The sequence below is a fragment of the Quercus lobata genome, chromosome 5, assembly GCF_001633185.2.
Source record: "Quercus lobata isolate SW786 chromosome 5, ValleyOak3.0 Primary Assembly, whole genome shotgun sequence".
Taxonomy (NCBI): Eukaryota; Viridiplantae; Streptophyta; class Magnoliopsida; order Fagales; family Fagaceae; genus Quercus; species Quercus lobata.
Window position 1 is genome coordinate 42,979,698 of NC_044908.1, and position 72,089 is coordinate 43,051,786.

Sequence of the window (72,089 nt, forward strand, 5' to 3'; positions counted from 1 at the left end):
CCTTATCCAATGCACTAGATCAAAACTTGACCCATAGTGGGTTGATGGTATACCATAAAATTTAGTTACTTTAAATTGATGCCACGAGTTTTCTTTTTAATTTTATTTCCGGATTTGGTCAATTTAAATAGTAACTTGACTAGCTTTCAAAAAAATAGTGACTTGACTATCTTTACGTTGTATGGCATCTTCTTTTTTGTAATTACAAGTAATTCTAAATGCTGATTTTGTAACCGTGTTTGTAACTCTGCAGCCCCTGTGGCTGGTTTCTAGCTTTTAATATATTCCATGTTTACCAAAAAAAAAAAAAAATTCTAAATGCTGATTGCCCAAGTACTCTCTTATGATCTTATCAATTAATCAATGTAACTTTAATCACAATTGTACAACCCGATTTTTATGCATATGTTGGTCATGCAGGAGTAAGCAAAGACGGCCAAATCCGGCACTTCTTCCATCGACCTTCAAAGGCATACACGACTGGGACTAGGAAACGAAGGAAGGTCCACACTGATGAAGATGGGAGCGAGACGAGATGGCACAAAACAGGCAAGACAAGGCCAGTCTTTGTTGGTGGGGCAGTGAAGGGGTACAAAAAGATCTTGGTTCTCTACACCAACTATGGCAGGCAAAGAAAGCCTGAGAAAACAAACTGGGTGATGCACCAATACCATCTTGGGAACAATGAAGAAGAGAAAGATGGAGAATTAGTGGCTTCAAAGGTTTTCTACCAGACACAACCTAGACAATGTGGTTCAAGTATTAAGGATTCATTGACTAACCAAAGCGTGCATGATAGTCCTAATGAGATTCCCATACCTAAAAACCCTACAGCTCTTTTGGAGTATTACAACACTCCTTTTATTAACTATGACCAGGGGGGCCATAATAGGGAAAGCCCACCACAACTAATTCCAAATTTGGTTGTCCAAGGTGATGCGTCTTCGTTTGTTCGATTAGCTGCAGATGCAAGCAAAGGAAAGTATGAGAGAAAATAGCGATGGAAGAACTTTTGGTAGGGCTACAATATGACAACTACCCCTTTTTGGTTTGGTTGTCATGTTCTTGCTGTTGTGTAATAGTCAAGTAATTTAAGTTATTAGATTGAGATTTTAATGAGAGAAGAAAGAGCAAAGGGGAATAAGATATATGGTTTCCGAATCAGCTACAGAAGATTTGGCCATACTTAACACTTTATCTTGAAGTTTTTGTGCAGACAAAGAATATGTTGGGAGTGACGTTATCTTTTAGCACTGTACAGAGATGATTCCAACAGACATCCATATATGTTAGTGTGATAGGTTTTAGTTTCATCATTATATTCATCTATACTTTCCTCCTTTCAGAAACTTTTGACTGAATCTATACCCCCTCTTATTCTACCCAGGGGAATGGGATTATACAAGTGTTTCATTTTTTATTTTTAAATGATTGACATTTTCCTTGCTGATTTTCTATGAATATTCCTAGAAATTGTCTTAAATTATTAATTTAAATTTGTGTTTCAGTGAAAGAAAGTGATTTTCCTTAGTACTAAAGGAAAATATTCTCCTTAACAAAAAAAAAAAAAAAAAAGCAAAAACAAAAATGGTTATTCCTCATCCATCAAGGATTATATTGGATATTAATATAAAAAAATAAAAGAATTGGATATTTATAAATATACATGGTTGCAAAGGGTTTCATGACTTTCGTCTCAGGTGAGGCCTTTGTCCGAATTAGAATTCTTTTGCGAGTAGTAGTGTCGTGGTGTGTTTTTTTAGCTCGAAAGATAACTGTCCTTGTGAGTTAGGGAGTTTTTCGTGTGTGGGGAGGGGGGGTGAGTTATTGAGTGCATTGAGAATTTGAGATTGTGAGTTTATATGTATGTGAGGTTTATGACAAGTTTAATTTATGCTTGGCTTTACAAAATTTATGCACTATATTGTTTGTGAGAATCTATAAGTTTAATTCATGGTGTTTTATTGATAGTATTTATAATCCATATCGCTGATATTAGATTTTGGTTGACGTTACCCCTTATGTAGGTATGAAGTTGGCTGAATTAATCTTTTTTTTTTCACTTTTTTTTTTTGGGTTCCTTGGTATGAAAAAATAAATAAATAAAGAATTTTCCTAGTTAAAGAAGTAATTTGGTAGTCATTGTCCATCAAGGAAGATAATTGGAGCATTATAAATAGATATTATTGCAAAGGGCTTGCGAGTTTTAGTCCTTGATTGGGGGCTCTACCTAAAGTAGTCCTCATGAGGATTGGTGTAGTAGTGTTTTTTGAGGATTGTGACTTTGTGTGTATAAGATTTATGGTTAGTTTGCGTTTGTGAGATATTTTGTTCATGTTTATGTGTGTGAATTAGTGAGTGTTGTTTATGAGAGTGAGATTTTGATTTGCGAGGTTTGATTGAGAGTAGTTGTAGTTTATAAGACATCTATCATTTATATATGATTTGATTTCTCATACAATACCCCTTCTTTCTAATGGGTATTGAATCTAAAATCATTTATTGGTACATAACCTAACTAAGGTAAATCCATAAATTCAATTCAGTTATTTTTCTGAATAATAAACCACCTAAACCTTGAATTGTTTTGTCTTATGACTCATCGATCAAATAGATTAATTTTATGAAAGAAATGTTCAAGAAACGAGTAATTGGTGTTGCTAACGAATGTATATATGGAGTTGACCAAGCCACATTTAATAATGTTGTTTTGTGTATATGTTTCTATTTCTTGTTTATGTGAGTGTGCTTCAGTTAGCCTCAAATTACAACAATAATGATTTTTACAATTTTTTTTTTTTTTTTTTTATTGAGTGATATGAGGGACATTAGAAATTTTACTACATAAATCATTCAAACTTATGTATGAAATTTTTAACAAAAAATAATAATTAATAAATTTATTTATTGTATTATTTATGTGGTATGTCACATTAGTTTTTAAGTATTTTATAGTTAAATTGCTATAATTTTATTGACCATTTTTATTTGTGTGTGTTAGGAATTCATAGGTAAAACTCACCATTAAAAACCGGCCTGAAAAAGGGGAGGTGCTTGAGTGCTTATAACTGCATTGTTAAACTTACATTTAATCCATGTGGGATACTAGGATTATAACATACTACCACACTCTGTAGCCGGCCAACTCCCACGACGGCTAGCTCACTCTAGTGACACTAACCCAATGATAGCTTTTTCTCTTTTTTGGCTGCTCCACTCATCTATTAGTCATTTTAATCTAGCCTCTAAGTCACTCCTTCTAAGATCCGACCACAAAGCCGCAACTCATTTGATCTCATAGTCAATAAGCTGCATCTGATTACTCAACATGGTAGTTGATTTTGATACCAAATGTTAGGAACCTATGAGTAGAACTCACCTTTAAAAACCAGCTTGCAAGGGGAGGGTGTCCAAGAGTTTATAAACACATGATTAAACTTACACTTAATCTATATGAAACACTAGGATCATAACAGTATGAAAGCTTTTGATTTCATCATTATGTACAATGATTCACTTTAGTCTAGAATCTCTTAGGACACAACCTAGAATGGTGTGAATTAAGAAAATATTGTAAATAATATAAATAAATAAAAAATAACTTAACTGAAAAATCCCAAACTAAAAAAAAAAAAAAAAAAAGAATCTTAAGTGGAAAGCCACTTTACCATAATATTAATTATGACATTTTCTCAAGTTTGTTTCTAAACTTGAGTTCACAACAAATAAACGAATCTTATTTATCTATGAATAAATAACTCTAACTACAAAAGCTAGAACCTAATGAAACTAACAACAAATACAAGAATATCATTTATCTATGAATATATAAATAAATATCATGAATAAATAAATATCACTACAAAAATTTAGACCTTGTATCATCTTAGGAGGGTCGAAGTATAAACATAAAAATAATAATAAAATATGAAAATCTAAAATAAGCATTCATTTAGTTATAGCACTATGAATCAACAATGTGGGTAGGAGTGACAATTTTATTATGTTAAATTGGTGAAACATTTTTAATTTATTATGCAATTGTAATTGTCCCTATATTTGTTTCTTAACTCTTTATCTTTGTCTTAATAAAAATATTATAAACTAAAAGAAAAAACTCAACCAACTATATCAATTATTCAACCACACACCACAATCATCTAGGACAAAGCAATGCAGCATTGCCCTTCACCCACTGCTGTAGATCACTTTTAGTACTTTAAATAACTCACTGCTCATACTATCCATTAACAATCAAACGATGGCATTAACTTTACCATTATTATTTTTTCTTAAATAGCTAAATAGTTTAATGTTAGTTTTTTCAATATGAAAATGATAGAAGAATCATGCCTTACCCTGAGCCCTAATTTGCATCACCGTTTATGAGTGAGAGAGAGAGAGAGAGAGAGAGAGAGAGAGAGAAGGAAGATTTTATGTTATTATGGATCTAGTTGCGAATAGAACAAGTGAAGAATCTATGAGCTCAACTAGGTGAACGCCTAAACGTTGATGCAAATTAGGGCTGGTGAGGTGTGGGTAGGCAATGATGGCATTGTGTACTCAGGGCAAGGTGCTGTTGCTGAATGGTTTTTTTATTTTTATTTATTTACAGACTCGCCCTCTCTCCCTCTTCTAATCATTGATTGAGGTTTTTTTTTTTTTTTCCTAAATTTTTTTTTTTGAAAAATAAAAAATAAGATCAAGACAAAAATAATTTTATGTTTTTTTTTTTTTTTTCCAAGGCTAAAAACTGGGCTTTTGATTTTGTTAAATTTTTTATTGTGTTTGGACAAATTTTGTCATTGTTTGAGATATCTTGTGCGGTTGTATGGGCTATATAGTGTTGTTCTTTAGGCCCATTTTTTTTGTTTAAGGATCTGCCAAGATTGAAAGAACACTCATGCAGAAATACCTTACCGTTTAAACCCCCTAGGAGTAATTGAAAGGTGTGAACACTCATGACTCAACCCACTTCAAAAGAAGTATTTTTTATTAGTGAACTTTTTTGAGAAGCATTTTTTATTAGTAAACTAAGCACGTATTTATAAGTCTAAAATCCACAACCGAATCCTCTACTTTGCTTGTACGATAGGCAAGAGAAATAAGTATTTTAACTACTAAGGAATACTTCACCTGCCTAGATATTTCTACAAAATATCTGACCGTAACCAATCGTCTAACTTCTATTATTTTCGAGAAAGGTAACCCAATCATATAACTTAATGATAAAAACTATGTACATAGTAATTTGATTACTACGTCTTGACCAATAATTTAGTAGGTTAACCCGTCTATTCTTGGCCACCTTTAACTGTTCAAAGTGGAATAAAAAGAATAGGTTATTTCTTACGCTTATTGCACACAAATGTTTGCGTGCAATAAAGTGTACTAATATTTACCCAAAAGAATAATCTAGTCATTCCATCTGGGCATCTTTACAGTTACGGATTGAGAGATTTAGGGCGAAAAGACCGACTACCACTAGACTGGAGAAAAAATGTTTGTGCAAGCCAATGGAAAGGGATGGTAGTTGAAGATTCAAGACCAACACAAATCAGAGACAACAGTAAATCTAGTAAATTTGGCAGATAGACGCATAAGAGCATTAAGAAACAAAAAGTAATGGAAATCAGAGCAAGAGTCACCCAACATTACATTATCCTATTTCCTCATTAATGGAAATTTAGTAAAATGATGTTGGCCCTACACTAGACCAACGAATGATACAAGAAGTACGCAAATCTTCTGTTTCGCACACCAACCACAAATATCAGACTGGGAAAAAAAAAATTAATGGCAAGGTCACCACAAGCAAACTCTATAAAACATGCCCACACAAGAAAAGGCACAACTAAGAAATAAAGAAAATAAATTACGACGAAAAAGACTAACATATCTAGCCTAAATCTGCACATGTCGGTGACCGATAGTGTAAAAAAAGCAACCTTTATAGTCACCCCTTGATAACTTAACTCCTCTAGGCTCTATACTAATCTATCAAATCAACTCCCTCTAGATTACACGCACCGTATCTTTTTCTTTACAATGACTTCTCGATAGTTTTTCATGACTTCTGGAGAATACATTTCTCATAAAGCGCAAGAATGTCTCTCTTGTTAGGATTCTTCAATTGCAGCAGTTCAGCACCAAAGTTATGCTTTGTTAATTCCTGCTTAAGTTTCTGGACAGTGAACTTTGTATAATCCTCCTGATTGGTTTGCTGGCTATGGTTATCCTCATCACCCTTGAACACCGAACCACCATCTTCAGAGTGCATGTACTTGAGGGGACTATTTGTGCTCCTAGACCTCTTGTTTCCTCTCATAATTTTGTCACTTGTATCCATGTCTTGAACGGATTCCAACCCCATTTCAAAGTCATCTACCCTTGGACGTTTCCCATGGGAAACAGTCTTAAGCTTACTATCCAGTGCTGTTTCATTAATACGAACTTTGGTCAGCTCTTGCTGGAGCTTGTCGATTTTTGCTTGGGCAGATTGTAGGTGAAGAGAGAGGGCTTCTGCCCTGTTGTTAGCCTCTGCATGTGCTGCACGTTCAGAGTCCAGAAGACTCTGAAGGGCTTGTACTGTAGTAGACCTTTCGTCATTGTTCGATGTCAATAATGAATCTATTTCTTTCTCCCTTTCCTCTACTCTTGCCTCCAATAGTGCAACTTTTGAAACAGCATCCATCTCTGATACACGTATTCTCTCAACTTCATCTGCCAAATCATTCTTATGCCTCTCCAAATTTTCAATTTGCCTCTCAGCCCTCTCAATCTGTGCCAATCGTTCCATTGCCAACCTCTGCATCTCATTCTTTTCCTTTTGAGCAGTACCTGCTTCAGCCCGAGCTTTATCAGCTACTTCAGTTGCTCTCTTAGCTTCTCTTTCAGCGATTTTACACCTTTCCTGTACTTCATCAAACCGTTTGAACTCAGATACATACTTCTGCTCCAAATGGATCTTCTCCTGCTCCAGTATCTTTGCTTCTCTCTCAAAAGATTTGGCCCTATCATTTACATCATCTAACTTCTCATTCAACTCTTTGATTTGAAGCTTGAGCGATGATAATTCTGCATCATAACTCTCCACTTTCGACTCTGCAACCTGCAAAGGAATTGTCAGTCAAGTACCACCTTCAATATCACACATACACCACAAATATAATCATCTATTGCAACAAATGAATGTGCATGTGTGTGTAGAGCAAGAAAGGGATTATACAAAAGTTCCCTTCCCTAATGTAAAGATCCAAGATGCTCACCTTCAACTCTGACTTTAGAGTTGTCAAACGCTGCTCAGCATATGCCAGCCTTGCTTCCTTGTCCTTTATTTCCTCTTCCTAAGTAATAATTGAAAGGGAAAAAAATCTTTTTTATTCTCTAGCACAAAATTAATGGATCCATGTACAAACTTATATACCACGTGTGCTTCTCTGTGCACACATGCATGTATGGGTGGGGGATGTGCACGTGTGTGTGAGAGAGAGAGAGAACCTTACCTTTTCAGCCAAATTACCAGAGAATTCTTCCCTCAGAGCATCTTCCCTCTGTTGTGTTTGCTTATTTGACCGTTCTTGCACAATTGCTGCCTTTTCTAGAGCAGATTTTGCTTCTCTCACAGCAATATCATACTTCCTTTTCCACTCCCCAGCTTCCTCTTGAGCAGACTGCGCTTGTTCCCGAGCAGCTGCAAGCAGTGCTTCAGCAGCACTGCTTCGGGACTTGAGAACTGCAATTTCTGAACTAGCTTGATCTTCCTCAGCTTTCTGCTTTGTCAAGAACTGTTCATATTTTCTTTTCCAGTCTAAAGATTCTTGCTTGGCAGAATCCAAGGCTTTCAATAAGCTTGAACTCCTCTCCTCCAGTGAACTGCAATTTCCCTGCAGATTAGTTATGCGACTCATATATTCATCTGCAAGCTTCTTCTTATCATTGATAGCATCTTCATAACGCTTCAGATATTCAGACTTATACTTCTCGCTAGCTTCCAGCTGCTTGTTAAGCAATGCCATCCTATCTTCAATGGAACGGCACTTAAGCATGAGGGAGTTCTTCTCTGATCTGACTTGATCTATTAACCTCTTGGTGAGGTCAAGTACTTGACCTTCCAAACTGGAGAGTTCAATAGGATCAGGTATATACAAAATCATGCAAACACCCCAAAATGAAAACAAAACCCAAACAACCGTAAAAGAATAGGAGGCAGAGTGCTGAGACAAACCTCTCATGCAAAAACACAGCCAATTTCTGCCATTTTCCTGGACCATGAGATGATGCTTCATATTCAGATAGAAGAGCATCAAGAACCTGCATTACATTTTACAACTAAATTCAATGGGGAAAGTATTTCCAGTAAGAACTTTAATGCCATAAACCATGTATTTTGGTAATAAAGATGGCATGTTTTGTATATCATGTAGAATGTAGAAGATAAATGTTATTAGCTCTTGAGACCCAAGTAATTGTATTATAGCAAAAATAAATAAATATCAAATAGTAAAGATCAAAGTTCAAACATGTAACAGATAGATGCTTTATACAGGGACAACTAGAGATGGTAACGGCCCTTACCCCAAATTGGAAGATTTGTGTAGTTTGTCTTTATATATAAGGAACCAATAATGCTAATATAAGCCTGACATATAAATATGGCAATATAGAAATTATGAAGCACAAATTCCTCCAAGACAAACCAAGCAACTCATGACAATTCATAATCAGGCTGGCCATAGTTCATCCAGCATAGCCAGCCCACTAGATCCATCCTCCCATATCATGAAAAAGGTTTTGATGTTCTTTCTGAAACAATCACGCTATAGAAACCAAGAATTCCACTTGAATATGCTCATAAACAAGAGAAGGGACTGATTAAAGCAAAACTTTGGTTGGTCAGACTGTTAAACTAGTCATCCATGAAAAAATAAAAATTTGAAGACAGTAGTTCTATAAAATCATCTAATTTGTAGGATTTGTATTTCAAAGTACGATTCTAGCTCCAATAAATCCAATAATCAGCTCACATAGACACTTTGTCATATACTCTTTCAATGCTGTCACACATTCAATAGACAGGACAAGTCAAATATATTTTTCAACAGTCACAGTAGCACAATTCTTCAGACTTCAAAGTCAAATATTTCCAATTTATTGTGTAATGACCAGATAAACCGGGAAACCTCATTTAAGGACAACATGGATTGATGCTTGTCAAACTAATTAAGCTGAGTATTCCTCATGAAATAAAACCTTCAACATGATAAAACCTAATGACATCAAAAAATCCAAATAACTATTTAATACTAAGGCAAAAAAGAAAACCTTGACATAATCTAATTTTCACATGATTCAAAACAAAACGACATCTAAATGACCTTGTTAGTTATAAAACATGACGCCAAAATAGTTTTTTCTTCAAGACACTTTACATGTTTAAGAACTAGAAAATGGATGCTTACCTTCACAACATTATCTATATTTGCATCAGAAGCATGGCAAGCTGCTCTCAGCCTCTTTTCCATACTTTGTATAGCACTTGAACATCGCAAGTCTGCCTCCATATATGCATTCCTCTTATAATCCTGCATCAATAGACCAATTTACAGTAATAAAAACAGATGCAAACATTGTTTGTAGCTTCACATGCATATTAAAACCAATTTATACTTCCAAACAAACAAACAAAAAAACAAGTTGGTGTTGGTCGCTCTTTTATTTTAACCATAAAATGATCTATCTAAGCCTACGAAAGAAAAATTTAAGAATGAAAATGCAATATATTAAGAAAAAACTTAAAATTTTGGTTTGTTTATGATAAATTACCACTTATCCCAAAAGCTTAAACTATAAATCATTAGCCATTATTCTAACACTCCTCATGTATGGGCCTTCAGGGTAAGCTAGATTAGTTGCAATAGCCCTTATTAGCATACTAGAACCCCGTTTTAAATTGACTTCTCACTTCAATTAAAGCTCCCCCCCCCCCCCCCCCCCTCCCCTCTCTTCCTCCTTTTCCCCCAATAAGTGGAGCCCAACATGTAAGATTTTTAACTTTTTTAAATATGTGAAGTGGAGACAAGATTCAAACTCAAGACCACTTACTCTGATACCATGATAGATCTCAAAAGCATAAGTTTTTAGGATATGGTGAATTTAACCATTTAACCAACATTCTAAATATTTTAATCACACTACTATACCCATCTTGTTCTCTCTTTTTTCTCCCCTCTTCTCTCTAATCCCAACTATCTTATCCATTAGTTGAAAGAACAAGAGAGCAAGCCATAAGATCCGCAATAAATGGCATAGAATGCATTATAATGGTTTGAAATACAAAAGAAGTCTATGTCATAAACTAGCTAGATTAAGCAGAGAGTAAATAACAATACTTCCAACCAATGGCAGCCCCCCCGCCCTCATTACCAATGACAAAGTCAATGATTCAACACTTATAATAGGGCATTTGAGCAATTCATTGCTCTGCATGTACCTGACCTTTTTGGAAGTGATAGGCAAAAGCTCAATAAGTAAACTTAACTTCCCAATAATTATACAGGTTAGAAGATACAGTCCGTGTGCCAGTTAACCTACAAAATACTTGTTAGATACTGCAACAATTCTTTCCGACAAAGTTTTCCTCTAAACTGGGTTAGAGGAATATCCTCGCACCCATTACATGGTGATTAAAATGATCATGCACGCGTATTTTGTTTAGCTAACTCATTAAGCCATTTAAAAAGGAACATGAAATCTTAATAGATCATGTGACCAAAAAACCACATGTACTACAGCTTACAAGCTCCCAAAAAATTAATCAAATGAAAGACAATAAAAATATACATGAGATAAAAATGCATGCATGAGCACAACCACAGGCATAGTTTGTGCATTTAGATGCGCTTTAAATTCCAAAAACTTGCAAACTACTCTACTGAGATCCATTAACACTGGTAAAATGAAGTGTTCTCTAATTGTATTTTTAAGATACAGTTACCTCAAATTCTTTTCTAAAAAATTTCTGGAGTAAATCCTCATATTTCTTCCTTGTAGAACCAACTCCGACAGCACCAGCATTAAATGTTGCCAAGGATTTTTGAACTGCTTCTTCATGCGTTTCCCTTAATGTAACCTAAGGAACTAGAATTAGAATATGATAGAAATAATAATAAATTAGGACATAAACCATCACTTACTTCCTCTGGTGGCTTTGAACGGTCAAAAGAAGACTTATAAACATCAGTAGCAGAATCAAACGCTCTCCTACACTCAGTTTCTTCAACACTCTGCAAAACAGTAAAATGGAAACTAATAAATTACCAATTGTCCCGAAAAGCTTAAGTTTTTAGGAAATGAGGAATTAAACCATTTTATTTAAGATTCTAACAGTCCCTCTTACATGTAGATGCAGACTCTGCCTTAATAAGTGGAGCCCAACACATGGTATTTTTAACAATTTAAGGGCCCGTTTGGTAAGAGATTTCTAGTAATGTTGTTTAAGTTTTGTGGAAATAAGTGTGGATGAAAAAGTGTGTGGAAATACATGTTGTGTTTAAACAACAGTTTTTGTTGTTTAAACACCATTACCAAACGGAGCCTAAATCGGAAGTAAAGAGAAGTTAGGGTTCAAACTCAAGACCACTTCCTTTAATACCATGATAAGTTACCAATTGTCCCAAAATCTTAAGCTGTTAAGAAATGGTGAATTTAATAATTTAATTAATACTCTAATGTAAACTACATAAAAGCAAGACAATTATAGCATTGAAACAACTGATATTTCAGATCCTTTTCTTTCAAGAGTTCTTCTAGGGTTGAGATTCCTATTAAACCCTAAGATTTTGTATACGCTATGCACAATGGTAATTATTTTTTCCTTCTTTAGTTAACATTGCAATTTAAACTTAAAATAAAAAAGAAGAAAGAAAAGAATGTGGCATATAGCTTTGTGAAAACGTGCAAAATGTGTATCTTATATCAGTGTTAAATGAGGGAAACTAAGTGCAACAGCATTTTGATAAGAAACGAAAAGAATGTATAGTGTTACATCTGTGTAAGGCCACGGAAGGGAAGAGCGCATAGAATTTGGTTTGATTTAATGTAAATGCATGGCTTTGGGTTAAAAACCCTAGTGCAAGCAAAATTGGAGTATTTCTTCAAATAATGAACCCAAAAGTACATGACCAAACATTCTACCTCAGCAGCCATTTTGTTTTCATTGTTAAATATTAGATAATATCTGGCTTTGTTTACACTAAACACCAAAGTTCAAGAGACCTTATGTGGCCTCCAGTTCGCATCACTTATTGATGGAAATCAAATTGGTTACGTGCCCATTAGTTGGGCTTTCTAAAATGGCACCAACTTTTTACGTGCCCAATTTTTTCTAGGTACAGCTTTGTCAAACAGCTCATTTTCAAAAAGCTACAAAAATAAGTTATACCAAATGGACATTACAATCCGTTTGCCTCCAACTCTTTCATTTAGCTTTTATATACAACCTTTTAAAACCTCACTTTTTCAAAGTACAAGCATATTTTAGCACACTTTCAGAAAAAAGCTAAATAAGATGATGCCAATGAGCTCACCTCCACCATATTCTAGGTCATGGATTCCATTAGATGCATGTGTAATTGGAAATGAGCAATTCCTAAATCCAGACTTACAGTCACAGATAGCCTAATTGATTTCTAGTAAGGATAAATTGTTGGGGCTGGATATAATTACCTAACAAGGAAGAGAATGCATAATTTAAATTGGAAGCAAACATAATTTTGAGTTGACTTTCATGCAATAGTTACATGTCCCCCCCCCCCCCCGGGCGGTGTAACATTGGAATCCAGCCATGCCCAAAAAAAAAAAAAAAAAAGAAAATATCTTAATGACCATTTGAAATCACCAATATAAGCAACATGTTCTACTATTACGTATCTACTCCTATATGCCTGTATCCATTTTTTTTATTGGTACATCATGCAAGCACTCAATGGGTTTAAACCTAGGTCCGCACTTTCCATTCATTCTTATAGGGGAGGAGCTGTCATATGAGCCAAAGCTCGTTGGCTGTTCCGATATGCAAAATTATTCACTTCCACATGAGAAAATAAAGAAACCAGCAAAAGGCTCCACATAAGGTTTTTTAATGCTTTTCTGATTCTTTATATATAGGTCAATCAAATTTAATATATCTCTAATATAACAATTGTTACTACTTAATATTCATTGAAAATTCCCTCTATATTGTGAGAGTTTCATCAATTTAACTGCTATGATGAATGTAGATTTCCTTACCATAAATGCAAATAAACGATTTGGAATACATACCTAACACTTTCCTTCGAAATAAACCATCATAAATTTACATGAAATTTTAAGAAACAATACTAACCTGCCATGAGGAGGAAATTGTAGGAACTGCACCATTATTAAGAGCCGCAATATAAGATTCTGTAATACCAACCAATATGGGACCTGTCATTACAGTTGCCCCAACTTGCTTTGGCCTTGTTCTTTCAAAAACAAACTTTGTCAATGCATCCAGTCCAGATCTAAATTCAGGCCTTAGTCTGTCCAACTGCATTTAAAACCAAATAGTTAAGAAATAAATAATATTTTAGAAAGCGAAAATAACAAAGTTGGTATATGACTATACCCAAAAACAAAAAAATAAATAAATAAAAAGGAAAAAATAAAAGATATGGAAAAATAATAGGATACACAAAGAACCGTAAGGTACTAACCGAAATTTGATCAAGTCTCTGGAGGTCATTTTCATTGTTCAAAGGCCGCACAAGGGGGAAGCATTCTCTATCGGGAAAAAGAGCTCGGATAGAATCCCGAATCTATTGATCAATATTGTTAAAAAAATCAGCACCACAAAAGAAAGAAAAAAAAAGTTTCAAAATCCAGTTCTTAACCCCCTCCATATAATTGAAGAGACCATGATAGGTATACTAAAACCATAAATGGGAACCCAAAAAAAGAACCCAGAAACAAGCTTCAGGAAAAAATGGACAATCTCAATACAATAATCTAGAAAGAAAGAGCGGCAAGGATAAGCACTCTAGTTCAAACCATTGTCATTGCTCACTTCCTCTCTTTTTTCTGCCCCTTCAACAGCTTATGTCCTCTTTTTTATAAGTTTTTCCTTCAAGGGATGCAAGAGGGGATATTTGAACTAGTAACAACTTCATGAGGCATGTTTCCCAGCCGACTATGTTACCCGTTAGGGTCATTACAAACTTACAACTATGTGCTTTACAAGTACTTTATTTCCAAAGTAAAACAAATTTTACATCTCAATGCATCTATTTGTGTTCATTGCATGTTGGACAATCCAAAACAAGGGCAGAGCCAGTGAATTAAGGGGGAACACCCCCCCCCCCATCCTTATATCATCCCATATAACTAATCGACTATTAGTTCTTTGATCTTTCCTATATCATCTAAATAGTTTAGGGTTCAAAATGTATCAAAGGCAAGCAAAGATAGGGGGGGGGGGGGGGGGGGGGGGGGGGGGGGAAATGATAAAATTCTCTTCATGCAACAATTTGTTCTTCTTCTTGAAAGATTGTTTATAATCAATTAAATTTAATTTACTTGTTTAAATGTTTATTGATTTAGTTCTTTTTTGTTTTTGTATAAATTAATAATTGTTTGCACATACATACAAGTGTTTGTCTGTGTGCATGTATTTGTATATTATAAACTTTGCCAATTTAAAGTCAAATCTTGGCTTTGCCTGTTTGCCATTGATACCAAAAAAAAAAAAAAAAAAAAAACCTTACTCCCAAAACTTTTGGGTCAGCTATGTGTCTCAACAAAGTAATTAAGATGGACCACATATATTCCTCCCTGTCATTTTATCATATCCAAAATCATACTTGTTGTCACCTCCTTAATTGAATAATGACTTAAAGTGGTTTAAAAGATTGAATTAAATAATTGTCACATCAATACACTTTTCTGAAACAAATAGAGTATTGGTTTTTTAACACATTTCCAACATACACCTAGCCTCTTTGCAAGAGTATCCAGGTTATGTAGAAGAGCATGAGCATCCCTCAAGACAGCTAACCTTACCAAGAATTAGCAAAAACCAAAGCATAATTGTTCTCATATATTCCCTCAGCAATCTTTGTTTGATAGGTAAAGAAAAACCACATTAAAAGGAAAGTAAGTTCTGCTCCCTGGTACACTGGCAGTGTACTAAGGAAAGTCAGAAAATAGAAAGACTTCTCATAGCAGTCAATCCAGTCAAACAAAGAAAATATTCCCGCAGCAATCTTATAAGAATAACTACAACAAGACCCAGAAAGTACCTCATTTTTGGCAGCCATATCTTTTCCACTACCTTGAACTGGCCTCAAAGCAAGTTCCAGGTAGTCACGGGGTGTTATTCTTCTATCATCCTCTACTAAGTCCAGATAGAAGTCCTGCATGGAAGACGTTATGCATTGCCACACAAAATATATATATATATATATATATTAAAAATAAACAAAAATATAACACGGATATATCATTTTGCACGTACATACAACACAAATATGAAAGATGAAAATAATACAATTCATAACAAATTACCCTTAGAAGCCAAACAAAGATTGGGGAGAATTGCCCAATTTCAGAAGCTGTAGTCCTTCCTCCAGAGGCTCTAACACGGACATGTTTTGTCATTTGAGTAACAAGAGAGAGACGATCAAGTGCAGCCTCATCTATGCCGCCCATCTAATTAATAAGAAGGAACATAAATAGGCAGATGCAGCAATAAATCCAGATAGAAAAAGTACTCTATGAACAGTATACTCTAACCTTGTGTCAAAAAGTGTACCAAATCATAAATTAATTAATTAGAAAAAATAATTTATTTTCAATTATATCTACAGAAAATGTTGGCAATCAAGGTATTAGCATAAGTTGCCCCAACCTGGTTGTAAATAAACATGCTAGATAGGAGGACTGCCAAGGAGAATATCTGGGTGCTGTATGTTCCCTGTTAAACAAAAGAGATGATGCCGTAAGATGAAATAATCTAACAGAAGGATACTAGATAAATATTAAGTATTACAGAGTTGAAAGTAACTTCAGAAGTAATTTCATAAGCGGTGATTAGGGAGTAACATAGAACTGCAGAGTTTTTTTTTTTTTTTTTAAATGCAGAGTATAAATTGAAATTCATCACAATATTCAAATAAATTTAAATTTGTTGAAATATCCAAAAATATGTCAAAAGCATTAACATCAAATAAAATAATTCTTATTAGTCTCTGAAACAGAAAAAGATGAACAATAAGCAAAATCATCATCAGTGTAAAGAATGAAAGCTGACCGTTTGATCATAAGCATCTATTCCTTCACTATCCAATAATAAAAGATTATACTCAGTTCCATCAAGAGCAGTTCTCTTCAACGGTGCACTCCACAACCAAAGCCCCTTTGTGCAGGGCCGATGAGTTGAAGCTACTTGAAATCCACTACTCCTCCCAAGAAGCTATAAAACAAAAGGTTGAAACAAAAGACTTGGTCAATAGTGATTCGTAACATTTGAACGTTGGTAATAGTTATACACAAACATAAACAGTAATAACAATCAACAAATACAAGAACCGGATCATAATACATCACATTCAAATAATGATCTGAGTTCCATATAGGGCTACTGAAAATATTTTTTTTAATACCTTTTATAACATATAAGTGGGATAAAATCTCTTCACAAAATGTTCAAAATATGGATTGTTTCATTACCAAGAATAATTTGCGAGTTCATGCTTCAAAATGGAAAGAAAGATTGGGAAAAGAGGCAGAAGCAGATAAGTAACCAATAATAATTATTCTAAACATTTTACGCATGCAGGTCAATTGAATTGAGACAGCAAAATCATGGGTTAGCCACTGGTATCTGTTATGTTTTCTATTACTGGCCTATGAAATACTTGGTGCTCTGATTATAGTATTCAGTTTTCCACGGGATTTAAGAATCAAAACAATGCAAAATCAGAGTCAGAAACATATGGAATTTTGTTTCTTTTCTGAAATGTTGCACATATAGAAGGAGAGAAGCAGATAAATCATTTAAGGGGTGGATCAGCTTTAGAAAGGAGAAGAAAAAGCTGACAGGAAGAAGAGTTCAGCAGAACTACTTTTTCTTTTTCTATTCTTCGTGTCGTATTTAAACTCTCCACAATAAATGTAGCAAGAAGAACCTACTGCAAAGAGTTCAATATTAAGCCTGACTGAAACAATTCACATGAGGTAATTAAAAATTAGAATACTTTTTATTTGTGAGTTATGCATGCATTTAGTGGCCTTTGATCCACCCTATTCTTACAAGGGGATGAGGAAACATTTAAGCTAAGGCTCATAGGCCTTAAAAATTAGAGGACTAGGTTAAAATCCTCCAAAAGATCATACCACGAATATGGAAATTGTCTTAGTTAATTCTTATTAAGGAAACAAAAGCAAATTCTAATAAAATAAAAGCTCAAACCACTCCAAGGGAAAAGGGGTGACACCAGCTATTGAAAATAACACAAGGATGAAGGGACATCCAGAAAAAGATGGGAGACAACGGCATCTGATTCTTATGGCTCTAAATAAACACAGCTAATGGTCAAACATGTGACCCAAGGGCCAACCTGAAATGAGTGGATGGATTCAAGACTATATACATTGAGGGCATAAAAACCCATCGATTCCATGGCCCTGTTTTCCATCTTAACTATAACCGATGTACTGACTTTTTTCCTCTACACATTGTTTATCTTGCAACAGCCTTTTAATAGTTTGGGTCATTCCTAGTGTTGTCACCCTCAGCAGAAGACCTAAAACATATTCTCTCAGCATTCACAAATGTAGACACCAAGAAAATTTGAAAAACAACCTCATCCACCAGTCACCCACTGCATATACTGCCTGCTATTCCCTTTCCATGTTTTAGATCATTAAGCTCAAACACAACGCACTACTACTCTTCGCCTGTTTACTTTCTTCTGATTCAAGTCCTGTAGCAAGGTCTTACATGTGGTGCAAGTTTTGGGCAGAAGGATACAACCGTACAACAAATTCCAAAGTCTTGGCACCTCAATACGAAAGCATGCAACTAGATTTTTCACTTCTCCAAGGCAGTGAGACTCAAAATTGCCATCAAAACTTACTGTACATTAACAACCATGACTATGTAGTTTTACTAACAACTCCAGAATTGCTGGAAATCACAAATGCACTATCAAATTAGCACGCTGTAATCCCTTACTTTGAAACCCAAAGCTTCACATCCCTAGAGAAGCAATACTCTCTAAAATGCTAATGAACTTTATTTTTCAAGCAATTATACCTAACACAAACACTAAAGCTCTCCAGAAATCGCTCAAACTCGCAAACCCTAGAAAAAAAAAAAAAACCACCTCAATTCTCACTTCACAAAAGCAATGGAAACAAAAGCACAATTCATTTGCTAAAACCTAATTCCACAAACCCTAAATTCCACAAAATTTTCAACAACCAAAAAATCAATTTCACGTGGCAAAACGAAACCAGAAAAAGAAAACGCACCTGGTTGAGAATATAGCTCTTGCCCTGGCGAGCGCGACCGCAGACGGAGACGACGCCGACGGGACCCTTGACGAGTTGGAGCGCGGCGACGGCCTCCGGATCCATCCTGAACTTTCCTTTCTCATCGGAGTAAACGAGTCGGATCGGCCTCGCCGGACCGGTGACCGGCGACGCAGAAGGAGAGCGAGAAGGAGATGAGGAAGATTGAGGAGAAGTATCCGAAGAGGAATTGTCTCTTCCTCTGAAATACTTCAACATCGTTGCCTTTGATTTGGTTTGTTATAGTCTCTCTGATTTGTTTCTTTGCTTTGCTTTGCTTTGATTTCTTTCTGTTCTATATGTCTCACTGTTTCTTCGCTTTCTTTTTCTTTTTCTTTTCGGGGTACTGAGACTGAGAGGAAAGGGGGGGTTCAAAATTTGGGGAGGGAAAGGAGTAGGTGATTTTGGCCTTTTGGGCTTTATACTTTAAACTTTAAAGTGAACCTGAAAGCTGCAAATGGACAGTGAAGTTACGCTTATGTACCTGATTTGTTAGGGCGGTTGTTTGTCAAACGGAGGGGCTTTTTCGGCATTTGGATGCTATAGTTCTCTTAAGTTTTTAGTCAGAACGACAGCGTGGATATAAAGCTAGACTTAATAGCATGAAGTAATTTCTGTTGGAACTTTGAATATTGTTTTCACATTTTTTTTTTTGGCATTTTTCAGAAATTGTTCTAAAAAGAAAAAAAATTGTTTTTCAGTGTTTTTTCAATCTCAAAACTTCTTTGGCACTTGTTTTTAATTGCGATTTATTTTAGTTCTCAATCTTTAATGCCATTTTTAAAAAATTAGGTAAAATATCATTTTTGTCCTTAAAATTTTACAAAAGTTTGTTTTTTGTCTATAAACTTTCAAAAGTTTATGTTTTCTTCATAAACTTTGTAAAATGTTCTACTTATTATCCTACAATCTATGTATGTTAGTTTATGTTCAGTGCAGCATAACGAAGTGTTGACATGGTATCTAACTTGGAATAAGAACACTAGTATCCAAGGATGCAAATAATGCAAAAAAATGTCTATTTTGCATCCTCAAACACCACTTTATCTATTTTACCAACTCATTTTACAACTCTCCCTACATCCCTGTTTTTATTTTTACATGCAACTTAATAAAATAATATAAACTACATAATAAAATAAAATAAAAAAAGTAATCCTCTCTCTCTTTCCTCTAGTCTCTTTCTCTTCACCCACCACTACAAACACCACACCCCAACCACAAATATAGCCAACCACCATACCCACCCTCCGCCACAACCAAAACCAACCTCCATTGCCACCACAATCACAATCTCAATCAGTCCAAAAATCATTATCATAAAAAAAATTAAAAATTAAAAATTAAAAATTAAAAAAAAACTAAGCTACCACAGCACAGTAGCCACCTGTGAAGCACAGACGCGGCACCAAAGGTGCCACACCCGCGTTGGACGCGGCGCGACGCAGCGACGCGCAAGGGACGTCGCTGCCTGCGCGTCCGGCCATGCCATGCCATGTGGCTTTTTTTTTTTTAGCTAACTTGCGTCGACGGGACTCCGACTCGGGCCGATTCGTGCTGAATCGGGCCAACTCGAGCCGTATTGGCCGATTTAGGCCGAAATTCAAAAAAAAAAAAAAGAAGGGTGCAAAACACACCATTTGAACTTAATATTAAACCCTACTTCAACTCACTTCACACAAACACACCAAACTTCAGCTCTCTACCTCTCTCTCACTCTGTCACTCGTCTCTCACTCTCTGTGTGCTCTCTGCCTCTATTCTGCTCGTTGTGAGACACTCAGCCAGTGCCAAGTCAGTCACTTGACTTGACTCACTTCAGCTCATTCTTTCTTCAACTCTCTTTCACGCATTCTTAACTCAGGTATTGATATAAAGCTTTCAATCTTAGTTTGATCTTTGATTTGTGATTTGTGATTTGTGAATCTTAGTTTTCAATCTTAGTTTTATTTAGTTAATAGTTATTACTTATTACTCATTGTGAATCTGTGAACTTGGGTATGATTTATTATTAATTTATTTAGTTAATACTTAATAGTTATTATTTGTAGGTTAAATTGAATCTGTTGAATTTGCAATGGATGAAGTTACTAGCACAGAAACTTCATCTCAAGAAGTGCCAAATGCTAAATGTCCTCTTTGGCAGTATGTGACTAAAGTAGAAAAACCACCTAGTGCTACTGTTAAAAAAGGTGGAAACACATACTTTAAGTACAACTATTGTGATGTAGTTTATTTGGGATCCTATTCTAGGGTTAAGGCTCATTTATTAAAAAATCTTAATAAAGGTATTAAAGCATGCCCTAATGTGACACCGAGCCATAGGCTGGAAATGCAGCGAATGCATGATCAAGTTGAGAATGATAAGTTAAAGAAAGAACAGAGAAGTCGAATTCCCTTACCCCCACCTCTCCCAGGCCGTGGGCCTATACCTATTTCCCCATTTCAGAGACAGGAAGGGAGTGATAGTACAAATTCGGTTGATGATAAGAGGAGGAAGGTGACTGGGATTTCTCCTATTGAGAAAGCATTCCAGGATAATGCTAAACATGAATTGGATAGTAGAATTGCTAGGATGTTTTACACCAGTGGGCTTCCATTTAAGTTTGCAAGGAACCCATATTATCGTAATTCCTATGCATATGCTACTACCCATAGCATTCCAGGTTATGTTCCTCCTGGATACAATACCTTAAAAACAACACTTTTGCAAAAAGAAATAGCTCATGTTGAAAGACTCTTGAAACCAATTAAAGACTTTTGGCTTGAAAATGGTGTAAGTATAGTTTTTTATGGATGGTCAAATCCACAAAGGAGGCCTCTTATTAATATTATGACTGTATCAGATGGGGGTCCAGTGTTTATAAAGGCAATTGATGAGTCAGGTGAATTCAAAAACAAACATTATATTGTTAAGGTGTTGAAGGATACTATAAAAGAGATTGGGCATGAAAAAGTTGTCCAAGTCATCACTGATAATGCTAATGTGATGAAGTCTGCTGGAGCTCTTGTTGAAGGTGAGTATCCTAAAATATTTTGGACACCCTGTGTTGTCCACACTCTCAATCTAGCTTTGAAGAATATTTATGTAACAAAAAACACTAAAAAGAATGAAGTTACATATGAGGAATGTGGTTAGATTACACGTATTGCTGATGATGCATCCTTCATACGTGTTTTTATTATGAACCATTCAATGAGGTTGGCAATGTTTAATGAATTTTGTCCATTAAAACTGCTCCAAGTTGCTGATACTAGATTTACTTCGATTGTTGTAATGCTACAAAGATTGAAATTGATAAAAAGATGCCTTCAAGTTATGACTATTAGTGAGCAATGGGCTTCTTATAGGGAGGATGATGTTGGAAAAGCTCAAAAGGTGAAAGATATGATTCTAAGTGATCTTTGGTGGGATAAAGTTGATTATATCCTTGAATTCATAGCACCTATTTATGATATGCTACGAGTAGCCGACACAAATAAGCCTTGTCTTCATCTTGTGTATGAGATGTGGGATTCAATGATAGAGAAGGTGAAGGTAGCAATATATCGGCACGAAGGCTTAGAAGATGTTGAGTATAACTCATTTTGGAGTGTGGTGTATGATATACTTATTGATCGATGGACTAAAAATTGTACACTATTACATTGCTTGGCTCATTCCTTAAATCCTAAGTAAGTACATTTATTTTCTATTTTCCTTAGTTCCCCCTTCTAGTAAAACACACATTTCATCTATATTTGTTTTTTAATCTTTAACTAGGTATTACTCCATTGAATGGCTTTTGGAGAATCCAAAACGCATCTCTCCACATCGAGATCATGAAATTTCTATGGAAAGGAGCAAGTGTTTGGATTGATACTTTGAAGATGAGAATGAATTAAAGGTGGTGAAGTTTGAGTTTGCTGCATTTTCAGGAGGGAGGTTTCCTTCACCAGATGCCTTGACAGATAGGTGGGCCTTACTCCCTTTGGTTTGGTGGCAATACCATGGCTCCGCATTTCCAACTCTTCAATCCCTTGCCTTTAAACTTCTTGAACAACCTTGTTCATCCTCATGTGCTGAGAGGAATTGGAGCACATACAAATTCATTCATTCCTTAAAAAGAAACAAAATGGCTCCTGCACGTGCTGAAGATTTGGTATATGTGCATTCTAATCTTCGACTCTTGTCAAGGCGCAATGAGGAGTACGTAAATACAGTAACAAAGATATGGGATATTGCAAGAGACTCTTGGAATGAGAGTGACATACATGGAGGAGCTAGAATTCTTGAAAATGCAGCCCTTACACTTAATGAGCCAAAGTTGAAGGCCATGGTTATTGGGAATGCTAGCACTAGTGTTACTACTAGTGAAAGTGAAGTTCGAAGTGAAGCTATTGATCTTGATGATGATGATGTTGGTGTTTGATCATCTTCTTGATTGTCTTGTTGATTATCTTTTATTTTGTTTTAGTTTCAAACTTGTGAGTTGTATTCCAATTTCCGAACATCATGGAATGTTTTAGTTTCAATCTTGTGGGTTGTATTTAATTTATGAACATCATGTTTTAGTTATTATCTACTATTGCTCTTAAATTTGGTATATGTTTGTATAATGTGAAAAAGTATGCTTAGCAATATATTAAAAATATAAATATAAATATTTTTAATAATTTTTTAATCGCCGAGTCCCGCCTCACCCGCACCCAAGTCTCGAAACGCAGCCGTGCTTCATAGGTAGCCACCACCCTCACCCAAGCACAGCAACCACCACCACCACCACCATTGCCAATTACATACCCACAAACCCAAATAAAAAAGGAGCAAAAACCAAATCAAATCCATAACCCACAACCACCAACCATAAAAAACACAGCAACCACCACCACTGCAATCTACCACCAAACAGACTGGACTCCACCACCTAATGACCCACCAAAACCCAAACCCACTCAACCCACATCCCATAGCCCCACGCCCACCAAGACTCACCATAGTCCCACGACTCCACAACCCCACGGCCACCAACAACCCCCATCTAAAGCTCGCCCACCCCCTTAAACCAATCTAAACCAACCAAAATCTTAAGTGAGAGAGGCAGTCACCGTGAGAGGAAGAAGCAAAAAAGAATAGAAATCTTGAGTGAGAGAGGCAATTATTGTGAGAGGAAGAAGGAAAAAAGAAAAGAAAAAGAGGAAGAGAGTCTAAAAGTCATGAGAGGAAGAGAGGGAGTGTGAGTGATGGGAGGCAATTATAAAGAGAGGGAAGTAGTAGATATTTAGGAATAAATAATATATATATATATATATATATATTTTACATCCTGTGTGAACAGTTGGTTCTATTTATGAGAACCAATTGTTCATAGAATGTAAAAAAATTTACATCCCCACCCCCGGATGTGGGCCTTTTTTTTGTTATTAGTTGCTAAAATAGCAACTGGGGGTCTTTACACCCCCAAATGCTAATGCTCTAAACCATTTTACTTTTAAAAAAATAAACACGTGACTCACAATGATTCACACACTTGAACACCATCTTTTAAAAGGAAAAAAAATCCCTCACTCCCTTTTTTTTCCTTTTTTTTTTAGAGAGATTTAGTTAACATTGTAGACACCCCGTTTTGCAACTCTCCTTTAACCTCATTTGCATTGCACCATACATCCCGTTACATATCATATCACAAGGAAAATCAATAATTTCGATTGTTTGATTTCTATTTTGATTGCATAATAAAAATCTTGAAATTATAACAATCAAAACAACAATTCATGAGCCTTAATCGTAAAATTGGATTGAAAGATATCAAAGAAACAAATTTTAACAGTAAAGTGCACTTACATGAATTAGGTCCCAACCATATGTGGTTATGAACACTTAATTATTATTGGTCTATTTTTAGTCCAATTTAAATTAAATGAGGTGTCATAATGTTATTGGTTGAGGATGTAGTTTATGATAAGGTTGCATATATCTAATTCAATATGAAGACAAAGTATTAATTAATTCCAAGCAAAATTGGTTAGTTAAATAATTAATTAATTAATTAATCATATTTGGAATTGATTTGTTGAACTTGAGAATCAAGGAATTCTAAAAAAGAACGTGAACTGAAAACAAAAGAACGTGAACTGAAAAGAAAAATATTTGGGAAGGATCTAAACCAAGTGCAACACTTGGACTAGAAACTCCCAAATTCTTCCATTTTTTAGTCTGTCTTGCTCCCCACTCAATTTGATCTTGCACTTCACATTTTGCTTATGAAAGACTAAATTTCTCTCAATCCCACATTACCCAAAAACTCATCCTTAACCCCCCAACATCCTATATAAATACCCATCTCCAATATTAGTTCAAAACACATCAGATTTCAAATCCAAAACCAAAATTTCAAAAAAAAAAAAAAAAAACCTGAAATTTCTCTCTCTCCCACTGTCCCTATTTTATAGTTAGTAGTAGGAAGGTATTTTTGGTGTTTTGGTCCTTGTGGTCTCAACTCACTAGAAGGGGTAACTTGTTTCTCTTGGTTTCAAGCTGTCAATTTCCTATTAACAAATCCCCTCCTAGAGAAGTTTTCTTGCTTGGAGTTCTCAGAAGTATTGGTGCATGTAAATTAGGTTTCTAAACCTTTTCTTTTTATTATGCCAAATTATTTTAGATTCAAGCATGTTTTATTTTTCAAGTTCTTCGCATATTCTTGATTGTTAGCATGTTAGATCTAGGGTGTTTCTAGCCTTTGAATGTTTTAGGGTTTTTCAAATCAAATAGATATGCTCTTAGATTAGGATTTATCACACATCACACACATTCACCATATCTTTTAATTTCAATTCTTCTTATCTATCTTTTCATGCTTAGAATATGGTTTCATCATGCTTTTGAATGCTTATTTCAATCTTTGCAATCATATGTTTCTAGGTGATATAAACTAATTGAATGATGTGATATAATCATTGGCTACCAAAGTCTAGAATACCAATTTCACCAAGCAAGATGGGTTTCACATGCTAGGGTTTCTTTTGTATTTGGCTCTCTTGCTTTAGGATGATAAGGATGTTGTTTGGGATAAAGATGTCATGTTGTATGCATAGATGTATGCTAGTGTGCGTGTGTGAGTATAAATGAAAGTGTTGAACATGATTTTAATAAGGTTAAGACGTAAGACACAATGATGGGAGACAAACCTTAGGGTTAGGCGATCTTGGGTGCCTAATACCTTTCCAAGAGCGTACCTAAACTCTAAACCCATACTCTGGTAGTAAGATCAAAGGCCTTCCTTGAAAGGACGCTATATTCATGGTCCTAGACCATATAACTTGGTGGCGACTCCCCCCCCCCCCCCCCCCCCCCGGTGCCCATAAAGAGGTTCAGTATTATCAACCAAATGAGTTCATGAGAAGCTCTCTTATCCCAATGGTTTGCCACCCAAAAAAAAAAACATATGGTTTTCGTTGATAAAGAGATCAATCCTATCATACTGGCAGAGGCTAATGACCAGACCTGCCCATCACAATGAGTCTATCAATTTAGAGCTATCGTAGGCTTGGGAACCCACATATAGAGAGAGAGAGAGCTTGGAGATTACATCCATGCAAAAGATCCTTCTTTCACGTTTTTAGCCGAGAAATGACAGATGATGCATGGCTAGATCAAGTGTTATGTAATTTTGATATTAAAATTAAATGGTCTGCTCCCAATGGCAATCGGGGAGGCAATTTGGTTTTGTTGTGGATGGAAAGTATTTGAATCGCGGTTGAAGACTCATTGAAGTATTGCATTGATGTACTTGTTAAGAAGAATACTCCGTAGGAATGGCACTTCACAAGTTTCTTTGGTGAACCAATCACTGCCAAAAGACATGAGGCGTGGACCAAGCTTTGAACCCTTATTGATAAACCACTCATTCCTTTCGGAGGTACCACTTGTGCGCATAAACAAGTGCAATCTTTTTGGGATGTTCTTGATGAATGTGGATTTATGGACTTGGGTTTCACTGGTCCTAAATTCACATGGAGTAAGCATTATGTTAAAGGCCACTCAATTTAGGAGAGGCTCAACCGTGGGTTAACTACCAACTCTTAATTCTTGAGAAACCCAGACATTCAGGTTTACCATCTACCTTGCCTTTCCTTAGATCATTGCCTTTTTCTTATTAATCCAACAGGCATTGAAGCACCAACTTGCATGAAACCTTTCCAATTTGAGGAGATGTGGCTATCAGATAGTAGGTGTGGAGAGGTGGATGAAGCAACTTGGAGGTCATGTGTCTCATTGGATTCAAACAAGGAAATTCCTGGAAACATAGACAAGTGCAGCAAGGACTTATCATGGTGGAATCACAATGATTTTGGAAATTTCCATAGAGAATTAAAAAAGAAAAATGAAAAAAAGAGGGAGATGCAAATTGAGAAGGAAGTCGTGGCCTTGAGGAGTGGCAGCAACATCCACATCAAAGAATTGAAACTTGAGATCAATGTATTATTAGACCGACAAAATAGAATGTGGAATCAACGATCTCACCTTCTCTAGCTGAAAAATGGAGATGGCAACACTTTTCCATAGTCGAGCTTCTTATAGGTTTCGGAAAAATGTGATTATGGGGATAACTGACCACCATGGACATTGGAGAGAAGATCTGAATGATGAGTTCTCCTCAATTTTTATTTAGTGCTTTTCACCACGTCAAACTTGATTCTACACCAAGGAGTTCTAGACTAGATTCCTCAAGTGATTTCAGATGATATGAACCAATAGTTGATCTGCAAATTTGAGGAGTGGGAAGTAGTACAAGCTTTGAAACAAATGTCACCAATGAAGGCTCCTAGACCTGATGGAATGCCTCCTTTGTTCTTCCAACATTTTTGGCCTATGATTGAGGGTGATGTTACTCAATCGGTACTATCTTGGTTGAACTTAAGTACTCTCCCACACCTAGTGAATCATACCTTTATCACCCTCGTCCAAAAAAAGTAAAATCCTAAGTTTGTGTCAGAATATCGCCCTATTAGTTTATGCAACGTTCTCTACAAAATTTTCTCAAAAGTACTAGCTAATAGGCTCAAACAATTCCTCAATTTTGTTAAAACTGAGTGTCAATCTACTTTTTCCAAAGGTCGCCTTATAACTGATAATATCTTGATAGCTTTTGAAACACTACATTGCATGAAAATCTATAATTCTGGCTCAAATGGCTTTATGCCTTTGAAACTCGACATGAGAAAGCCTATGACAGGGTTGAATGGGTTTTCTTGGAAAATTTGATAGGGAAAATGGGTTTTTGTGAACGATGGATTTGGCTTATTATGGTGTGTGTGAGAACTGTCACCTGCTTAATACTAGTTGACGGGGAGTTGAAAGACTTAATCCATCCCTCAAGGGGCCTTAGACAAGGAGACCCACTTTCTCCTTTTCTCTTCCTCTTATGCATTGAGGGTTTACATGGCCTCATTAAAAAGGCAACAAGCAATGGAGACATTACTGGGTTCAGGTTGTATAAAAGAGGACCTAAACTTTTGTTTTTTTGCAAAAGATAGCCTTCTTTTTTGTAAGGCCACCTCCACAGAATGTAGCAAGGTAATGGACCTTTTATCCTTGTATGAAGAAGTATTTGGCCAAAAAGTTAATAGGGAGAAGACGGCTATATTTTTTAGCAAATCTATAACAAAAGCAAGTAGACAGATTATTAAAGGAATTTTGGGAGTTTGTGAAATCCATCACTACAAAAAATATTTGGAATTGCCATCTTTGACTGGAAAAGGAAAAAAAGCAAGTTTTAGTTATATCAAGGAGAGAGTATGGAGGAAACTGCAAGGTTAGGGGGGGGGGGGGGGGGGCAAGCTCCTTTCTCAAGTTGGAAGAGAGGTGCTCATCAAGGTAGTTATCCAACCAATCCCAACTTATGCGATGAGATGCTTCAAATTCCCTTTGGGGTTGTGCAATGAAATTGAAGTGCTAATAAAGAAGTTTTGGTAGGGACAACATGGGGATAAGCGGAAGATTCGTTGGCTAAAATGGGATGAGATAACCAAGTCCAAAAGTGAGGGTGGTATGGGTTTTTGTAACTTAGCTTTGCACAATGAATCTCTCTTAGCCAAGCAAGCTTGGCATTTATTACAGGATAGAAGCTCCCTATATTTGCAAAGTATTTAAATCCCGATTCTTCCTAGATTGTACTACCATGGAGGCTTTTGAATCAAGGCACGGCTCATATGCTTGAAAAAGCATACTCAATGTTCATGATGTCATTAACCGTGGAGCTTGTTGGAGAATAGGTAATGGGCAAAAAGTTCAGATTTGGCAACACACATGGTTGCCTATCAAGCACCCAACCCGTGTGTCCTTGCTTGTTTTGGAGGGACGGGAGGAAGCTACAGTGGACATATTGATTGATGCTCACTTATAGACATGGAACAATGAAATGATTGGTGGCTTGTTTGTTCCCTATGAAGCCGAGCTCGTCAAGAAGATCCCATTATCAAGACACCACACTGAAGATGCTCTGTTTTGGCCGTGGACTCAAAATGGAAAATACTCCTGCAAATTTGGATACAGGTCCTTGAAGCATGAGGCTGATGGGGGAGTGGAGGAAATGCAAGCTGACGAGAAAAAATTCTGGCATAGTATCTGGGATTCGTGAATTCCTAACAAAATAAAAATTTTCTTATGGTGAACTTGTCACAATTCAATTCCCACAAAAACAAATTTGATGAGATGACATATTACGGACAATCCATTGTGTGAATGATGCTTGTGAGAAGAGGAGAGTCCTATCCATGCATTGTGATCATGCAACGGTCTCGATTCGGTATGGTTGTCTTCGGAGTGAAGTTTTCGTCCAAACATCGGGAATACCAACTTCAAAGAGCTGCTATCACGGATACTCAAATATCAGTCCAATCCAGAGGTTTTTGTGATGATAACATGGGGAATATAGCATCGGAGAATCCAGGTTCACCTCCATAAATCTTGCTGCAACTCGGACCAGATCGCACTGTAGGCAAAAGAAAGGCTAGATGAATTCTTTGCTGCACTCCCACCAAAGCCATCGGTGACGTTGAGAACAAGGGTGAAATGGAAGCCGCTGAATGCCAATTTGTTCAAAATAAACTTTGAAGGAGAAATTTTCAAGAATGAAAATAGAAGCAGCATGGGAGTAGTTATCCAAGACCATAATGGTTTCATAATTGCATCCCTCACTCAACAGATCTCCCAAGCACTCCAGCCACTTGAGCTTGAAGCAATTGCAGTAGCTCGGGCATTGGAGTTTGGACATGAAACAGGTATAACCGAAGTAGTACTCAAAGGCGATTCCACGTCAATCATTGAGCCCTTGAAGGCAGGTGGCAAAACTATTGCTTCAGTGGAGCCACTCAATCAGGATGCCATTGCATTGGAGGAAGTCCGCAATCCATTGCTTTATGTTGTTCAGCATGATTTAGCCAATTTGGCCACCCAAATTTAATAATAAAATCAAGTTCATTCTTTAAAAAAAAAAAAAAAAATCCAAATCCGTGTTTAATCATTTTAATTCAATCCAAAATATGTTGTCTCTCTGTTAGCATACCCTTAGAAAACATAGGGATGACAATTTTTGCCCGACTCATGGGTACCCGACCCTAATGGGCCGAGTTTTACCCAGTCTGATTAGGAATAGAGTCGGGTATGGGTTTTTATAAAAAAAACCCGAAGCAGGTCCAGGTCGGGTTCGAGTTTTATAAAAAAATCTGAGACCCAACTCGAAACCCAGCCTGGATAAAAACCCAGTACCCTGAAATTACAAAAATACCCTCTCTCTCTCTCTCTCTCTCTCTCTCTCTCTCTCTCTCTCTATATATATATATATATATCTATATATATATACCTATAATCTAACCCTAATCTCTCATTTCTTCAGCAGCAACTCAGAACTCACGTCGCCTCACACTCACAATCTCTTCAGCTCAGTCTCGCCACTCTCACTCACTCACTCACCTCGCCGTCGTCGTAGCTCACCGTCGGTCCCTCTCTCCGCCGTCCCAAGCTCACTCACTCACTCTCAATCTCACTGCCGGCCCAACTGTCCAACCTCTCATAGTCGCCATAGCTCTCACCGTCGGTCCCTCTCGTTGCTGTCCCAAGCTCTCGTCGTTGGTCTCTATCTATACTGTTCTCTACTTTTCTTCAAAAAAAAATTTTGTTGATATTGATGTACTCGGTCTATTCTATTCTGTAGCTAAATCAAACATTTTTGTGTATATATATATAAATGATAAAAGAAGAGTTGAATGTGGTTGTAGTGGATTTGTGCTTTTGTGGTTGTTTTGAATAGTGGGTGTGATTTGTGTTTTTGTTCAACTTTGTTCCTTTTGGATTAGCTGGTTTAGCTTAGAAGCTGGAGAGCTCAGTGAAAGAAGCTCAAGGTTTTCCCATTTTGTTTACTTCAGAGTTTCAGTAAATGGATCTGCTTTGTATGTGAGGTTCACAGTTTTGAAATTTGGATTTCGTTGTTCTTGTTACAATCTTAAGCCAAAGTATCTGAGAGGGGTTTTGTAAGTCTGCATTTTTTTTTTATTTTTTTATTTTTTTATTTTTTTTTCCGGTTGGGCCATGATTTGGGCCGCGAATTGGGCCCAAATTTGGTTGGGCTAAACGGAGCCTGTGGGGCCCAACGGGGCGGGTCTGGGCCCTAGGAAAAAAACCCGTTTAATAAACGGGCTGGGTTCGGGCCGCGGGTCGGGTCCGGGTATGAAAAAACCTGATTCGAACTCGACCCGTTGCCATTCCTAAGAAAACAATTTCAAGAAACACCAAAGCTTAAGCTTCAGACAGTGGAATAAGTTAGTTTGTTTCCATAACTGAAAGCACCAAAGTTTTTAATATAATTGAAATCTATTGAAGAGTATATAGGAGAATAAAATTGTAACTGTAGCTCCATATGGAAAGTGTAGAAAATGGTGGGTAGCTACTTACAATATTAATATTTGTAAGTTTTTTTCATTGAGGAGAATTTCTTCCATGGTACCACGAGGTTTATGGTTGTAGTTCTTGTCATTGAAGTGAAAAAAAAAAAAAAAAAAATAAATAAATAAACAAAGAAGCTTCCAATATAGCAATAAATGGAATGAATTGGTCATTTATAAGTGACTTAGAAGCAAACCTTTTAGTGTTGAATTAATTTGCATCTTCTCCCCATAATTCTTTGCTATGATGAAATACAAGCACTAGAATCTATACTCATAGAATTAGAACCGGTAGACACTAATAATAAGTGCGTTTTGTTTATAAGATATGCTAATTACATAAAATATGACACATACAGTTGTAGAGTTTTTCATCATACACAATAAGAAGAAATGTCTTGATTATGGAGGTATTAAACTGTAGCTAAAAATTTATAATTTTTTTACCACAAACATTTCCTATTTGGCTCACTTTGTTGGATTTAACAAGAATCATTTATATTTCAAATCCACAATAAATTATCCACAATTTCAAAATAACCCATATAGCCAATAATGTTTTTCTTAATATCCCTTTTTGCCCTTGGTGATTTTTTTAGCACAAAATTTATTTCACTAAATCTTATCCACTAGTCCAAAATACTTGTTGGATAAAAATTTGTACACTCCTAATTAATTTTCTACAATTTCTCAACTCATATAAATATGGCAAGAGATGTAAATTTATTAGTGATGGACCTGAAGATATATCCGTCCGCCATGAAAGGACGATAATAAAGGACGATACTGAGAACTGCCTGACAAAGACTCCACCATCATCTTGCAGTTATGGTGAGGCATTACACAAACGAACAACCGTCTTTAGCGCTGTTGGAAGATCATTCTGTCCATTTAATACCTCGCATAGGCGTTACGAATCCTGCAATGATTCGACCATCAAAGCAAGGCCAACAGCTAGGAAAAGAGATCTTATATATACCCATTGGTAAGGCCCGCACAGAAGGTACACAAACATAATCTTCAAAAATAATATACTCTTATCATTCTCTCATTGCTAGTTATTCTAACTTTGGCATCGGAGGCTCGTTGGCAGGCCCTACACCGGTGCCCTTATCTTCTTCTTGGACTGTCTTTTAATCAAGTTAACTCGTGGATGGTTCCGCTCTAGACGAAACTCTTTACTGACGATCCCAGCATCATCAATTAGCATCTACATAAGGCTAGTAGTCTTAATATACTTTAAACATCTCATAGGAACAAAAACTTTTCCATAGATTCACAATAATAAAGGACGCATATTTTGTAAAATTTGGCACCATTATACCACAATTGTATAATAAGAATGCTTACTCATTCTTATTTTCTTCTTAGCAAATATACAAGTGTTTACTTTTTACAAGGGCACCATTATATATTTATTTATACAATATAGATACTGTATTTTATTTGCCCTCAATTTGCATGCCAAACCTCAAAAATCTCAAAAATATTAACTTTCTTCCAGTGGGCCTTGGAAACATCTAAATTGACATGGCGCAACCTATTCGGGTATCAAAGCACTCAAAGTGCCTTTTTAGGTTAAATTGACCAAAATGCTCCTAGTCAACACAAGGTTAACCAAAGGTCAAAATTGGTCAGAACCACTCCAAAACAACATTTCTCATGCTTTTACATCAAACCCAAGCTATTCGAAGATTTTCGTCAACTTTGACCAAGTTTGATTCGGAGTTGACTCCTGAGGGCCCTAGAAAATTTTGATATGATCGTCAAAACGGGTTGAGACTAGGCGTCATTGCAAAGATTATTGAATTCATTTTCCTACAACTATTCATTGGTCAAAATTGGAGTTAAAACAGTTGAGATATCTTGAAAACCGTGCAAAGCACATTAGCTTGCTTCTTGAGAACATAACTTTCGATCCAACCTTTGGATTTCCAAGTTTTTTAGTTTTCCAAAAACTACACATCCAAAACCTTTCTAGGGACACCAAGATCAACCTAATTCAAACCAAGGAAGGCCTTTATCAAGTCAATCCAAGTTGATGGACACTGAAAGGTCACTTTTTTCATTATAAATACCCCCAAACCTCCCTTAGGTAAAAAAAAAAAAATGGAATTGGGCAAATTTTGAAGCATTTCCTCGGTAGATTCTCTCTCTTTTCCTCTCTAAATTCTCTCCCAAACACATTAAAAAAACCTTTGATTCCTCTCTTCTCTCAATAATCAAAAGGTAGTGTTCTTGCACTCTTTTTCCTCTCCTTGGTCTTAGGACCTTGGATTTAAGGTTTAAAGGGTGTAGATGTAGCCTTTTAGCTATGATCTACACCCTTTGCTTGATATTGCTTTATAATATGTTTTATTGCATTTCCTAGCATATTCACTGCTTTAGTTTGCCTCCTAGCATGTTCTATGGCTTTCCTAGCATGTCTCTTTGCTTTTTGCCATGTTTTAATGCTTTGATGATGTTGGCCTAGCCTTTTTGGGCTAAGATATGCCTAAATGCTATGTTTATGCTTAAATCCATATGCCATTTGCTTTTTGTCAAGTTTATGCTTAAATCTACATGCCTATGTGCTCCTTGCCATGTTTATGCTTAGATCTACATGTCTATGTGCTCCTTGCAATGTTTATGCTTAGATCTATTTGTTTATCTGCTCTTTGCCATGCTTGTGCTTAGATCTATATCTTTATGCACTCCATGCCATGTTCATATGTCTAGATATACATGTTTGGTTGCTGTGCAATATGCTCCTATAGCCTTTTTTGTCTCTTGATGTACCTTTTTCTTGTGTTTTGGCCCTTTAGGTAGGGTGTAGATCTAGATCTAGATCTTGTGGTCTAGGCCTACATCCATACACCTAAGCATATATCAAAGGGTTTAGATCATTTCCTTTATGCATGTCTATGTTTGCTTGCTTGCTTCTATGTTTTATCTCCATGTTGCCTACGTAGATCTAGGCTTTAACATACTTTTTGCCCTTCGCAGGTTTGTGCGTGTCAGTCTTTGTGCGTGCCAGTCTTTGTTGTCATTGCATGTACACACATGGAGCATAGACACTTGGAGCAAGGGTATCACCTCCTAGGCGCAAACAAAAATGGCAAATATGTAAGCAAAAAGACACAAACCCACAAAGGGCTTTTCGTTTTGGGCTTATGTAGCAATTAGGCTATGGTTTTATGAACCTTTCAAGTTAAGATATACCCTTGGATTTTAGGGACAAGCCTCTTACATGTGAGAACTTCTTTTCTTTTATCCCACACATCTTAGGGTATACCATAACTCTTGGGTCATCCCCCAATTTATATCTTTTATTTGTCCTTTAGAATTAGGTGAACAGAGGTATATGGTTGAACAAACAAGAGATATATAAAGGGTATCCTCTTTTGATAGGATCTAAGATCTCTCTAAGTGTGGGTAAGATCTTTTAGGCTAAAGGAATCGATAAGTAGGTCACCCACAGTTAGGTGGGTCATGATTCCAACTGAGGGCCTAAGTGGACCTTTGTGGATTGGTGGCAAACCTTTAACGTACTTAAAACCCATCATAGGTAATGACACTAATTATGAGTTGGTAGGATGAACTTCGAAAGACTTGGGCGTGAATGGAGCCTTCCATCTTCCCACTCATCACCAACCGAGGTAAAGGGACAATAGAACCAAGTGAATGTGTATGCAAACAATTTTTGTATAAGCCTTTATTAAGGTTAAGACATAGGACACATAGGAATTAAACTGATCATCCCCAACGGAGCCACCACTATGGACACAATGGATGTGGGAGTTGCCACCTAGTTTTTGTGATGGTCTAGGAACCATATATATAGCGTTCTCTTAAGAAAGGACCTTTTTGATCTAACTACCAGAGATATGAGTTCAGAGTTAAGGTACAGTCTTGGGAAGGTGTTAGGCACCCAAAACCGTCCAATCCTAAGGTTGTCTTCTTCTCATTGTGTCTTATGTCTTAACCCCATTAAAGGCACACTCAATATTGCATCTATACTCTCTCACACACACACTAGCATACATCTAACAATCAATATGGCATCAATTATCCAAAAAAAAAAAAAACCTAATCATTCATCTATCATGGCATCTCCTAACATTCATCTAGCATAAATGTCAAACCAACCTAGCATTCATCTAGCATGGCATAACATAACCCTAGTATGTTACCATCATATATGTCATCACATCACATCCAAGGCAGGAGCATGTAACATTAAATCAAGGCAAGGATATGGGCAGCACACAAACAATGTCATCATTTAAAGCATTGCATATAGACTTGCATAAACATATTCATCAAAGAATGGTAAAGCCTTTAGAAGAAATAGATGCATGTACATATAAGTGCATGACTTACCTTACAATAACTCAACACCTATGGCATTCATACATGAACATGTGAAAAATATAACTTTTAATGAGTAAATAAAACTATTTTTGGAAAAGTAAGGCCAAGAAAACTCTCGCTATGCGCATGCAAGAATTGGCCTATGCACACAAATTTTTTGCATGCGCATACAGGCACGATCCTACACACGCATAGTGAGTTCCAGGAACTAAACAAGGCAAGTTGTTTGCAGTAAGTTTTCTGCATTAATGTTGAGGTTTAAAACGAATCCCACATCATTTGGGAGTTGTTCCAAACCCTTATTTTCACACTATAAGTAGCCTTACATGGCATATTTTCAAAACACACTAAAATCCCAAGGGAAAACACTAAGATTCACTAGAAATAGTGAATCAAAGAGAAAGTTTTTCACAAAACATTCTCAAGTCAATTTTCTTTTGATTAAGGCTTTTTCTAGCCTTGATCTTTGAGTTTAATATTACTAATCACTCTATTTGTTGATTGTGAATGTTTTTTTTTGAGGGAAACGGTCAAAAATCAAGCTTGAAAAGATTTTATTTGGGATATCTAGTCTAAACTTTTCTTTTACTTTTTTTTTTTAATGCTTTAATCCTTCTATTTGCTTCATTTTCTTGTTATAATATGTTGTTATATGTTTATGTAGTCTAGGTTTACGTTTTTTGTATGTCAAGATAGTATGTTAGGATGTTAGATTTAGTATTTTAAATCTTTGTTATTTTTCTAGGGTTTCTAGGCAAAAACCCACGTGCGCGTAATCCTGCCTACACATGTAGGCTTGATTATGCGCACGCTAGGTTGTTCATGCCTGTGCATGAACTAGCCTAGAAACCCTAATTTTGTTTTATCTATTTTTGTTTCTGCTTTCACATGTATACTTTTGTTTTAGATCCCTTTTCATGTATTCTTGGTTTTAAGTATTTATTTCACATATTTGTTTGCTTGTTTGCTTTTCACATGTTAGAATTAGGGTTTATCTTGTGTTTTCTTTATTTTTTTGCCATGATCACGCATTCATATGCTCATGCATAGTGCTGAGTTGTTGTAAGGTAAGCAAGGTGAGTCATGCACTCATATGTACATGCATGCATTTGTTTATAAGCTTTACCCTTCTTTGATGAAATATGTATATGCAATGCTTTTAATGATGACATGATGTGCTTATTGCATATATCCTAGCTTTGATTTGATGATACATGTGTTGCTTTGTTTAAGATGATATGTTATGTTATGTCATGATTAGATGAATGCTTGGATGAAGTGACATGTATGCTAGATGTATGTTAGGGGATGCCATGCTAAATGAATTTTAGGATCTATGATGTGATGGTATGCATGATTAGATGTACGTTAGGCTTTGGTTGATTGCCATGATAGATGTATGATTAGGTCTTTTGGGATGATTAATGCCATGTTGATTGTTAGATTAATGTTAGTGTGTGTGTGTGTGAGAGAGAGAGAAAGAGAGAGAGAGAGAGAGAGAGAGAGAGAGAGAGAGAGTTAGAAAAACAATATTGAGTGTGCCTTTAATAGGGTTAAGACATAAGGTACAATGAAGGGAAACTAACCTTAGGGTTAGACATTTTTGGGTGTCTAACACCTTCCCAGGTCTGTACCATAACTCCGAGCCCATATCTCTAATAGTAAGATCAATAGGCCATTCCTCGAAAGGACGCTACATATATGGTTCCTAGTCCATTGCAAAAACTAGGTGGCGATTCCATTCCATTGTGTCCACACATGCAGGTTGATTCTTGCAGGCGCATGTTGAGAGCTTCCTTAGCTTACTTTTCCAAAAATAGATTTATTTGCTCATTAAAAGTTCTATTTCCATTTTAACATTTCTCAAGTCAATTTAACATCTAATTGGGTTCTAAACAAACCTTGGGTCTTACAATTTTAACATCATTGGGGAACGAGGGCCTGAATTATAAAGGATACAAAATGCAGTGTCTACAGGCACTTCGAGTCCCTTTTAGGAATTTTGCTTGATGGCACGTGTGTTGTTCGTACTCCAAACTAATGAAGCTATTGTCACCCAGTCCAAACCTACATTTGTCCTCCTAGAACACCCCCTTTTGTTTGATAACATGTTTGTGCGCCCCTTAGTGTGTTTAACATGCTTGTTCGCCCCCATTTGGCTCTCTTCGTTAGTTTGCTCTTTTGTAAGCCTTCTTTCTAGTTGTTTCTGTGCTTGTCTATTGGCTTGTTTCCTTTGACATTGCATATGGACGCTTAGAGCAAGGGCACAACTTCCTAGGTGCAAGCAAAAAGGGCAACGATGCAAGCAATAAGACGCAAGCCCAAAAGGGCAATGTTTAGTAGATTTGGAGGTTTAGACTCCCCGTGTGGTTATCTGACTCTCTCTCTCTCTCTCTTAGCCTTTTTTTAGAGCCTAGTTTTAGGGTTCTCATCCTTGTATCTAGCTTTATGTGGAATTCCTAGGGTATGACATATGTTTGCTTTATATTTCCTGTACCTTGTTGGGTCATACCCTTTGGATGTAGGCATGTATCATTTATCTTTCTTGCACTTTGCTTGGGCCGCATTCCTTGGGTATGGCAATTTCTGATTTATATTTCTTGTACCTTGCTAGGCCTTACCTTTGGAACGTTGGCAATGTTTAGTTTACTTTCCCGCTTTGTGTGATAGCATTGTGCATGATGTATGCATATCTATATATGCTTCTATGTGGGTGATCATGCACTTTGTATGATGGACTCTTGTGGCTAAGAGAGCAACGCTCTCTAGTTATGAGTGCTCTTGACCTTGTAGTATGGGTATGCGCTGAAGGCAATTGATGTAGGTGCTTATTCATGCTATATTGTGTACATGATCATCGCAGTGAGATTGTCTCGATCCATGTCACCTGAGTGACATTGGTTGAAAATCTAATAGGGTTTTGCATTTGGTGAGAATAGTTTTTTGCGCGCTATGACACACCTGAGGCGAAGTGCTGCCAAATTTTTGTTAAGAAATAAGGCAAAATGTTGCCGGATTTTCGTCGTGAAAATTTGGCAACAACTCCAAACACACTAGGGAAGCATCAATCAAGACTACAGCCTTTCTGAAACCAAACCTCAAAGCTCGATTCATTTAAAGTCGTGAAAGCTAATGCTAATAACTTGTTTAAATTGCTAATGTTTGAAAATTTAGATTTTACCAAAACAAAGGACTGTCTACAGACAAGCATTGTGGGGTGCCTAGCACTTTCCCCACACATAACCAGACTTCCAAACTCAAGAATCAAGATTTTTTATCCGTCCGTATTAGATTAGGAAAAACGCCATTTTTCTTAGCCTACGATTGGTAATAAAATCAAATAAAGTCAGGTAACCAATTACACCTCAGAATACTAAGTATTTCTAACATACATTTAATACTAAATAATTAACTACTCATATTTATCAATGTAAGAATTTGTTGCAAATAATATTTTTTATAAAAAAAATATGTTATTACAGGACACTTAATAACTAAACAATGACAATGTGATTACCAATTAAATTTAATAAGCATCAAGAAATTTTATTTGCAAGAATTTTTAATGCTAGAAAATCAATTATTTGTGTTTTTTAATTTAAGACAAAGTAATTAATGGAAATATTAAACAGGTATATTATTGTAATAATTTTTTTCATTAATTTATTGCAAGAAATTTAATATCTAAATTGAGAAAATTTATTTTTTAATAATTTTAATGAGTCAAAAAATTATTTAAACAAATATATTTAATGTTGGATATTTAATGTTGGAATAATTTATTTTCTAGTAAATTTAATGAGTGGTAAACATTTGACACATAAGTACATTTAATACTAGAAACTTAACTACTTTTATTTATCAAAATAAGAAAAATTAATTATGGCAAATCTTTTATTGCAATAATAAATTATTTTTCATAATTAAATATGTGTGTTTAATGCTAGAAAATTAATTATGTATATTTATTAATGTAAGAAAATTATTTAGTGCAAATATTAAATAAGCATATTTATTGCAGAAATGATTTTGGTTAATTTATTGTAAGAAATTTAATATCCAAATTGAAAATTTTACTTTCATATACATTTTTTTAAGTAAGTATATTTAAAATTGGATATTTAACAAAGCAAATTTATTAAGACTTTAGGGAAATTACACTTTACCACTCTAAATTATATTCTTAATTATAGTTTACACCATAAACTTTTTGAATTCATGTTTTGCACCTCAAACTATGACCCTTATTACAATTTGCACCCCGACGTCAAGTTTGCTGTTAATTTAGATGAAAAAGTATGTCACCACATGAAAGACCCAATTGTCCTTTATCTTAATCCCTAAAAAAAAAAAAAAAAATTACACTTTACCACCCTAAACTTTACTCTCAATTATATTTTGTATCCTAAATTTTGAATTTTCAAAGTTTGTACCCAAAGAAAATATTTTCAAACCCTTCTCTAAAATTATTTAATAGCCTATTTTTGAATCTTACTACATTGATTTCTTGAATTTTTTTTTTTTTTTTTGGATTAAAGGAAATCTCTACTTTCTCTTTTCCATGATTTATTTTTTAAAAGAAATTGAGCTTTTCATTTGAAAATGAAGGGTAAAAGTGGAAATAAAAAAAAATTAATTTAATTTTTTTTTCATAGTGGATTTAATGTTGTTAAACAATGGGTAGGTGAGTGTAGTTTATTTTGAAAAGTTATGGGTACAATTTCAAATAAGGGAAAAGGTAAATATAATTTCAATAAATATATGTGGCAATTGCATAAAATTTCAACATATTTTACAAATGTACAATTGAGCAACCTCTGGCTATAAATAAGATGGGCAATGCATTTCAAGTGTATCCAAACATTTTTTCTGAACACCACAAAAATGGAGAAAAAAATCATATCCCAATTTTATTGTTTTGTGCTTGTCCTTTTCTTAGCCTTTGGCCTAAGTACTTCTTTTACATCAACACCCAACTCATTAAAGCGTTTTGTACGAATTGAGAACCATCTCAAGAGTGACACCCTTGGCTACCATTGTAAATCTATATTTAATGATTTAGGCATTAGAACTCTTCCACCCAACCAAGAGTGGGAATTCTCTTTTCACCTTAGCCTTATAGTTGAAACGGAATTTGATTGTCATTTTTGGTACCAAAACTTCAAAGCTTATTTTATGGTGTTTGGAGTTGCTCTTGGTGACCGATGTGGTGGGGACCATTGCATTTGGATAGCACAAGAGGATGGTTTATATTTACATAATATTCAGTCGAATCAGAATGTGATAAGGTACAATTGGGGCAAATAAATATTAAGGTGATGAAAAGTTCACATATCAAAATAATATAAAAGTGATGATTTGATGAGGGAAAAATATATGGATTTTGCAACCTAGCTAAAATTGTAGTCTCATTGATATCAATATCAGTTCAGTCATTCTCTTTCTTTCTTTTTTTCTTTTTTAAAATCTTTTTGTAGATGGACTATTTTACAACTTCTATTTAACCTCACACAAAGGTAAAACAATCATTTTGCATAAAAAGGGAAATTTAATATTTTTTTAAAGAATACAAAAAACAAAATCATAATTTTGACCAATCAATCTTCCAATGCATTATTGGGAATAAATCTTCGATGAGAAATTACGAGATTTTAAGTGATTGTATGTATGCTGTGGTTTTTGTTTGAAAGATAATTGCAATCTAATCCCACATTTTTGTATTGTCCTCTTTTTATAGCGGTGTTAGAACTAAATATAACCTTGTTGAATGAAGGGGAAAACAAAAGGTACTACTTGGTATTAGGCTAGTCCATTATTGAGTGGTGTTTCTCCTTAAAAGGAGTCATTGCTGCTATTTTATCTTAGAGTCAGTAAGATGATCTGCCTAAGTGCCTTAAACCATTTTCATAAGAGGAAGATCCTTTTTGAAACTTGTTGGAGCCAGCCGGATGCTACTTGATTATTGATTTGAGAGAGGAAAGATGGTGTTAGGGGGAATCTTCTGTTGTTACCTTGTTTTACCCATTTGAAACCCAAAAACAAGAAATGCATGAAAATTGAGAAAACCCTAAACATGACTATTCAACTAAAACTTACCAAATATAGCATCCCCAAAACCATCTCTGAAGTTTGACAAAGGTTTGATTGAGTTTGTCCAATCTCGTCTAAACTTAAACTCCGCTGATCATGTGAGTCAACCATCTAATCTTGACCGTATCCCACCACATTTAACCATTCACCACATTCTTCAAATCCATAACTTTGAGTCCTAACTTGAAGCCCATAACTTGGTGCACGTGTGTTATGCACCCAAACTCTGAGGTACCCTAATCGGGACCATTCCTTTTGTTCGACCATCTGACTTGAGCATTGACACTTGAGTGTCGTTTGTCATGCACCCAAGTTGCCAAAACCTTGATTATTGGGCCCATTCTTCTAACTTGACCACCCAATTGAGCCCAAATTTCATTGACTATCATATTTCACCATGGTATTCAAATCCATAGGTTGGATACCAAATTTGAGCACTAAAACACAGTGCCCATGTATCAAATACCCGAATCTTAAGAAACCATAATGGTCATGATTAATCATTAATGGGCTGAACCCACTTAAATGTTGACCCAGTTATCCAAATGGCCTAGGTGGGCATTCAACTAATTTTTAAAATTCCCCTAGCCATCAACATGGGCCAAGTTCAGGGTTGTAAGCCTTGAACAATCCTTGGGCCTTGTTTTTTGATTGATAGGTTCTTATGGGCCCTCAAAAAGCTTATTTAAAATCTTAATTCATATGGATGGGTCAATCTATGTGGCTCTTTGGGCTATAAATTTGGTTCTCAAAGGCATTGGTGAATTTTTTGCTTACTCAATTCAACTTAATTTCAGGTATTTTTTTTTATGGACGTTGAACTGTAAAAGTGGGACTTTGGACTAACTTTGTGGGATTTAAGCTTGCTAATCTTTTGTCCATGAAAATGTCTCTAACACCGTTGTAATATTAAAACGGCTTTCTAACAAACTAACAGCCTACACTAGAAAATTCTTAACTATACACGTAAAATCACATGATCCGCAACAGCTCACTTAAACTAATGCAAGCGATCTACAACTAAAGTAATACGACATCTTCTCTGCAATCATCAATACAAACTACTTGCTGCTTAACTCTTCTTCTCTGCAGAATTTTGACATCTCAACTCTCACTTGATTCATGAATAGAAGAGAATCACATTTCTGGTAACAGAAAACAATAGGTGCTTAGATTATATTTGAGTGTAGTCCTTGAATCATGATGTCTTGTAACAAAATTTGCTGGACAATGTCATTGAGGATAAAGGTAAGGTCAATGAAGGAGACCAATGTCATTGATGTAAAAGTGTAGAACAATATTGTCATTGAGGATAAGGGAAAGGTCAATGAAGAAAACTAGAAAAGAAGAGAAGGGAGAGCCATCCAAAGATGTCTTAACTCTTTTGTCATAAGGAATGAGTATGTATATACTACTACACATGCAAGGAGTGGCATGGGTAGGTAGGTATACTATAATAAATTAAAGACATGTATCTTATCTACATTTAGAAAATAGTTGAGCACTTAAAGAGCTCTATACATCCATACTAACAAAAAAATAAAATAAAAGAAATAACAACTCAATTACTTTTGTTCACATTTTCAATCAATCCAACTAATTTCATTTTCACTCCACCAAAATATGACCTTCTAAAAACTCCCAAAATATTTTAAAGATTAAAGTCAATAAAGACTTATTGTAAACGCACACAATTACAACAATGATATATAAAAAAATTGAATAAATAACAAAGGATTAATATTAAAAACCTATTCAACTAATACAATTTGAATACTAAATTGATACCTAAAAAATGTCTGCATGAGCTAAGATTGTTGTAATTCAATGGCATTGTTTGCTCTCCTATATAGATAGAAATCATAGAATCATGATTCGAATCATTTCTCTCCATTATAGAAAGTATAACTTATTTATATATATCCCCTAAAGTGGATAAGATAATGAAGATTATAAGAAGTAGCCAAAAAGTTAGCCTTTGATTGGGGAAATCTACCAATAAAGTCGAAGAGGTAGGTAGGGCCAACTTTTGACAGTGTTTTTGGTTTCGTGTGCACGTCTCTTATTAATTAAGTTGTTTTTTTTTTTTTTAGAGGTGTAATTGGTGCTATTTCTTATATTGGGAAAATAGAAAAGGGAAAAAAATATATTCTATTAGTTTTTGGGACAATGGAAATATGTAATTTAGTTAGGAGATTATATTAGTAATTAGATTTAGGTAAGATCGAAAGAATGAGTATGAGAATGGAGAGTTCTTCGACTGCAGCTTTGATAGTACATGCAAAGCATCAACCAAATGGTTTATGATATCCTTACTTAAAATTCATTTCAAAACCATTAACATGTTTCTAATTTCACAAATTTTCTTACAAGGTCTAGTTTTTGAAATCCTTTAACCAAAACCAAGTAACAAAAGTTAAGGCAAGAAATTTAAATATAAACTCTATAAATCATGTAAATTTAATGTTATTATTGTTTGAATTTGACAATGTCATTATTAGTAATAATATCATTTTGTCAAATTCAAAGATTTTATATTTAAATTTCTTACCTTAACTTCAATTTCTTGGTGTGGCTTCACTAAAATCTTACTATTCTTAATGTAATAGTTGAAACCTTAAGGAAATTAGAGGTGAAATTCCTAATTTTTCTGGCTGCCTTCTTAAGCAAGTGAGAGTTGCTACTTCTTCTTAGAGAGAAATGAGGAACGCAAATGGATATAGAGAAAGATTGCATGGTTGGGTATCCCAGCAGGGTTTGGTAGGTTTGTTTTGATCTTTGTGGGCTCAAAGTGTCACTAATTGAGGGGAAGTTATTACATACTTAAGGAGTATTTCTCCCTCCACTCACAAGAGAGTGACCCACCATGGAGCCACCCCTCGTGTGAGAAGAGGAAGCAATTAATACTACAAGAGTATCTAATAAATTTCGCCTAATTGAGTGGGCACACGTGTAAATTGAAATTACCATTCACCTTACTATTTACAATATGCTTATACACAACATAACAACCACTTATGCATAGCAATTAAAGGCTTCACATTTAATTTAGTTTAATTTAAGGTTAAAAATGGTGCGGGCCACCATAGTTTACCACCTATATATTTTTTGTTTACCACCTACATTATGTTGGCTTTATTTAGTGACAAAACTTTATATGTAATACATTTTATTGGTGATGTATTGTTTTCTTGGTTTTGATGTAAGTTGCAGTAGTGTACTAAAGCCTCTCCTTGAAGACATGAAACCGCATCAACCCGAGATTTCATGATCTGGAGGCGACCTGCTCGTGACCTAAGCTACTTGCGAAGTCCATGTGGTAGGTGTTTGTCTGAGAGTTCAGACGTGCACCTCATGACAATTTCGTGACCTTAGGATGTGAACAGGTTGCAAGTTGCACAATCTCTGTACTCTACAAATTGCACCAACCACTGCTTTTTTGCTAGCACAAACACACACAATAGTGAGGTGTGGCAAGGAGCTTTAGATAAGCATTGACTAAACCCTAGAGAGTGAAGCCATTCCTTTGTGTGAAAAGAGAGAGCTTTTTCCTAAGAGAAAAACCAAGTTCTTCATCTCCCTTTTCCATCTCTTTCATTCCATTGATATAGATTTTATAACCACATTCCTCATCCATAAACACATACCTGTGAGTGAGGGAATGAATAAGGAAACTTGAGAAGCCACAACCTAAATCCAATCTTCATTGGTGGTGATTCCATTGGAGCTTCAATGGAGGGTCTCTAGTAAACTAGGAAGAGAAAGGGCTTGGGGAAGTCGGTTACTAACTGGAGTTTGAAGAGCTCAAGTACATGTAGGAGCTTGCGCTTGGACAGTTCATTGCATTCCTTATGTACTGCAACTATCTTGCCTAGTGGTGATTTCCGATGGGTGATCGGGGGAGATTTTTTTATGCTCGAGGCTCGGATTTTCCTCTTCCATAACACTTGTGGTGTTATGTGTGGTTTGCTTGTCTTCCTCTCTCTATTTCCTTTAGCTTACTATATCACCATGCCTGTGTAGTGTAGTTTGTGTTTTGGAAATTTGCTAAGTCACTTACACTTTAACTATTGCTTAGTTTAGTGTTAAAACCAACTTAGCCGTAAAATCTAGGGTTAAGGGTACTAAATACTTGCTAGGACTTATATTGTAACATCCCAAGTTTTTTTTTTCTTTTCTTTTCTTTATGTGTGTGTGTGTTTATTTTGTAGTGAGGGCATTTTTGTAAAATTAGCCAACAAGATATTTGTTGTGTCCATAAGTTCCCCATCTATCAACACACGTGAAACCCCCCCCCCCCCCCCATTTTCATTCTCATGGCTCCTTTTTCCCTCCTTGCTCTTATTCCCTCTTCTTCTCTCTCCCTCAAGACCGAATCCTTAAGCCCATGTCTCCTTCATCATTTTTTATTTCTCTAATCAAGACCTCCAAGGAAGTGAGGAGTTCTCTCCATTAGTCCTCCTAGTAACCAAACTCCATGATATTTTGAAGTGGATCAAACCCAAGGTAAAAATATGAATCTTCTCTCTATTTCTTTTATGAAATACTTTGGGTTTTGATATTTTATGATGTTTATAGTATATACTTGATGGGTTTGGTGAGTACTAGAAGATTAGAGGGTTATGAGGATTTGGTTAGCAAGAGTTTTATTAAATCTGAAAATTTCACACTATTTGGGGGTGTTTGCTTTGATTGGGTGTTTTGGTTGTCTATTTTACTAATGGGTATTTGAGGTTTGGTTTCCTAGAGCAGCTATATAGGTTTTGTTGTTGCCTGAGTTGATTTGAAAGTGTTTCATTTGCATTTGAATGACTTTGACATATGTGAATGTGGGCATGTGCTTGTTGCATGCCAAGTGTTTGGTAAATTGCCTCTATATGTTAGAGGATCAAATTTCTTGACTTGTGTTATGATGACTGTTATATGAGGTTATGGGTTGCATTTATAGTTTTTATTATGTGCCAAAACATGTAGCTTTAAGCTTAATCAAGTCTGAAAGTTTTTGGCATAGTATTAAGATTATGGTAATTTTATTTTGGGATTGTAAATTTGTCCCTAACAAATTTGAGTTAGCTACATTACATGATTTTTAATAAATTATAGCAAAATCATTTTGAGCTGAATTTTTGGTGGTACATACTAGACATGTAAAGGCTTCTCCCTATTTAAATTCAAGTTTTTTGGATAACACTAAGTGAACCAAACGAATTTTATAAAAAGAGCTGACCTATTGGAAGTTATTTGAAAGTGTGATTAGGATGCTAAGACTTTAAGGAATTTACTCCAAGCTTTTGTTGTGTGGTTTATGCGCTTTCTTTGACAAGTGTTTTACCTTGGCTAATTTTATCATGGTTTGGTAGCGACATACTTTGTATCAAGTTGGTAAATGCACATTGTTTGCGGTAGGGAAATTAAAGGCTTTAGTTATATTATAGTTCTATGAGTTTCTTGTATGTTTGTTTGGTTCCCTTTTGGGTAAGGGTACTTGTCTCGAGATGGTAATGCTAGGCTTTAGGGCCTTAGGTTTGATTTTTGAGGGAATCATTTCTGATTTATGGACACAAATTTGATAGTGTAATTTGTAGTAGGCCCTGTTATTAATAGGCATGATACTTGTGTTTCTAGGTTCCAAGGTACTTGGTGATGGACTAGTAACTTGATTGATTGAATGTGGTGCCTAGTTGAGGTAAATTTGGATTGGATTGTTGTGGTAAATAGCTTTTTAATGGGATTTTTGAAAAATAATCATGTTGCATAAACGTTGTTTTTTGGTTAAACATATTTTGGAAAATTATTTGTGGAACGATGTTTTTCTAAAAAGTATTGTGTTGTGACCCTATTATATATGACTATTTATGAAAAGTGCATCATATTTGGTATTGTGAATGGGGAAATGCATGATTTGTTAGCTTAGAAAAGATAAGCATCTTTTATAAAATTCTTGGGAATGGATTTTATCGATTTATTGCATTATTTGCAAATTCTAAAGATGTTTTATCTTGATTTGCAATATTTGGGAAATTTACAGAAAATCTAATTGACAAGAAACGATTTTGGAAAATTTGAGAACCTTGTGAATATATTGGGTATTTCAAAGGTTTTTGTGAAACTACTTGAAATTGAACCTTGTTTTAATTTCATGTAAACTGTGAGCTCTTCATGTTTTTACCCTTGCGCTGTGACATGTGATTACCTGATGATTACCTAGCCAGATGCCATACTTTTTGTGACATTGGTATCTTGGCACCCCGTCTTTGTGGCAGATTGATGTCTTCATGGCATAATTGTTGTCTTCGTGGCATAACTGATGTCTTCATTTCATAATTTGATATCTTTGTGTGGGCGTAAGGGAAAGTGGAATGGAGTTGCCACCTAGTTATATGGTTTAGGAACCATGAATATAGTGTCCTTTCGAGGAAGGACCTTTGATCTTATTACCAAAGTTTGGGTTCGGAGTTTAGGTACGCTCTTGGGAAGGTATTAGACACCTCAAATCATCCAAGCCTAAGGTTGGCCTCCCATTGTTGTGTCCTATGTCTTAAACTTATTAAAAACCATTTAAACAATTGCATTCTAAACTCACACACACACTAACATGCATCTAGCAAACAAACATGGCACCTTTAACCCTAAACAAGCACAAATATCTATCCACAAACAAAAGAAAGCCAAACATACCAAAGAAAACCCTAACATTCATCTAAAACCAAACAACAACTTAAACATGGTAGTAAGCATATCATCAAACAAGACATGTCACAAACAAATGCTAATATACAAGAAACCCTAATTGTGCATCTAAAAACCCTAAAACAAATGCATGGCCATAGTTAATGCATGACTTACCCTTCACTTACCTTTCAGAAACACAACACTTATGGCATCAATGCATGAGCATATGAATGAATGGCATGGCATTGAAACTAAGAAAACCCTAACCTAAACCCTAATCTAAACATGTGATAACAAACAAACATGTTAAAAGGTAAACAGATAGTTATGGGGCTTGAGAACATGTGAAAATAGGGCTATGCATAGAAACATGCGAAGACAAAATCAAAACAAACAAAATTAGGGTTTCTGGGTAATGGCATTGTGCACGCTAGAATAGGTTTGCATACGCATGAGTTTAGCTTACATGTGCAAGCAGGATCATGCGTACGCAAATACTTACCCAGAAAGCCTAACTTACATAGAAACAGAGCAGAAACATAAAACAAAAAATCTAGCAACCTAGCATGCTTAAAGATATAAAGAAAACCTAAAACTAACCTAAACAAACATATAAAAGCATAAACTAAACAGTGAAAATGATGAAAAGAAGGATTAAAGCAGAAAATAAAGAGAAACCTTAAAAATAAAACCTTAAAAGAAAAAGCTCCTAGGCTTATTTTTGACCATTCCCCTCAGTTAAATCTATCACAATCCAATGAAAGAGTGATTAGTAATCTTAAACTCAAAAGACTAGTGCCAAAAACGGTCCTAATCAAATAAAAATGACTTTATGGTGTTTTGTGAAAAACTCCCTTTTGATTCATTATTTTCTAATAAATATTAGGTTTTTCCCGTGGGATTTTTGTGTTTTGAAAAATATACCATGTCAAAGACATTGTTTTTATAAAGCACACTCAGATATTAGGTCTAGGAAATGGAGTCGCCACCTAAATTAGGTCTAGGAACCATATATATAGCGCCCTTTGTGGAATGACTGATCTACTACCAGAGCATGTGTCTGAAATTTAGGTATGGGGATGAGAAGGTGTTAGGCACCCAACCCCAATAACCCGTGGGTTGGCTTTCACTCATTGTGTCTTACATCTTAATCTCATTAAAGGCACATTCAAAATTTTCAATCTAGACTCACACACACACTAGCTTATATCTAGCAATCAACATGGCATTTTCATCCCAAAACCCTAACATCTATCATGCAATTCATCACATTTCAAATCTTAGCATACATCTATCAGATATGGCATCATATCATAGTCAAAGTAGAAACATAGACATGGCAGCAATCACACATGGGTATAGGCATCTAAACATCAAGAACTCATCATCTAACGAAGCATGTTCACACTTATCTCCAAAAGAATATTTCAAACAAATGCATATTCATATGAATGCATGACTTACCTTACTTACCTTACTGCACCACAACACCTATGCATCAATGCATGGTCATATCATATGCATGTTCATGGCACATCAAACAAAGAGAAGAAAAGAAACCTTAATCTTAACATGTGAAGGACAAATAACAAACAAACATGGAATCAGAGACTCAAAAGCATGAAAAAAGACTAAGGTAGAGGCATATTATATAAGTGAAACAGAGGTGAAAATATTTGGATTAGGGTTTTTGGGCATGAGTATGAGAACGCATACTTCGAGTATGCGTGCACATGCAGAAAGCATGCGTACACATACACGCCCTAACCCTAACCCAAAAAACAAGAACGAAACAGAACAGAAAATTGCAACTAACAACCGACATGCTTAAAATGCTAAAACAAAGAAAACCTAAACACATAAACAAGACAAGAAAAACAAAGAAAACAAGAATTAAAGCAAAGAAAAGAAAGGAAAGTGATTAGAACATTATACCTCAAAAACACAAAGTTCTTTGGCTTGATTTTGACTGTTCCCCTCAGTCAATCTATACACAATAAAAAATAAAGGTGATTAGTAAGCTTAAACTCGAAGATCAAGGCCAGAAAAGACCTCAATCAGAAAAATATTGACTTGAGGATGTTTTGTGAAAAACTCCCTCTTTGATTCACTATTTCTAGTGAATCTTGTGTTTTCTCTTAGGATTTTTGTGTCTTTTGAAAAGCTACTATGTATGGCTTTTTATAATTCAAAAATTGGGGTTTGGAATGGCTCCCAAACGATGTGAGATTTGTTCCAAAACCCAAACTTTAATGTAGGAAACTTGCCTTTCATAATTTCTAGAACCCTAACATGCGTATGCATGCCCGTGTATGCATATGCATGCATAAAGTTTGCATACACATGCATAAAGCATGCATATGTAGAGCTTGAGCATGTGTGTGCATACGCATGTATGCGTACGCATACCCTAGAGTTCTCGTGGTCTTTATTTTCCAAAAATAGCTTATTTAATTCATAAAAAGAATTATATTTTCCAAAAATACTTTCTTCAAGTCAATTTCAATTTGATTGGGCCCTAAACTGACCTTGGGCTTTAGAATTCCAACATCATTAAGAAACGGGAGCCCAAGTCGTAAGGGGTACAAAATGCGATGTATACAGTAGGGTCTAACCTATCTTTTGCAAGTGTTTCAGGTATTGGTTCTAAGTCCAAGTTCTTAAGTTCAGCCTTTAGAGTTTTAGTGAGAGTCCTTTGGTGGTCTCATGTTTCCTTTCACATTAAGTTTAGAGTCTGTATAGGTGTGTTTTGTCATAGAATAGCTAAAAGTGGAGATTGAGAAGTCATGTTTTTTGTTGGCTTTATTCAGTGACACAACTTTATATGTAATACATTTTATTGGTGATGTATTGTTTTCATGTAATTTGGGGTAGTGTACTTAAGCATCTCCTTGAAAATTGGAAGCTGCATCAACTCAAAATTTTGCGACCTGGAAGTAGGGCTGTCCAAGGATCCGCCGGAACCGACCCACCCGCTGCTGCCGACCGAATCCGACCCACCGCCGACCGAACCGACTGCTCCGGCGGTCGGCGACGGTTTTCGTTCTCTAAAATCCGAGATCAACGGGTAGGAGATCGGATCTCTTTTTCTCAAATCCGTGAAAACCAATCCGACTGACTCATCATTTTTCCCAGCGAAAAGGTGTAGATCTGGCGAGTTTTTAGATTTTTTTGGGAATATTTAAGCTAGATCCGGCGAGATTTCGTTAGATCTAGCCAAGATCTTGCTGAAAATGGTCAAGATCTCACTGGATCTGGCCGGATTTCCATAGTTTTTCAAAAAAAATTCGCCAGATTTCTGCCTTTTTCATCTTTTCTTCGCCGGTTTCTCGCCGTTTTCCATACAGATCAACCCCGACCGATCCGCCCGAACTCTGTGGAAGCTCCGACCCGCCCGATCCGATCAACACTCCGGTCGGCGACGGGTTGAAATTTTGAGGACCCGATCTGGTCGGGTCGGTTCCGGGTTGGGCACAAACCCGACCCGGACCGACCCGTGGACAGCCCTACCTGGAAGTGACCTGCTCACGACCTAAGCTGCTCACAAAGTCTACATAGTAGGTGTTTGTCTTAGAGTGCATACGTTCACCTAATGACCATCTCGCGACCTTAGGGGGCGAACAGGTCACGAGTTGCACGATCTTTGTACTCTGCAAATTGCACCAACCACTATTTTTCTGCCAGCACACACACATATAGTTATGAGGTGTGGCAAGGGGCTTCAGATAAGTATTGACCAAACCCTAGAACCCCTAACTATGCTAAGAGAGTGAAGCCATTCCTTTGTATGAAAAAGAGTTTTTTCCTTAGAGAAAAACCAAGTTCTTCATCTCCCTTTTCCATCACTTTCATTCCATTGATAGAGATTCTACAACCACATTCCTCATCCACAAACGCATACCTATGAGTGAATGAATGATTAAGAAAACTTGAAAAGCTACAACCTAAATCCAATCTTCATTGGTGGTGATTCCATTGGAGCTTCAATAAAGGATCTCTAGTAAGTTAGGAAGAGAAAGGGCTCAGTGAAGTCAGTTGCTAACTGGAGCTTAGAGGGCTCAAGTACATGTAGGAGCTTGGGCTTGGAGGGTTCATTATATTCCTTATGTACTACAGCTATCTTGCCTAGTGGAGTTTTCCAACAGGTGGTTGGGGGAGAGGTTTTCATGCCCTAGGCTCGGGGTTTCCTCTTCCATAATACTTGTGGTGTTATGTCTGGTTTGCTTGTCTTCCCCTCTCTATTTCCTTTAGCTTACTATATTGACATGCTTGTGTAGTGTAGTTTGTGTTTTGGAAATTTGCTAAGTCACTTACACTTTAACTATTGCTTAGTTTAGTGTTAAAACCAACTTAGCCGTAAAATCTGGTGTTAAGGGTTCTAAATACTTGCTAGGACTTATAAGTGAATGAGGCGGCCCCTAAGGCCCCCAAGTAGAAAAAGGTCCCCAAATTTTAACCAATAACGTCATTTTTTTTTTATTGTAATAGTACTAATTAAGCCCAAATATTAGCCAATAAATAAAATAATTTCTTTATCAAATGAAATACAAGGAAAAAAAAAAAAAAAGAGGATGAAAAATGCTACGTTTACATCATTTTTCACAACAAATCCTAAATAGTAGGTAGTTATTGGCTGTTATTGGTTAGCAAAAAATTAATTTTAGTGGTGAGTTTAAATTAGAACTAGTAACAATTTAATATTTACGATTTGTTGTGAAAATGTTATGAATGTAGCACTTTTCACACTACAAAAAAAAAAGAAAAGAAAAGAGTAATACACAAAGAATTTCACAACATTTTTCACAACAGTTGAGTTGGTAAATTTTTACTAGTTTTCATCTAGGTCCACCACTAATTTATCACTACCAATCTACAACATCAACAGCTGTGAAAAGTTTTTTCAATTTTTTTTTTATGTCTATAGATTTTCTGAAGAAAAAAAAAACGTGATTAATTAGTAATTTTGCATCTAAAACAATAATAGAATTTAAGTAATATTACCTTTTCTTTAAAAAAAAAAAATCATATTTAAATATATAAACAACCTCAAATCAGTTTTTGAGTAAGGCCCCCTAATGCATCAAGCTGCCTCTGATGCTATGATACAATCATCAGTACAAACTGCTTGCAGTTTAAATCATCTTCACTATAAAATTTGGCATCTCATGTGTTGTTATATATATACACACATTTTAATTCATAAATCGAAGAGAATTACATCTCTGGCAAGAGAAAGTTGTGGGTGCTTAGACTATATTCTAGTGCAGCCCCTTGAATCATGATGTCAAGATTGGAGAGTGTAGTAGCAAAATTTGGTAAGAGAAATTATATACATATCATCTCTTTACAAATTTACATTTGACAACAATAATTATGAGCATTTAACATTTTAAAATGCATGCCTTGTCCAATGGCAATACTTGATTTTACATTAGGAAGTAGTTGACTTCCATAGAAGCCCACAAATAGTGACCTCAAAGGCACAAACACACTCTAAATGGTGATGAAGTTAGCTAGCTTTTCTCAGTAAGACCCCACAATTCAACCTCAACTGGATGTGCAAAATCCACTCAACACCCTGCATCAAATCCTTTCATTATCTATATTTTCATAACAATATACCTACAAGAGTCTGTCTTTCTAAAAGAGGGATCCAAATATGGCTAGCATTTTCCCTTTTTGGTAAACTTCACTCAGAAACTCCTTTGCACATCCTCCGTAATTGTATGTTTATTTAGAAAACTTTATTTTGGAATCGTCTTCAAATTTCAACAAAATTAGTTCCCTTTACTCCTCTCTACTTGTTAGGTTATATAAAAATCTCACTTCTAAAGCTCTCTTTAAGCAAATTCCCTAGAAAGTCTTCTTTACCTTTTTTTTTTATTAGAAACATTATTATTTTATGTTAATATATATTTACTATACATACACACATGCACACAAGCATGTTCTAAAGATTACGCCTCGGCCAAGTGGACCAAGGCAAAGGATGGTAATGGAGTCACCACCTAAATTTGGTTTAGGAACCATAAATATAAGTGGCCCTTGTGGTAGGACTGATCTTACCAAGGCATGTGTTTGGAGTTTAAGTATGGGGATAGGAATGTTTAAAAAATATTATGATTTTTTTTTTTTTTTTTATCTTTAAAAAATTGAGACCATCCTAAATTTCTGTAGGTCCAACATAATTAAACTTTGGACAAAATTTGTCAACAAACTTGATTGTAGTCTTGTAGACAAAGGTTAAAACTCCACTTCATTTTTTTTTAAAATTTTTTTATTGGATGTGAATTTTGACAAATCCACTATTGGATTTTTTTTTCCTTGTACCCTCCATACTTGCAAAATTTCAAGAAAATCAAAGATTAATAGCTATGTCATCAATAAAATGTTCAAATTTTGAATTTTTTTAGTCTAAAATTATACACAAAAAATATGTTTATTGATCAGATAGTAAATAACAATTGATTGGCATGAATTTGAAATATGTTTTAAGAACATAAAGAATATGCAATTGAATGGTTAAAATTTTAAAATATGTAGTTATGTTAATTTGCTTTGTGAGAGTTGTAGTCTTAGGCTGCAACTAAATTTGTTACCAAATTTTTGTCCTTAAACTTTGGTTCTCTTAACAATTTATTAGGCCTTAACCAAAAAAAAAAGGCACAAGAAAATTTTTATTTAACTAAAATTTTGAAAGAGATATAGTTGCAATATTGATAATGAGATTATCATGCAATGATTTCAAAATAAGAAAATTTGTATAAGAAATTGTAAAAATTTATATATTTTCGTGTTTTTTTTTTTGTTAATATATGAAATTGTTTTTTTATTAGATTCTGTGTAATTTAAGTTTCTTAATGACCAAATTAGAAAAAAATTCCTAGAGTCGCCACCATCCTTACCCATAAACGCAGCAGGCAACACAAAAATAAACTATATCTAAACTAACCTAGCATGCTTCTAACTACAAATTCAATAAACCTAAGCTACACAAAAGATTATCAAGACAATAAAACAACAACAACAAAAAAAGGAAAAGAAAGAGAAAGGCAAGTACAACACCTCACCCAGAGAGCTCTTAGAGCTTAATTTGACAGTTTCCCTCGAACAATCTACACACACACCAAAAAAAAGAGAGAGAGAGAGAGAGAGAGAGAGAGAGAGAGAGAGAGAGAGAGAGAGAGAGAGAGAGAGAAGAAACCCAAAGGGTTAGCTAGTTTAACTAGAATGCTTAGACTAAAATAAGTTTCAGCCAAGAAACATAAGCTTTTAGGATTTTTTTTTTTTTGGAAGTAAAAAGCTTTTCTTTGAATTACTTTTTTTTTTTGAATAGATTTGGCGTGTTTTGAGAAAATGACTATTTTTCTCTTCCAAAACATCTTTGAAGTTTAAAGTGTTTCTTTAACTAGGTCCTAGATCAGTCACTAAACCCTTTTAGTGATATTGTCATTGGGAGAACGGGAGCTTAAATAGTATAAGATACAAAATAAGGTGTTTACCGTTGCTCTCTAATTCTATTTGTTCTTTTCCATAAGCTCCAAACAATAATTGAGAACAAAGCCACACTGAGGGCTGAACCCTTGACAAGTACAACTTTGAAAAGATCCACAAAAGACCAGTACCAGTTCTGATAAAACATGGAGAATCTTGGTTCAAATTTCCAAACTGATTAAGCCAGCTTGCACAACCATAGGGCATGCTGCATGCATATGTGTTTTCTGATGATCATCACATTGGGAGCATGTCTCATCTAGTGGAATTTTTCTTTTGCCCAAATTTTGTTTCGTGGGGAGTGAATCTTTCACGGCTTTGATGAGTTATCCATAATCGATGAATTCGGGTTTGCATTGAGCTTTTCAATAGCTAGCATCCTATTGGCGCTTCGAACATAATAAATCTCATCTAAAGTTGGGAGGCCAGACTAGAACATCTTCGTTACATAAATCACTCACATAAGTTCCCTTTATCACATCTGTTTCCCAAGGATAGGACGTATTCTCAATCAACACAGCATCCCATATCTTTGTGTTTGTACGAAAAAGATCACTGACTCTAACTAGTCATTAATATCAATGTTTACCTTTTTCTTTTTTTCCTTTTCTTCTTCTTCAATTTAACTTATGCCTCGCTTATTCTTATTATTATTATTATCCTGAAACAAAACACTAAAATAAATCGGTACCATAATATTTTATTCTAATGAACAAATCAAAATGGGATCCGAAATAGTATTCACAACATTGAGGAAAAAAGTGCATCTTGTCTTCATTTGTGGATGACGCCAATGATGCACGACTTCACCCTCCCCAGCTTGCCTTAACTTATTGCCTTAACTTTCTTGCCCTCACTCTTTGATAATTTTTTCTTCAGTGTTAGTACGTGTGTACAGCCAATTGAGTCCAATCCTAATGACAATATATACAAATTGTCATTAGGATTGAAAGGATCATAATGCCCTTGAGTCCAATCTTTATTACAATACAAAAATTAATAACTAAATTAGAAATAATTTATTGTCAGATATATTAATGAGTGATAAGACATATAACAGGCAAATAAATTTAATACTAGATAATTAACTACTCATATTTATTAATATAAGAATTTGTTGCAAAATAATTTTTTTTTTTTTTAAACAGACATGTTAGTGCAATACAATTAATAACTAAACTATGACAATTTAATTACCAACAAAATTTAATAAGCATCAAGAAATTATATTTGCAAGTATTTTTAATGCTAGAAAATCAATTATATGTATTTATTAATGTAAATATTAAACAAGCATATTATTGTAATAGTTTTTGGATCACGCTAACAAGTCCCCTTAGGACAATGGTTAACAATCAATTTTAAGAAAGTTTTGACACTACTTTTATGAGAAATGAAAAAAGTTATCAAAATATTAATTGCTTTTTTTCCCTTTCCCATAAAAATTTTCTTTAAATGGATTGTTAACCATTGCCTTAAGGGCATCTGTTAGCATTTCTCATAATTTTTTTTCATTGATTTATTGCAAGATATTTAATATCTAAATAGATAAATTTTATTTTTTCATAAATTTAATGAGTCAAAAAATTTATCAATCATATATATTTAATGTTGGATATTTAATAAAGCACATTTATTAAGACTTTTGTTAATGAATGCTAAAAATGAAAAGTAGAAAAATTACACTGTCCCTCCTTGAGCTTTACTAAAATTACATTGACCTCCCCCATATTTTTAGTTATACAAAGACCTCCTTTGTTTTTCAAAATAAATTACAGACACATTTCTTCTTGCAACTTAACACTATCAAATCCACTAAATAAATTTTTAATATAATTTAGAATTCGTTTTAATATTTTTACCTATATCCTCATTTTCAAATGAAAACCCCATTTTCTTATTAATAAATAATGGATTTAAAAACAAAAAGAGATTTTTTTTGGGGTATAATCAAAATTCAATAACAAAAAAAAAAAAAAAAAAAGTATCAATAATGCAAAAGATCCCATCAAAGAAATATAAGGTACCCTATCAAGAAATAACATTATTCTAAGGAATGTCACCCAAAAATCTTATAGTGCACTATTTTTCCCTACTTAACAAATTTGAGTTTGACATGGAGCTATACCCACAAAACTACCCAAAAAAAGAAATTAATTTAATTTATCAAGTTTCACAATTTTCTCTCTAATTGTATGTTTACAAAAACTAATGAAGGACTGAGGATGAAGGTAGTTTGAGCAATTTTCGAAAATATATCATTTCATCAATGAAAATTATCAATAAAAAGATGTTGATTATCCCACCGTTTTGTAATTTTTTTTTTACCTTCATATGAAAAGAAAGTAAAAATAAAAATAAAGAAGTGGAAAAAAATTTGCTAAGAGTGCCAGTGGATTACTAGGCAAAAAGTTGCGGTGAAAAAAAAAATTTATCCTACAGTGTTTTTGGCACAAAAGTTAGTAACAAAATGAAGAAATTTCTTTGATGGTCTGTTATGAATCTTCCAACAGTGATTTCTTTATTTTTATTATTTTCTTTGTTCTTGAATATGGATGTAAAGAAATCTTTATTTATCTTTTCTATACTCTTTTTTTTTAATTGAGTTTTCAATTGAAAGTGAAGGGTAAAAGTAAAACTGTACAAAAATTTTAAATTAATTTATATTTTTAGACAATGAATATAATGTTGTTAAACAATTGGCAAGTGAGCAGTTTATTTTAAAAAGTTATGGAAGTTTGTCTACAATTTGTAACATGGGAGATGTTAGTATAATATCAGGTAAATTAAAGGGGAGGTCAGTGCAATTTTTCTAATGTAAAGTTTAGGTGCATTTAATACATATAGCAATCACATATAATTTGAGCTTGCTATGTAAACGTACAACTAGGCAATCCCTAGGTATAAAAGTAGAAGGACAATGTATTGCGAGTGTAGCCAAATAACTTCTTAAAAAAAAGTGTAACCAAATATCTTTTCTGAGCACCAAAAAATGAAGCAGATATTATCTCAATTTTATTTTTATTTTTTCTATTTGTCCTTCTCTTAGCCTTTGACCTAAGTACTTCTTTTACGTTAAAGCACTATGTACAAAATCATCAACCATCTCAACGAACCCCTTGACTACCATTGTAAATCTAAAAATGATGATTTAGGCATTAGAATTCTTCAAACCAATGGAGAGTGGTAATTTTCTTTTCACATCAGCTGGGTAGCCGTGACTGAATTCTACTGCTATTTTTGGTATGATAACTTCCAAGCTACTTTTGATGTGTTTAAAGATGGTGGTCTTTATGAGCAATGTGGTGGAGAACACTGCATTTGGACAGCACAAGAGGATGGATTCTACTTATATTCTATAAAGTTGGGTTACAATGTGAAGATGCATGATTCGAGCAATAAATGATGAAAAGTCTACATATCATAGTGAATAAAAGTGATGATTTGACGAGAGAAAATTTAGGCTAAAATACATCATTGATAGACTAAGTGCTTTTGGTTCTTAAATGTTCAAATAAGCGAACTGGTCTCTGAAATTAAAAAAATGAGCTCTGTGAGTCTCTATGTTTAACTTCCATTACTTTTCTTGTTCATGTCTGACAGAACATGGATGTGATAGCTTTTTTTTTTTCCTTAATTACTAAAATTACACATAATCATGAACAGGACCAACCTATTTTATTTGTTCTACCTGTTCTACCTGCCTAATTAAATCCAAATCAATAATGAGTGAAAGTTTCCCTGTCGCTAGTGAAAGTTTTGTCTCTACAAACTTCTTCTAGGCTGTAGAATATTTTGTCTCTATTTGTAGGTGCATTTGTCCCTTAGGATAACAAGTTTATCCTCAAGGTTTGTGGTTATACTTTTTCGGGAATACGGGAAACACTTTGTAGTTATGGATGAACTTACAAACCATTGCAATGGTTTGTCAATTTCTAACAGAGTAGGACCAACTTTTGATTTGGAAGAGGAAATGGCTACATCAGAGTTCATCATTGCTACCAAGTTCGTCACAAGGCAAGCTCTAAACATTGAAGCAATTTCTTTGACTTTAAACCATTGTGGAGATTAAAAAATGATTTTAAAGTAAAAAAATATGGGAAACCACATAGTCGTCTTCACGTTTGATAACAAACTCGAAGTGGATACCATCCTTTCAAACGAACCTTGGAGTTTTGATAAACATCTTATGGTGTTGGAATGCTATGATTAGGACATGTCAATTGAGGATTTGACTTTCAATCTGACATCCTTTTGGGTGCAGGTCCATGGAATACTAGTGCGATTCATGAACCAAAAGGTGGCGGAAGGCATTTGTGGCACTGTTGGTAATGTGGTTCAACATCCAGAGGTGGAGGTTGATGGTGGAAGTTTTAAAAGAGTCCGTATTAATTTGTACATCACTCGACCACTGAGTAGAGGAAGAATGGTGTCTTTAGGACAAGTCCAAGAACAATGGGTCTTATTTAGGTACGAGGGCCTACCAAAACTTTGCTATTGGTGCAACTATCTCACCCATGATGATAAGGACTGTGAAGTTTGGTTCGATAGCAAAGGCTTTCTTACTGCCATGGACCAACAATTCGGACCTTGGCTACATGCTGCACCAGTTAGTCAAGCACGTAAAAACGTGGTGTCAGTACTAGGTTTCTACAAGAAGACCACATGCAACACTTCCATGCCTAGGGCTCCTATAACTTCAAGGCGAGTACCAGCTAATGCCACGACGACTCCACCACGATTGATGGCAACTCCTGATATAGAAAACTCTCAAAGTGGAAATTTGATGAACCCAAAATTACCCTTCTCCAAGGGATCGGTTACAGCTGGCCATAATAACTCTTCTCCTAATTTTATGCAGCACCATAATCATGAGGATCCATTTATGAGTCAATTGGAGGAGATAGACCGCGAGTTAAAGAGATTTGATTTGCCTAATAATAAGGCATGGGTTGTTACTCCACTAGCAGCAAATCTGAAATTAGCTCCTCCCCAAAAAGAATCCATTCCAATTATTACTCCTACAAAACAGAGTTAGCCATTTCACAGAGATCCTTTCCTTTCCAAGTTTGTTGAAATTGATGAGGGTTTATCAAAATTAAATTTTGTGTCAACCCTAATTACTAGCTCAATTAATCATGATTCACCAACGCTTATGAATTCAGAACACGCAAGCAACTGAGCAAACGGCTAGGGTTCACCGAGTTTAAGAGTCCGAAATTCACACAATTCCACTTGCAAACACAAGTGGCAAACAAAAAATACAAATCTCATAGAAAAAAGGCTCATGGAAATGATTGAACAATCCATATGTAAGACAAAGTCATTATGGAAAATTGTGCTCAGAAGCGTAGACTCCGCATTTTGTACCCTTTACGACTCGAGCCCCCGTTCCTTTATGATGCTCTAACTCTAAAGCTCAAGGCCAATTTAGAGTCCAATCAGATATTAAATTGACTTGAGAAGTGTCAAAATGGAAAATATGACATTTTAAATAAGCAAAAATCTATTTTTGGAAATAAAATGACCAAAGACGCACTTAGCCTGCATACGCAAGCCAAAGCGTGCGTACATAGACACACTCCTGCATACACATCTAGGGTTTTAGAAGCATAAATGTTGATACCGTATTTTGTCTGCCTTGATTTGCGTGTCGGACCCCCAAAAAAATTCAAAAATATCATTTTCTCTCTTCGGGGCCATGAGAACATCTAGAACAACGTGGCATAACCCGTTCGGGCACCGGAGCACCCAAAGTGCCTTTTTCAGCTAAAATGACCAAAATGCCCCTGGTTAGCCCTAGGTTTGACCGAAGGTCAAACGAGGTCCAAACTTTCACAAAACAACATTTTCCATAATTTTGCACCAAACCCTAGCTTCTTGGAGATTTTTAACAACTTTGACCAAGTTTGACCCGAAGTCGATCTAGGGTGGGCCCAAAAACCCTAATTTTGATCTGGCTGTTAGAATGGGTTGAAAGTAATGCCATTGCGAAGATCATCAAACTATCATTCCAGTGACTATTCATGGGTCGAAATCGGAGTTAGAACGGCCGAGATATCACGAAAACCAGAATGACGCACTAATCGATACATCGCAAACTTCCGAGAGCCATAACTTTCGATCCGACTGTTGGATTTTCAAGATCCATACCTTTTCAGAAACAGGAAGTCAAGATATTTCCAGGGGTGTCATGATCCATTCATTTTGAGGCCTTTCGAGGCCGGCAGCCCTTGAAGGGCCGTTTCCTCAAAAAACGTGCCTAGGGCTATAAATAGCCCTAAGCACCCCACAAATAGCGAGGAGAAACTTTTTTTTGAAATTCTCCTTTTGCCCATCCTCTCTACACATTTTCTCTCTCTTCCAAACACCAAAAAAAACACCCAAAAAACACAAGGTATTGTTCTTATACACAATCTTCCTTTCCTTGGTTCTACACGTTGGATTTGGGGTTTAGGGGTGTGGATGTAACTTTTTGGCTAACATCCACACCCCTAACCTTCTAAATCTTTTTCTAGCATTTTATTTTGCTTTTATGCCTTAATAACATGATTTATTGTTTTCCTAGCATGTTTCTTGCCTTTTTTGTGCTTCTAGCTTAGATTTTCTTGGTTGTTATGTCTTATGCCATGTTTCGTTTTTAGATCTTTGTTTTCACAAGTTTATATGTTTAGATCTACATGCTTAGGGTTTTTTATGCCACGCTTCCCTTTGTTTTGTTCTTCTTTGTTTCATTCATTCTTTCTTTTTTCTGCTTGATGTTGATGTTAGGGTTATATGTGCACATGTTTATCATGCATTGCTTGGATCTATATTCTATATGCTTTATGCCATTTTCCATGTGCTTGTGCACTCCATGCCATGTTCGTATGCCTAGACCTAGGATCTTTTTGTCATGCCATGTGCTATTGTAGCTCTTTTGTTGCTTTATCTTTCTTTCTTGTATTTTGGCCTATTGGTTCAGACCCGATCTAGACCTTGTGGTCTTTGTCATCGTCCATGCCCCCTAGCCCACATCAAAGGGTTTGGATCATCCTTATTTGCATGTCTATGCTTGCTTGTTTCTATGCCTTACGCTTGTGTTGGCCTCTCTTGTTCTAGGCTTTGTCATGTTTGACACCCTCAGCGGGTTTGTAGTTATGTGGCTACATCCGACGCCTACGAGGCCTTGTCTGGATGTAACCACTAGGGATGCATCGCCACGATGCTAGTTGCTTCATGCATACCTTTCCCCTTTTCCGCTCCGTGTGATGATGTGCTTATCATGCTTGTTTGTGCCACCCATTGGCTTTCTCTGCATTTTTACACGCTTGCTTACATGTCCATGCATGAGTCTTCCTTGCTAGTGTGTCGTCCATGCTTCAACACAATGAAGCTATGGACATCTAAGCCAAACCTACATTTTTCCCTCACGGACACCACCTTTTGTTTGCTTTCTTGCTTGTTTGCCTTTTTGCATGTTTGCTTGCTTTCCTACTATGCTTGCTATGTCTATCATGCTTATCTGCTTTATGCCTCTTTCCTATATTCTTTGCATCTTTTTTGCCATCGCTTGTCTACTGGTTTCTTGTCTTTGACTTTGTGTCTACACACACAGAGCAAGGACGCATGGAGCTAGGGCATGGTCTCCTAGGCACGAGCAAAAAGGGCGCAAACGCAAGCATGTAGATAAGCCAAGTAGCTGCATTCAGTAGGCTTAGGAGTTTTAGCCTTTCCCTTTGGTTATGTACTCCTTTAAACCCCTTCTTTCCTCCTCCCTTTCTCTTTTAGATAGTTTGTATTAGGTATATCATGCCTTATACCATTCGTCCTCATCTCTAGAGTATGGCGACCCCTGTTAACTTTCCTGCATCTATATTTTGGGTCATGCTCTAGGGATGCATGCATTTACTTTCCTGCTCTATGTGCTTGCATTGTGTATGATGTATGTATATATATACCTGCTCACCCTTTCCAGTGTGATTGTCATAGTCCGTGTCACCTAAGGCAAGCGATGCCTAATTTCCGCTGTGAAAGTAAGATGACTTCTCGCCAGATTTTCGCCGTGGAAATCTGGCACTCTGCTTGAACGCCTTAGGAAAGCATTGATTAGGACCACACCCATTTAAAAGCCAAACCTCAAAGCCCCCATGTATGCAAAGCCTCGAAAGCCAACGCTGAAATCATGTTTTTTTGCCAATTTCCGAAAATTAAGGTTTTATCAAAACAAAGGATTGTCCTTGGACAGGCGTTATGGGGTGCCTAACACCTTCCCCACACGTAACCAAACTTCTAGACCTAAGAATCAAGATCTTTTGCCATCCACATTAGATTAGGAAAAAAATGCCCTTTTTCTTAGCCTAGAATTGTTAGAAAAACCCAATGATTGGTGGCGACTCCACTCACCTTTGGTAATCACCTGAAATTTGGCCCAAGTTCCTACCATAATGCCAAAGGTAGACCTACCTTCCTCTATAGAGAAAGAGAGAGCACCTGAAGCTCCGTGCGAATCACTCTCGTGCACTACACTGATCATTGAAAGGGGCCTTCCAATGAGGCCCCGCATGCGCAGGAGCTATCGCCATGACGGGTGGTCGAACGAAGGCATGGCGGCGGCAACGGTCTTTTCGCTTAGACGGTTGAGGCTAGGCCTTGACAGACTGGCAACTCAACTGGGGATCGATAAGAGTTTAGCCTTTAGAGTTTTTGATAAAACCATAATCTTTGAACATTGGCTTTCGAAAACACAGAAATTGGCATTGGCCTCTAGGGTTTCCTTTTGAAAAAGACTTCTACTATATCCTATAGACTATTTTCAAAAGAGCAAAAATCTTTTTCCAAAAAACCTTTTCCAAAAGGTTGTCTTTGAGGTATTTTCAACATGGGGCTTTACCGCTTTCCTCACATGCTTTACCACTTTCCTCACATGCTTTACAGCTTTCCTTCACATGCAAACATAGGGTAGCAAAATTTAATTTCTGCTACACCTTTATCTACTTTCCATATATATATCTGCTGTGCTTTGAAAAAGTCTTTCCCCTTCATTAAGGATTGCATGACATATACACACTTTTTGAGCTGAACCCGGGCTTCGCACTGCTGGCGTTGTCACATCTCTTTGGGGATTTCATCACCCTATCTACAGATGCCCAGACACACACAATGACAGTGTTACCCATAGTTAGATTTGGGGCTGATGTTGTAGCCACTTCTGGGTCCATGGGTGGACTAGAGTTGCAATAAAGGCCCCTTCGATCCTTCCTACCCCATAACCTCCATGAAGGGAGGGGTATGGCGATCAAGTACCCCAAGACAGGAACCACCTACCAGTTAAGCCTTTGCATACAGTTGGCCTAGTTATGTCAAACCTGTGAGGACTAGATCAAGCCTAAAGCCCATCAGGACTAGGTGAAACCTAAAGAGTGAACATCCAAGCCTAAGAAAGGATACCCTTATAGGGCTAGAGGTCAAGGGAAAGTGTGTTGTAACAGGTGCACCCTTTTTACTTATGCCAAAGAAATTGTGCTCTACTCCAGGTTCCTTCTATCTTGTTTGCATAGCATCCATGATCAAACCCTAGGAAAAGCAACCCCATTGCTTGTACATGTTAGATCACACCCTATCCCTAAGGGTTTACAACCCAACAAGGGCACTCATGCATACACTAATTGCTTATGTCACCTAATTGTGCAAAGATAAAATTTGTGGCAAGTGATTGAAACTCTATTTAAGGGGGAGGTGCTGCCGAAAAACTGTCGAGAATCCCAAGACATCATAAGTCCAAGATTTCTCCCAAGGAAGATCCAAAAAAGATTGCTAAGAGGCCAAGGGCTCCCCCAAGAAATCTAAAGGTCCGAGAGATCCATGCTGTCCAAATTATCAAGAGATCCAAGAGGTCCACATTGTCAGAAGCCAAGTTCTTTCTCGCAATTGCATTTCTTGTAAAAGGCCCAATGTTGGAGCCGATGAGCCCAATATTGTTAAAGCAAGTCTTGTACAAGCATGTGATCAAAGGATGAGTCCTTCTCTCATTGTTGAGCATATCATGAAAGTTTTGGTTACTTGCCAATCTTGTGCATTAATCTTGCATCATAGTAGAAACTCACCATGATAAATACCTGACCAAGGGTGCAAAGCCAAATTTTTCTGAAAATGGTAGGTGCATGTTAAATAGCAAGAGCATAAACTAACTTGATTTTGGTGTTGTGTTTCTGCTTTTTCAAACACACCCCGTTTCCTTCACCTCCCACTATTTCTCAAGATCAAAAGACTGATAGAAAGGAACAGGCTAAGCTACCACCATGCCATAATCCCATCGTCACTAGGTCTCATGTAAGAGAGATGTCTACTAGCATTACTTCTCTCCTTGAGGAAACTACTCAGGAAGTCGCTCTTCTAAAGGAGCAAATGGTAGAAATGATGCGTATGATGCAACAACTATTTATAGGATGAGGACTAAACTCTTCCGGTCATAGTCAAGGGGGTACCCAAACGAAGAATGAAATCAACCTCCGCTAGTACAGGATCAGGGCCACAATGTACTGCCCCAGGGCAATGACTAGGAAACAGATCCTTCTAAGGACAAGAACCCCGAATCTGGGTATGGCCTAGTCAAAAGCCAAGTGGAAACTCTAGCCGAGAAGCTTTGTATCATAGAGGGCTCCAGTGTCCATAGTAGCATTGATCTAGACAGTCTGACCAACTACCTTCAAGTCATTATGCCTCCCAAGTTCAAGGCACCACAGTTCATTAAGTATGATTGTACTAGAGACCCTTGCGCGTACTTGTGCATGTTCTATAGGAAGATGGCTCCCTATGGGGATAATCACCCTCTGCTTTACTAGGTTTTCCATGATAGTTTGACTGGCCCTGTGGCCACATCGTATGCGAGATTAGAAAAAACCTCTAACTGGAGGGAAATGGTCAACTCTTTCCTGGAATACTACCAGTTGAACACCAAGATAGCTCCCGATCACATAGTTCTTCAGAGGATGGAAAAGAAGAGTGAGGAATCCTTCTATGAGTATGCCTAGATGTGGCGTGAGCTAGCTGCACAAGTGCAACCCCCCATGATGGAGAACGAGATGATCAAGTGGTTCATTGATAACCTCAAGCCTCCTTACTATGAGAAGATGATCAGCACCCAAGTCACTCATTTCGTTAGCCTCATTCTTATTGGGGAGCGCATTGACAAGGGTATTAGGAGCAATAAGATCATGGATGCTGAGTCTCTAAGTTCCATGGTTAAACAATAAGTCAAGAGAATGATTGGTCACAAGACCAAGGAAGTCGACGTTCATATGGTCGATAACACATCAAAAAGACCTAGGGTGTTGCTCCCGCCTATGCTACCCCAGCTACTAGGCCTTATCAGCAACAGAATCAGTTCGGTCAAGCACCTAAACGAGCCTTTAATCAGAGAGGGAGGCCAAACCCGCCTCGTCCCTTTAGGAAGGAAAATCGAAAGTACACTCCGTTACCCATGCCCTTGGCAGACCTCTACGCTTACCTACTGGAAAGGAAGCTAGTGACCCAGTATTTTACAGGCCTAAAGAAGGCCCCCCAGCGCCTGGTTTTGATCCATCCAAGAAGTTTGAACACCATTTTGGGGTCGAAAGGCATACCCTTGAATAATGTTACCATTTGAAGGACCACGTCCAAGACCTCTTAGACAATAAGTTGATACAGTTCGATAATGTAGCTGCTTCGAACACCATCACAAACCATTTACCTCCCCATAGGAAGGGAATGTGAATGCCATCATCACAGTGGAAGAAAGGGTTCCAGATTTCTCCTCACCATCATTCCCGTGGAAGGCCATGCTCCGAGCCTTGGTCCAAGCACCTTGATCTTAAAGGTATGGGAACCCCAGGATTTGATTGGGGAATCTGCTCATTCTACGACAGTGGAGACAGTTATGCCCTATTTGATTGCAAAGTGCTCCAAGCACAAGTGCAGAGTTTAGCCGAACACGGTATCATTTGGATTGAAAGGGAAATTGTGTGAAGAGATGATTGCATGGCAGCCAGCTTATGTCCTCTAGCTACCCAGTCAAGAGCCAACTGGAATGCTATATCAGTTGGGTCAAAGAAGGAGTGGGACAAGCATTTACTGAAACGTCTTGGCTAGGTTACTGCAGCACCTTCCTCTTCGGTAGTCATTGAGGATATCGTAGAATCACCTGTGGATTCAGGATCATTAGATTCAGGGAAAGGGCAAACCCCAGCTGCCATTGGAGGATTCACTCTTCTAGTCCTTGCATTGCCTATGATCACAGGGCCAGCTTCACCATCAGTTCAGGAGGGAACCGCCCTCATTCCCACTATTCGAGGCTTCGATCCTCTAATTTTGCTAAAGCCTTTCTCGGGAATCTCTGGGGTGTCCAGCTCAAAGGCCCTTGAAGCCATGTTGCCAAGTCCGGTGGTCATTAATCTGAAGACGTTCTCCAGAGCACCCAATTTATAAACTTAGGAGGGTGTTATCATTCGCATGCCAAAGCCATTCCCTTATGAAGATAGTCATCGTGTCCCCTGGAAATACGATGTGTCCTTGATCTCCACTCGAACCGGATAAGAAGAGGTCTGTTCCAATATCTTTTTAGGTCTATATGGGCTTACTAGGAGTGGTCGTTTCTATACTCCTGAGGAGCTAGAAAAGAGAAGGAAAGAGATTGGTAAGGGTACCGTCAAACCTATGAGGAGTAGGGCCATGACCGAAGAAGTCGAGGAATTCTTGAAAGTTACCAGAAACTTAGAGTACAGTGTGATTCAGCAGCTAAACAAGTTGCTGGCTCATATCTCCATCTTGGCATTATTACTATCCTCTGAGGTCCACCACAATACTCTTTTGAAAGTCCTAAAAGAGACACGTGTTCCTACAAATGCTACAGAATTCGCCTTTGAGGGTATGGTCTCAACAGTGTTGGCCACCAACTAGATTTCCTTTACGAATGATGAACTACCACCAGAAGGTAGAGACCACACTTTACCCATGCACATTATAGTAAAGTGTAAGGATATGATTGTCGCCAGAGTATTGATTGACAATGGGTCGGCCCTGAATGTTTGGCCGATGTCCACTTTGGAGCATTTAAATGTGGATACCTCTCTTATTCGCCCTACCACCATGATCATTAGAGCTTTTGATGGCACTCTCCAGGAGGTGCAAGGCAAGATCGAGCTAGCCATTGGAGTTGGCTCCATGCCTTTCATGGTCAATTTCCAGGTCATCAAGGTGGATTCCCCTTATAACTTGCTCCTAGGGAGGCCTTGGTTACATGCCGCGGGCGCGGTTGCTTCTACTCTTCATCAAAGACTCAAGTTCCCATCCAAGGATTTGACGGTCACTATTATGGCTAAAGAACCCCTGACTTTCTTCAAGGAGACTTATGTTCCTTACACTGGTGCTAATGCCTTTCCAAAGGCAACTTTTCACAATTTCAAGCTAGTCTCCATAATTTCCAGAGCTTCGGAACTCGAGTCAGCATGGCCCTTATCTACTTTAATGGCCGACATAGAGATGCTCAAGTTTAGCTATCAGTTAGGCCAAAGCCTCAATGTCATAGGACACAGGAAGGCTTCTCTAGTTGAACTCCTAGACAGCAAATGAGGTTTTGGTCTAGGTTACGACCTTTCCGATGAAGAACTCTTTCAGGGGTCACTTTTCTGGCTCTGGCTGAGGTCATCAAATCAGAAGTAGCACAAGAATCATGCGAGGAAGAGTCAGATTTGGCGTGTCTTATCCGCCTTTGTCCAGAAGAATTCTCAGTGAATGTCATCATATCCCCAGGGGATGATCTGACTTCTACTATTAGGCCCTATATGCCAAGCGAGACAGTAGGCCATTGGACCGCTGAGCCTTGGTTTGTGATTGCACCAATTGAGTAAGGAGTATTCCATTATCGTGTGGTTGGGTCCTCCAATTGCCCGAGAGAGTTGGAATAGCATATCTAGTTTGTTTTGCATGTTTATTTCCTATTCCTGCATTCCTTGTTTGCATATTCTAGTTTACTTTCCAAGAAAAAAATGTTTTCCTTTTTATCATTATCAGGTATGAACTTTGTTATCCCCCTATCTATAATCCTTTAATGAAATTATCCAGTGTATTATTCAGGAAATCTTTGCATTTATCTCCTTACTTGCTTTCTTATGAATATGTGTGTGCAAATTGTCTTATGTTTCCTTGTATATGTTCCATTCTATAGGATCTATTCTAATTCCCAAGCGGGTACATCGTCTTGTTGCTATAACAAGGATATTGATGACACGAATGAGACAATAGAGTTGGAACATGATATTAAAGGGTTAGAGGAAATTCTGAGTCTGCCTCGTGATATTTTGGAAGCTCTAAATAGAGAGAGCGAAGGGTCCAAGCCCAACATAGAAGAGACAGAAGTGGTTAACCTTGTCAACAAAGGCAAGAATGAAAAACCTATCAAGATTGGGGTAAACTTTCCTAAAAACATGAAGCTTGAGCTTATAGCGCTACTTAAGGAATTTAGAGAGATCTTTGTCTAGTCCTACTAAGATATGCCAGGGTTAGATACTGAGATTGTCATGCACAAAATTTCAGTTAAACCTAAATGCCCACCAATACGATAGGCCCTTCGAAGAATGAAATCTAAGATCATTTTAAAGATCAAAGAAGAAGTAGAAAAGCAATTGAAAGCCGGTTTCCTTACTACAATAGCCTACTTAGATTGAGTTGCCAACATTGTTCCTATGCCTAAGAAAGATGGGAAAGTATGCATGTGCATCGATTACAGGGATTTGAACCGGGCCAACCCCAAGGATAACTTCCTGTTGCCACACATTGATACCCTAGTCGATAATACTACCACCAATAGGTTCTTCTCCTTCATGGACAGTTTCTCAGGTTACAATCATATCAAAGTGGCTGAGGAGGACAAAGCCAAGACAACATTTACCACTCATTGGGAAACTTATGCATATGATGTTAGGCCATTCAGCTTGAAGAACGTCGGTGCTACCTAACAAGTGCATCTTCGGAGCTAGTTCAGGGAAACTACTTGGCTTTATAGTCAGCCAAAGAGGGATTGAAGTGGACCCAGCAAAAGTCCAAGCCATCTAGGATATGCTGACACCGTAAACCGAGAAACAGATTTGTAGCTTCTTAGGCAAGGTCAATTACATAGCTTGCTTCATAACGTAGTTGACTGCCACATGTAATCTATTGAACCCTTTTGTTCTGGTTCCCTTTTGTTCTGGTTCCCCTGACGACGGGATATACGTTGATCCTCTACCTAGCGGTACAAGAAACCTCCATAGGCTGCATGATAGTGCAGCTAATTGAGCCCGATCAAAAAGAAAGGGTGATTTACTACTTAAGCAAGAAGTTCACTAATTGTGAGATCAACTACATTGCCATTGAAAAGAAGTGTTGTGCCCTAGCATGGGCATCACGCAAGTTATGGCAATATATGCTCTACTTCACCACAAGGCTTATTTCCCGCATGGATCCCATTAAATACATCTTTGAAAAGCCAGCTCTAACAGGAAAGATCTCTCGTTGGCAAATGTTGCTCTCCGAGTTCGACATTGTGTTTGTGACAAGAAAGACCATCAAGGACCAGGCCATAGTCGATTACCTAGTGGACCAGCCACTAAACAATCCAAAACTTTCAGAATCCCTCTTCCCTGATAAGGATGTCATGGCACTAGAGCCAAAGCCAGACAGTGTGGAACCTTGGTGTTGGAAGGTTTATTTCGATGGAGCCGCCAATTCTACCGAAAATGGAGTGGGAGCAGTCTTAGTTTCCCCCAAGGGCCAACAAATCCCTGTTTTAGTCAAGCTGAATTTCGGTTGCACCAACAATGTCATCGAATACAAAGCATGCATAGTCGGCCTACAAGTGGCCCTAGAATTTGGAGCCTATGACTTGAGCGTCTTTGAAGATTCCCTGTTTATCATCTCCCAAATTGAAGGAAAATCGCAAGCCCAAGACACTAAGTTGATTCCATATCAGAA

General features: G+C 36.4%; 4 protein-coding genes across 6 annotated transcripts in view; 3 read left to right on the top strand and 1 right to left on the bottom strand.

Annotated features, from left to right (window-relative positions):
* LOC115992410 (NAC domain-containing protein 73-like) overlaps positions 1-1,448 on the top strand; it is a 4,246-nt gene extending 2,798 nt beyond the window's left edge. For all 3 annotated transcript variants that reach the window (XM_031116603.1, XM_031116601.1, XM_031116602.1), the window contains one exon: positions 421-1,448. In XM_031116603.1, coding sequence (XP_030972463.1) covers positions 421-998 — 578 coding nt within the window. In that variant the 3' untranslated portion in view covers positions 999-1,448. The remainder of the gene's footprint in view (positions 1-420) is intronic.
* Positions 1,449-5,608: 4,160 nt separating this feature from the next.
* LOC115992409 (guanylate-binding protein 2) lies at positions 5,609-19,003 on the bottom strand. Its single transcript, XM_031116600.1, has 14 exons — positions 18,556-19,003; positions 16,331-16,492; positions 15,929-15,994; positions 15,586-15,729; positions 15,321-15,434; positions 13,740-13,841; positions 13,388-13,573; positions 11,196-11,285; positions 10,997-11,131; positions 9,462-9,584; positions 8,228-8,313; positions 7,506-8,118; positions 7,269-7,346; positions 5,609-7,111 (listed from the first exon to the last, which is right to left on the bottom strand). Exons 1-14 carry the CDS (start codon positions 18,811-18,813, stop codon positions 6,068-6,070), a joined length of 3,201 nt encoding a protein of 1,066 aa, XP_030972460.1. The 5' UTR covers positions 18,814-19,003; the 3' UTR covers positions 5,609-6,067.
* Positions 19,004-20,670: 1,667 nt separating this feature from the next.
* On the top strand, positions 20,671-22,453 carry LOC115990511. The gene is made up of 3 exons (XM_031114341.1): positions 20,671-21,610; positions 21,839-22,268; positions 22,357-22,453. The coding sequence occupies exons 1-3, from the start codon at positions 20,671-20,673 to the stop codon at positions 22,451-22,453; spliced, it is 1,467 nt and encodes a 488-aa protein (XP_030970201.1).
* Positions 22,454-71,394: 48,941 nt separating this feature from the next.
* LOC115990512 overlaps positions 71,395-72,089 on the top strand; it is a 726-nt gene continuing 31 nt past the window's right edge. The window contains exon 1 of the mRNA XM_031114343.1: positions 71,395-72,089. This exon is cut by the window's right edge and continues 31 nt beyond it. Within this exon, the coding sequence (XP_030970203.1) occupies positions 71,395-72,089 (695 nt within the window).

Excerpts from the sequence above, each read along its gene's own strand:
- LOC115992409 (XM_031116600.1), bottom strand. The coding sequence starts at position 18,813 with ATGTTGAAGTATTTCAGAGGAAGAGACAATTCCTCTTCGGATACTTCT. Across the intron at positions 15,995-16,330 it reads TAGATGCTTATGATCAAACG|GGAACATACAGCACCCAGAT; the intron begins GTCAGCTTTCAT and ends TTTGTTTAACAG. Across the intron at positions 8,314-9,461 it reads ATATAGATAATGTTGTGAAG|GTTCTTGATGCTCTTCTATC; the intron begins GTAAGCATCCAT and ends AATGTAATGCAG.
- LOC115990511 (XM_031114341.1), top strand. The coding sequence starts at position 20,671 with ATGGATGAAGTTACTAGCACAGAAACTTCATCTCAAGAAGTGCCAAAT. Across the intron at positions 21,611-21,838 it reads TGCTGGAGCTCTTGTTGAAG|TTGCTGATACTAGATTTACT; the intron begins GTGAGTATCCTA and ends AACTGCTCCAAG. Across the intron at positions 22,269-22,356 it reads GCTCATTCCTTAAATCCTAA|GTATTACTCCATTGAATGGC; the intron begins GTAAGTACATTT and ends ATCTTTAACTAG.